This window comes from Panthera leo, chromosome D3, assembly GCF_018350215.1.
Source record: "Panthera leo isolate Ple1 chromosome D3, P.leo_Ple1_pat1.1, whole genome shotgun sequence".
NCBI classification, from domain to species: domain Eukaryota; kingdom Metazoa; phylum Chordata; class Mammalia; order Carnivora; family Felidae; genus Panthera; species Panthera leo.
In genome coordinates, this window is record NC_056690.1 from 71748950 (window position 1) to 71821038 (window position 72089).

The 72089-nt window shown below is 38.4% G+C and overlaps 1 pseudogene; it reads right to left on the bottom strand.

Annotated features, from left to right (window-relative positions):
- Positions 1–10364: 10364 nt before the first annotated feature.
- On the bottom strand, positions 10365–29857 carry LOC122203149 (annotated as a pseudogene).
- Positions 29858–72089: the final 42232 nt, after the last annotated feature.

Genomic DNA, 72089 nt, shown 5'->3' on the forward strand with positions numbered 1-72089 from the left:
TTTTAGTTGTATGTGATGGAAACCCAATCTTAACTAGTGTAAGAAAAATGGTAGACTTATGAGCCATCAATATCCCAGGCAGTCTGAGCAACATGAAGCCATGCAAAGAGTCGGCAACACCTTGGCCTCAGGAACTAGGAGTAGGCATTTGTGTGACTGTAGGATTTTCATTCTCTGGCTCTCTCAGCAGGTTAAATTTATCTTCTCTCTGTATAGAGATATGGTGGCTGAACCCTCTTGTTATGTTATCTTAAATTTTCATCTTCTGGAAAGGAAGGGACTTGATTGTGGGGCGGGAGCGGGGGGGTCTCCATTTCCAGAATCATGAGAGGGTTGAATTGTGATATGATTGGGTGTGGTGCACCAAAACCATCATTTGTAGTCAGGGAGCAGTCACCCTGCAGGAATATGAAGAATGGGTAGAGGGTTAGCATCTTTTATCCCATCTAAATTACTGTCTTCCAGACTAGATGTCAAAGGGTAGCTGGTATCCCATAATTGTGTCCCACAATTATGAACATTATGTTTCTTCCTCTCTTATATCAGACTTGCCTTTTCATTTATCCTAGATTCTCAGATCCATGTTTTCTGCTAGGTTAATCTGATAAATGAATCCCTGCTGAAGGGTTTATGACTAATCATGATTTAAAGAGGTAATCCTCTCATGCATGCCTTTTCACAGAAATAGCCAATGTTTTTAACTGTAAGAGAAATATTCAGCATTCACTGGACACTTTTTATGTGCAGGAAAGTCATTGTGCTAGAAAATGTAGGTTATACAACGTCAGTTGAGATATGGCCCAGCTGGTGTGGGAGTGAAGCTTGTTGGCTCTGGTGTCAGATTATTAAAAAGTTCAAGCTTTGCCATCTGCCAGGCATGATCTGTGGGCAAGTTACTTGACTTTCGTTCCTCATTTTCCCCCTTTTAAAATGGTAGGAATAATAGTAACTACCTGATAGACTTGTTTGTGAGATTTAAATGATACATACCAACTATCCTATGATCCAGCGATTGCACTATTAAGTATTTACTCAAAGGATACAAAAATACAGATTTTCAGGGGTACATGCCCGCAGTGTTTACAGCCGCATTATCAACAATAGCCAAATATGGAGACAGCCCAAATGTCCATCGACTGATGAATGGATAAAGAGGATTTGGTATGTGTATATATACATATAATGGAATAGTACACACAATGGAATATTACTCAGCCATCAAAAAGAATGAAATCTTGCCATTTGCAATGATGTGGATGGAGCTAAAATGTATTATGCTAAGTGAAATAAGTCAATCAGAGAAAGACAAATACCGTATGATTTCACTCATATGTGGAATTTAAGAAACAAAACAGATGAACATATGAGAAGGGTGTGGAAAAAAAAAGAAGAGAGGGAAACAAACCACAGGACACTGTTAACAATAGAATACAAACCGAGGGTTGATGGAGGGAGGTGGTTGGGAGATGGGTTACATGGGTGATGGACATTAAGGAGGGTGCTTATTGTGATGAGCTCTGAGTGTTATATGGAAGTGATGAATCACTGAATTTGACTCCTGAAATCAATATTGCACTGTATGTTAAGTAACTAAAGTTTAAATGAAAAAAATAATAGATTTAGGTTTATCAAGGTGTAACTTACATGCAATAAAACTCACCAGTTCAAAGTTTCTTAAATAAATAAATAAACATACCAATATGTACAGTGCTTAGCACAGCAACTGGCTCATTGTCAAGGTCCAATAATCCATAGCTTTTAAATGCTAGCACATATATAGAATGTCTTAAGAGTATGGATTTAGTCTTTCAAGTTGTGTTTCTAGGGTAAAATTTTCTGTAAACTTGATTGTATTAGAAAAATCACTTACTGCCAAAACACATTTCATCATCTTGGATAATCTAAGCACTATGGAATTGTTTTATTCTTAGTCCCTTGGTCTTAACTTGAAATGCTCATCTGTAGCCTATAGTTTATTTAGGCATAGTTCTGGTGATGTTTCTGGGCAATGAAAGCTACTAGGATATCTGTAAAATCATTCCTGTGCACCAGTCCCCCTGTCTCCTCCCTGCTCCTCCTCTTTCTCATTCTGAGTGAGTTTTATTTCAAGTGGCCTCTCTTCTTCACACTGTAATTCCAAAATTATGGTTGTTAGCTAATCCATTCAAGTGTAATTTGAGGACAAACGCAGACAACATTTCCTGTTAAATTTGATCTTTTCTGCATCAACATGGCTAGAATACAAAGAAAATCAATGAATAAAATGAGGACCTCCCATGCTAAAATAAATCTCTGAAGATCTCTCTCTCTCTCTCTCTCTCTCTCTCTCTCTCTCTCTCTCCCTCATTCTGAGCTCTACTTGAACCACCCTAATGGAAATTATTTTGAAGAGTATTTTTGTTCTCAGATCTGTCCTATTTCTTATTTTTTCCTTCTTCCAAGATTTTATTTAAATTCAAGTTATTTGGGGCACCTGGGTGGCTTGGTCAATTGGGCATCTGATTCTTTTTTTTTTTTTATTTTTTTTTATTTTTTTTTATTTTTTAATATATGAAATTTACTGTCAAATTGGTTTCCATACAACACCCAGTGCTCATCCCAAAAGGTGCCCTCCTCAATACCCATCACCCACCCTGTCCTCCCTCCCACCCTGCCCTCCCTCCCACCCCCCATCAACCCTCAGTTTGTTCTCAGTTTTTTAACAGTCTCTAATGCTTTGGCTCTCTCCCACTCTAACCTCTTTTTTTTTTTTTTTTTTTTTTTTTCCTTCCCCTCCCCCATGGGTTTCTGTTATGTTTCTCAGGATCCACATAAGAGTGAAACCATATGGTATCTGTCTTTCTCTGTATGGCTTATTTCACTTAGCATCACACTCTCCAGTTCCATCCATGTTGCTACAAAAGGCCATATTTCATTTTTTCTCATTGCCACGTAGTATTCCATTGTGTATATAAACCACAGTTTCTTTATCCATTCATCAGTTGATGGACATTTAGGCTCTTTCCATAATTTGGCTATTGTTGAGAGTGCCGCTATAAACATTGGGGTACAGGTGCCCCTATGCATCAGTACTCCTGTATCCCTTGGATAAATTCCTAGCAGTGCTATTGCTGGGTCATAGGGTAGGTCTATTTTTAATTTTCTGAGGAACCTCCACACTGCTTTCCAGAGCGGCTGCACCAATTTGCATTCCCACCAACAGTGCAAGAGGGTTCCTGTTTCTCCACATCCTCTCCAGCATCTATAGTCTCCTGATTTCTTCATTTTGGCCACTCTGACTGGCGTGAGGTGGTATCTGAGTGTGGTTTTGATTTGTATTTCCCTGATAAGGAGCGACGTTGAACATCTTTTCATGTGCCTGTTGGCCATCCGGATGTCTTCTTTAGAGAAGTGTCTATTCATGTTTTCTGCCCATTTCTTCACTGGGTTATTTGTTTTTCGGGTGTGGAGTTTGATGAGCTCTTTATAGATTTTGGATACTAGCCCTTTGTCCGATGTGTCATTTGCAAATATCTTTTCCCATTCCGTTGGTTGCCTTTTAGTTTTGTTGGTTGTTTCCTTTGCTGTGCAGAAGCTTTTTATCTTCATAAGGTCCCAGTAATTCACTTTTGCTTTTAATTCCCTTGCCTTTGGGGATGTGCCGAGTAAGAGATTGCTACGGCTGAGGTCAGAGAGGTCTTTTCCTGCTTTCTCCTCTAAGGTTTTGATGGTTTCCTGTCTCACATTCAGGTCCTTTATCCATTTTGAGTTTATTTTTGTGAATGGTGTGAGAAAGTGGTCTAGTTTCAACCTTCTGCATGTTGCTGTCCAGTTCTCCCAGCACCATTTGTTAAAGAGACTGTCTTTTTTCCATTGGATGTTCTTTCCTGCTTTGTCAAAGATGAGTTGGCCATACGTTTGTGGGTCTAGTTCTGGGGTTTCTATTCTATTCCATTGGTCTATGTGTCTGTTTTTATGCCAATACCATGCTGTCTTGATGATGACAGCTTTGTAGTAGAGGCTAAAGTCTGGGATTGTGATGCCTCCTGCTTTGGTCTTCTTCTTCAAAATTACTTTGGCTATTCGGGGCCTTTTGTGGTTCCATATGAATTTTAGGATTGCTTGTTCTAGTTTCGAGAAGAATGCTGGTGCAATTTTGATTGGGATTGCATTGAATGTGTAGATAGCTTTGGGTAGTATTGACATTTTGACAATATTTATTCTTCCAATCCATGAGCAGGGAATGTCTTTCCATTTCTTTATATCTTCTTCAATTACCTGCATAAGCTTTCTATAGTTTTCAGCATACAGATCTTTTACATCTTTGGTTAGATTTATTCCTAGGTATTTTATGCTTCTTGGTGCAATTGTGAATGGGATCAGTTTCTTCATTTGTCTTTCTGTTGCTTCATTGTTAGTGTATAAGAATGCAACTGATTTCTGCACATTGATTTTGTATCCTGCAACTTTGCTGAATTCATGTATCAGTTCTAGCAGACTTTTGGTGGAGTCTATCAGATTTTCCATGTATAATATCATGTCATCTGCAAAAAGCGAAAGCTTGACTTCATCTTTGCCAATGTTGATGCCTTTGATTTCCTTTTGTTGTCTGATTGCTGATGCTAGAACTTCCAGCACTATATTAAACAGCAGCGGTGACAGTGGGCATCCCTGTCGTGTTCCTGATCTCAGGGAAAAAGCTCTCAGTTTTTCCCCGTTGAGGATGATGTTAGCTGTGGGCTTTTCATAAATGGCCTTTATGATCTTTAAGTATGTTCCTTCTATCCCGACTTTCTCAAGGGTTTTTATTAAGAAAGGGTGCTGGATTTTGTCAAAGGCCTTTTCTGCATCGATTGACAGGATCATATGGTTCTTCTCTTTTTTTTTGTTAATGTGATGTATCACGTTGATCGATTTGCGAATGTTGAACCAGCCCTGCATCCCAGGAATGAATCCCACTTGATCATGGTGAATAATTCTTTTTATATGCTGTTGAATTCGATTTGCTAGTATCTTATTAAGAATTTTTGCATCCATATTCATCAGGGATATTGGCCTGTAGTTCTCTTTTTTTACTGGGTCTCTGTCTGGTTTAGGAATCAAAGTAATACTGGCTTCATAGAATGAGTCTGGAAGTTTTCCTTCCCTTTCTATTTCTTGGAATAGCTTGAGAAGGATAGGTATTATCTCTGCTTTAAATGTCTGGTAGAACTCCCCTGGGAAGCCATCTGGTCCTGGACTCTTATTTGTTGGGAGATTTTTGATAACCGATTCAATTTCTTCGCTGGTTATGGGTCTGTTCAAGCTTTCTATTTCCTCCTGATTGAGTTTTGGAAGAGTGTGGGTATTTAGAAATTTGTCCGTTTCTTCCAGGTTGTCCAATTTGCTGGCATATAATTTTTCATAGTATTCCCTGATAATTGTTTGTATCTCTGAGGGATTGGTTGTAATCATTCCATTTTCATTCATGATTTTATCTATTTGGGTCATCTCCCTTTTCTTTTTGAGAAGCCTGGCTAGAGGTTTGTCAATTTTGTTTATTTTTTCAAAAAACCAACTCTTGGTTTCGTTGATCTGCTCTACAGTTTTTTTAGATTCTATATTGTTTATTTCTGCTCTGATCTTTATTATTTCTCTTCTTCTGCTGGGTTTAGGCTGCCTTTGCTGTTCTGCTTCTATTTCCTTTAGGTGTGCTGTTAGATTTTGTATTTGGGATTTTTCTTGTTTCTTGAGATAGGCCTGGATTGCAATGTATTTTCCTCTCAGGACTGCCTTCGCTGCATCCCAAAGCGTTTGGATTGTTGTATTTTCATTTTCGTTTGTCTCCAAATATGTTTTAATTTCTTCTCTAATTGCCTGGTTGACCCACTCATTCGTTAGTAGGGTGTTCTTTAACCTCCATGCTTTTGGAGGTTTTCCAGACTTTTTCCTGTGGTTGATTTCAAGCTTCATAGCATTGTGGTCTGAAAGTATGCATGGTATAATTTCAATTTTTGTAAACTTATGAAGGGCTGTTTTGTGACCCAGTATATGATCTATCTTGGAGAATGTTCCATGTGCACTCGAGAAGAAAGTATATTCTGTTGCTTTGGGATGCAGAGTTCTAAATATATCTGTCAAGTCCATCTGATCCAATGTATCATTCAGGGCCCTTGTTTCTTTATTGACTGTGTGTCTAGATGATCTATCCATTTCTGTAAGTGGGGTGTTAAAGTCCCCTGCAATGACCACATTCTTATCAATAAGGTTGCTTATGTTTATGAGTAATTGTTTTATATATCTGGGGGCTCGGGTATTTGGTGCATAGACATTTATAATAGTTAGCTCTTCCTGGTGGATAGACCCTGTGATTATTATATAATGCCCTTCTTCATCTCTTGTTACAGCCTTTAATTTAAAGTCTAGTTTGTCTGATATAAGTATGGCTACTCCAGCTTTCTTTTGGCTTCCAGGAGCATGATAAATAGTTCTCCATCCCCTCACTCTCAATCTAAAGGTGTCCTCAGATCTAAAATGAGTCTCTTGTAGACAGCAAATAGATGGGTCTTGTTTTTTTATCCATTCTGATACCCTATGTCTTTTAGTTGGCGCATTTAATCCATTTACATTCAGTGTTATTATAGAAAGATATGGGTTTAGAGTCATTGTGATGTCTGTATGTTTTATGCTTGTAGTGATGTCTCTGGTACTTTGTCTCACAGGATCCCCCTTAGGATCTCTTGTAGGGCTGGTTTCGTGGTGACAAATTCCTTCAGTTTTTGTTTGTTTGGGAAGACCTTTATCTCTCCTTCTATTCTAAATGACAGACTTGCTGGATAAAGGATTCTCGGCTGCATATTTTTTCTGTTTAGCACACTGTAGATATCGTGCCAAGCCTTTCTGGCCTGCCAAGTTTCAAAGGAGAGATCAGTCACGAGTCTTATAGGTCTCCCTTTATATGTGAGGGCACGTTTATCCCTTGCTGCTTTCAGAATTTTCTCTTTATCCTTGTATTTTGCCAGTTTCACTATGATATGTCGTGCAGAAGTTCGATTCAAGTTACGTCTGAAGGGAGTTCTCTGTGCCTCTTGGATTTCAATGCCTTTTTCCTTCCCCAGTTCAGGGAAGTTCTCAGCTATAATTTGTTCAAGTACCCCTTCAGCACCCTTCCCTCTCTCTTCCTCCTCTGGGATACCAATTATGCGTATATTATTTTTTTTTAGTGTATCACTTAGTTCTCTAATTTTCCCCTCATACTCCTGGATTTTTTTATCTCTCTTTCTTTCAGCTTCCTCTTTCTCCATAACTTTATCTTCTAGTTCACCTATTCTCTCCTCTGCCTCTTCAAGCCGAGCCATCGTGGATTCCATTTTGTTTTGCAATTCGTTTAAAACGTTTTTCAACTCCTCGTGACTGTTCCTTAGTCCCTCGATCTTTGTGGCAAGAGATTCTCTGCTGTCCTGTATACTGTTTTCAAGCCCAGAGATTAATTTTATGACTATTATTCTAAATTCACTTTCTGTTATATTATTTAAATCCTTTTTGATCAGTTCATTAGCTGTTGTTATTTCCTGGAGATTCTTCTGAGGGGAATTCTTCCGTTTGGTCATTTTGGAGAGTCCCTGGCGTGGTGAGGACCTGCAGTGCACTTCCCCTGTGCTGTGGTGTATAACTGGAGTTAGTGGGCGGGGCCGCAGTCCGACCCGATGTCTGCCCCCAGCCCACTGCTGGGGCCACAGTCAGACTGGTGTGTGCCTTCTCTTCCCCTCTCCTAGGGGCGGGATTCACTGTGGGGTGGCGTGTCCCGTCTGGGCTACTTGCACACTGCCAGGCTTGTGTTGCTGGGGATCTGGCGTATTAGCTGGGGTGGGTAGGCAAGGTGCACGGGGGCTGGAGGGGCAGGCTTAGCTCGCTTCTCCTTAGGTGATCCACTTCAGGAGGAGCCCTGTGGCAGCGGGAGGGAGTCAGATCCGCTGCCGGAGGTTTGGCTCCGCAGAAGCACAGAGTTGGGTGTTTGCGCGGAGCGAGCAAGTTCCCTGGCAGGAACTGGTTCCCTTTGGGATTTTGGCTGGGGGATGGGCGGGGGAGATGGCGCTGGCGCCTTTGTTCCCCGCCAAGCTGAGCTCTGCCGTCCGGGGGCTCAGCAGCTCTCCCTCCCTTTGTCCTCCAGCCTTCCCGCTTTCTGAGCAGAGCTGTTAACTTCTGACCTCCCAGACGCTAAGTCGCGCTTGCTGTCGGAACACAGTCTGTCCGGCCCCTCCGCTTTTGCCAGCCAGACTCGGGGGCTCTGCTTGGCCGGCGAGCCGCCCCTCCGCCCCGGCTCCCTCCCGCCAGTCCGTGGAGCGCGCACCGCCTCGCCGCCCTTCCTACCCTCTTCCGTGGGCCTCTAGTCTGCGCTTGGCTCCGGAGACTCCGTTCTGCTAATCCTCTGGCGGTTTTCTGGGTTCTTCAGGCAGGTGTAGGTGGAATCTAAGTGATCGGCAGGACGCGCTGTGAGCCCCGCGTCCTCCTACGCCGCCATCTTCCGGAACCCCCTCGCATCTGATTCTTCATTTGGGCTCAGGTCATGATCTCATGGTTTGTGGGAACAAGACCTGCATCACCGCTCTGCCTTGGCAGGGCGGAGCCTGGTTAGGATTCTCTTTTTCCCTCTCTCCACCCACCCCCCACCACCAAATAAATAAACTTTTAAAAATAAGTAAATAAATTCAAGTTAGTTGACATATAGTGTAGTATTGGTTTCAGGAGTAGAATTTAGTGGTTCCAATTTATTGATTGCTAGCAAACTGTATACTTATCATAGACCCTGCCAGTCATAAAACATGCTCATATAAATGGAGGATGAACTCTCCGCTAATTATTCTATATAGTTGTCTTCACAGTACATTCAAATTTATCATTAACCCTGAAACGTAGCAGTCACAAAATTTGCTCTGAGTCACATAGTGGACCCAAGTTAGCCTAAATCTAAAGGACTTGTTCTTTCTGTTCTATTATCTTCATATGTAACACTACATCAGCCTAACATGCTAGAACAAACAAAAAGCCAAAAACTCTGTCCTCTTATCTTCATATGTAACACTACATCAACCTAATATTCTAGAATAAACAAACCAAAAGCCAAAGCCAACCACTAATTTATTGCATAGAAATAAACATGTGGAGGGGTGCCTGGGTGGCTCAGTCAGTTGAGCGCCTGACTTCGGCTCAGGTCATGATCTCATGGTTTGTGAGTTTGAGCCCCGCGTCAGGCTCTGTGCTGACAGCTCAGAGCCTGGAGCCTGCTTTGGATTCTGTGTCTCCTCCTCTGTCTGCCCTCCCGTACTCATGCTCTGTTTCTCTCTGTCTCTCAATAATAAATAACCATTAAAAAAAAAAAAAAAGAAAGAAAATAGCATGTGGATACTTAAATTATTGATCTATTATAATAATTCATTTTAGCTTAAAATGAGAATTCTTCTCATGTTTCTTGAAGTTATCTAAGTGAGACAAGGGATACGGCCGTGAATTGACCAGCATGTGTCCCTTGGTCATGCATTTCCTTCGATGAACATCTTATGAGGTCCTACAACTTATAATAACTAGCAAACATGATCCTCAAGAATGCAGTGTTGCCGATCCTGGATTTTGGAGCTATCAACTCAAGTTGATAGTCCCAGTTGACCTCTCCGTGCCACTTTCTACAAAATAATGATGATATTAAAAGTAGTAATGCCATAAGCTTGTTGTGCAAGGTGAATGAGTCAGCATATTTTTAGAACAGTTAGATTGCGCTAAAGTCTAAAATTTAGAGCCTTGTTTTGGTAAATATTCATGAAGTATAGCTCTTCCAGTTATTAGAAATATAAGAAATGTCTCTATGATTGGAGTGTCTTTCCTGAATTTACCCTTTGGCAGTCAGAAATCTAAAACGTCCATAGTTTTTGAAGCTGCAATAATTTAATTTTATTTAGATTTCTGCATTGTCAACCATATTAACCAATTCATTATAGTATTCAGGATTTGGATATACCCTCCCCCACACTGCCCCCAAATACATACATACATATATATATATAATTTAAATTTAAATGTATATATTTAATTTACATATTTAGATCCTGAACTTCCTTTTCATTTACCTATTTTGAGTAGATAAAGTAGGAAAATCTTGTTAAAATTACTAAGAGAGCAATTTTCAAAAGTTTCTATCATAATATATCATCTTAGATGTAAAATTAAAAATCTATTACCTTTAATGAGGATGTCTTTGAATACTTCACTTACTCATCTCATATAGAATGGAGATAATTTTCTTAAGTAAACTCAGGCACAACTGAAGAAAGCAAACAAATATTTTGCTTCATTTTCATGCAAATAAATTTCTTTAAATTCTTCAATTTTCTTAGGATTAAACAGGTGGTGGTTCAATCCATGGGAATCAAGAGTTGACCCAAGAATGTAAATGTTGTAGGGATGTGTGCCAGTCTGGTGCATGTGGCTGCAAGGCTGTCTTCCCAAGGACTTCCCAAGTTCCCCCTTCCTTGGGGGTCCACACCTTTATCCACCTTCCTGCCTATCACAGGCAGTCCTGGAGGTGGTACTTTCCAATTATACCATTTGATACCTGGAACAACCAAGAGCAGTCAGAGTTTTTATCTGATAGAGGGGAATGTCCATCCCCTCTATCACAGCCCATTCCCACCCCCAGATTACTTTGATTCTTAGGCAGAGTCAGCATCAAAGAAAATGGCAGAGCAGCAGCGTTTATCTTCTGATCAAGTATTTCCACAGGTTATTTTTTAAACCAAAACTTTATGTTTACATAACTTTGAGAGTATACCAGTTCTACAAGATTTATTAAACAGTATTCCTAGATCCCCTCTAATATCTTCTTTTGTAAGAAATGGTGAGGTTAATGTAGGAATCCTGAAAGTGCCTCTTTAGTTTCCAAATCTGGCTCTGACACTATTACGTGACCATGTATCCCAAGGGTCCTTATCATTAAAATGAGTACCTTCCCCACAAGAATGTGCTGAAGAATACATGAGTAGAGTACCGAAAATATTATGAGCAATACTAATGGTTAAGTAAAATTAAATTACTGTAAAATAACATGAGTAATGTCAAAATTATTTAATTTTAGTTTTATTAAATATTAAATATTTTGTTTAATCATTACAAAATGTATTGCTGTCCCCTGGAATTAACTGTTTTCAATTATTTAGATAATCCTTCTGATATTTACTACTGTATCATTATTTATTCGTTTTTCAGTTTGAGGGATTCATTTTTGTGGAATGAAAATGCCTGACTTCTTGTTCGTTCTCCACTATTACTCCACCATACTCACCCATCCACCTGCATGCACATACAACCTTATGCACTTGCTTCTATCCTTCACCCTTCTAATACAGCTTTATCATACTGTTGATCAGATCAGTATTTATTCTTTACCCTCTTATGACCTTTGGTAAATCTTGTTTCCTTTTCCATTCTAAAATGTCATTTGCTGAATTGTCTATGTACTTGTCACTAACCCAACCCAAACTATCTGCCAATTATCTAAATCTCCTTTTTTTTTTTTTTAATGTTTATTTATTTTTGAGAGAGAGAGAGAGAGAGAGCGCAAGTCAGGAGGGGCAGAGAGAGAGGGAGACACAAAATCTAAAGCAAGCTCCAGACCATGAGCCAACAGCACAGAGCCCGATGTGAGGCTCAAACTCACAAACTGTGAGATCATGACCTGAGCCGAAGTTGGATGCTTAACCAACTGAGCCATCCAGGCGCCCCTAACTAAATCTCCTTTTAAAAATTTATCGACACCAGGAAGTCACTAATTAATGTCATCTTTTTGAAGAAGATTCTTCCAGAGCCATTTTGGACTGATTCCACAGTTGTCATCCTGAGATCTCCCTTCACTGCCATCTAATGATCCTCTAATGCCACTAATGATCCTCAATTCCTCTTCCTGTGTTTGAGCTACCATTTCCTGTATCCCTTTGTTTTTGTTTCCTGGGGCTGCTATAACAAATTACCACAAACTTGATGACTTAAAACAACAGATATTCGTTCTCTTACAGTTCTGGAGGCAAGAAGTCCCAAATCAAGGTATTGGTATGGTCACACTCCCCTGGAATCTCTGAGAATAATGTACCCTTGCTTCTTCCAGTTTTTAGTGGCTCCAGGCATGCTTGGCCTTTGGTATTATATAATTCCCATCTACCTCGTCCTTCACATGTCCTTCTCTCCTGTGTCTTACCAAATCTATCACTCTCTGGCTGTTTCTTATGGTGATTCATGTCACTGGATTTAGGGATCACCCCAAATACAGGATGACCGCATCTCAAGATCCTTAATTAATTGTTAATTATATTTGCAAAGACCTTTTTTCCAAGTAAGGCCACACATTCAGGGTTTGGGTAGACATATTTTCGAAGGAGGCCACACCATTCAACTCACCACATTTTTGTCTTCCTTTCTCATGTTAGTGCTTCAGTTTTGTACAATCCTTTCTCCAACAATAGCTTTTGAGAAAAAGTGTATGGAGGTAAGTTTTGTGAAACTTTGCATGTCTGAAATATCGTTATTTTACATATAAATATTGTTAACAAATTATCTAGGAATAGATATGTGGGTGGATATCAACACCTTGAAAACATTACATTCTTTTTTTTTTTAGGTTTTGTTTTTTGTTTTTGTTTTTTTTTAGTTTTTTTAAATTTATTTTTGAGAGTGAGAGACAGCATGAGCAGGGGAGGGGCAGATAGAGAGAGAATCCCAAGCAGGCTCCACACTGTCAGCACAGAGCCTGATGCAGGGCTCAAACTCATGAACCATGAGATCACAACTTGAGCAGAAATCAAGAGTTCAATGCTTAAGTGACTGAGCCACCCAGGTGCCTCAACATTACATTCTTATGTAGCTTCAAGTAGTCCAAAGCCATTTTAATGTCATATAATTTTTATGTGATTATTTTTTTCACTAGAAGCATATAGATTCTTTTTAGTCTTTATAACGTATCGGTGTTTTTCTTCTATTCCACTAGCCATGTGGTGGGTTTTTAATCTCAAAAATTAGGTCCTCTCAGTTCTGTGAGATTTTTTTTTTTTTTTAATTAGTTTGTTGATAATTTCTTCTCTTGCTCTGGATGCTTAACTTCCAGTATTGTTGTTCCAGGTTTTGTCTTTTTTTTTTTTTTTTTTTTACTTTCACCTATTATCTATCCTTTGATCTTTGTGGATTACTTTTCAGGAAATCTGTTTATCCCAGCTGTTGCTTCTATTTTATATTTTCCATATTCAAGAACTTTTTGAATTGTTCTCTGAATTTTCCCTTTTTACAGCTTTATGTTCTTGTTCAGTGGAGACAATTCTGTCTCTTAGCTCTCTGAGAATATTGACAATTTGTTTTACTTTGTTGTTGTTTTCCAGAATTTTTCTCCCTGAATCAGATCTCTTTCCTCCAAGTTCTTTTACTTTGTTTTTATATTTCATGCTAACGACTTTCCTTAAATAGGGATCAAAAGAAGAGAAAGTAACCAAACTTACAGCCAGGTGCCTTCTTACAATGTGATTTCCCCTGCTTTTTCTGTTTAAAACTGCATTCTCTTCCCTCCACTTTAAAGGTAATGATTATCAAGGCCCTCTTGCCTAGTCTGTTTATTCTTGGTGTTTTGTGTGGATCTTTGTGCCAGTCTCATTTATGTTCAGAGCAGGGAGGCATCTCTGGTTGGTCATACCTACTCCTGACATTATTTTAGATTTTATTATGACCTGTTTTGCCTCAGGAGTGAGATGGAACCTGTAATGAACACCACCCCTACTCCAAGAACAGCCTCTACTATTCTTATTTTCCCATTCAGGATTCCTTGGTCAGCTTCTGCTTTTATACAATTTAGTGGAAAAATCAGTGGACTAAGAGTCAGGATACATATAAATTGGCCAAATTCTGTTATCAGTAATCTTTGAAGTTGGGGAGCAAGTGATTTAGATCCTCTCGTCTCAGTTTTCTCATCTGTAAGATATAAGGAGTTGCACTAAGCCAGAAGTTTCTGAGCTTGGCTAGGTACTAGTGATTCTGAGATGCCTAAGCAGATCTCTGCAAGAGCAGAGAGAAATAGGGTGACTCTTTACCCTTTCATCCTTCAGCCAGAGCAGGCCACTTTGGTCTGTTTTCCACCTAAGGTTCTAAGATTTTGTTGTTTGATTGCTTTTTGGGAGATTAGGTTTTCCAGCACCCCTGGTCCCCTGCTTCCTTCCAAATGTTTTTTTTTTAAGTAACTGGCTTTGGTGATGTCAGAGGTTCTTTTTGTCCCTGCAATTCTGTGATTTGATGGGATACTCCTATTATTCTGACCTTTGAGATTTGTAATTTGAAGGTTCCACATGGTGACTACTGATATGTTGCATTTATGCCACACAGTAACATTCTCCTTCATAACATGACATGTGGTTTCTTCTGTGGTTCTGGAGCTAGACTGTAGGTAGACTGTAGGTGCTAAGAAGTCTTGGCAATCGGCTTAAATTAATACAGAAATATGGTAAGAGACAGGAGGTCCTACACTGAAGGCTTCAAAAAGATTATAATAGCTCCAGCAGTGTAGAAATGGTTCTTAACTTTTTTAAAACCATAGAATATCTCAGCAGGCGAATGCTTATGGGTTAATAATCACTTTACAGCACTGCTGGAAATCAGTTATCCATCATCGCAATATGGACTATGTTGCCAGAGAAAATTTGAGGAGGTTTGAATGCAGAATGTACCAAGAATGCGGCACTAAAAGAGTTATTTCTTCCATCCCATGAAATGTATTTTGGTCTAGCAGATAAATTGCATCATTAGACATTTTTATGCACTGTCTGGCTGTGTACTGGCACTGATAGCTTTTACCCACCCCCAAACCCCATTACAAAGTACTGTAAAACAAACAGCGACTCTTTGAGTATCAGAAGACTTGGGGGGATAGTAAATAAATGGGCAGGATCACTTCGTACTAAAATATTTTTAGCCAAATAGAGAAAAGGATGTTTTAGTAGACCTTACTAGTGAAGGAGAAGTAGATAATGATAGAGAAATTATGAGAAGAATTGTACAAGTATTATGAGTGTTTTATTTGGTATATTTTATTCTATTTCAATGAAAATTGCAGAATAAATTAAGGTATAACAAATAATTGGAACTCAAAGGGCAAAAAAAGAATCACTTAAATGTCATAAAGAGAAAGTAGTTAAACATGAAAAGTATTATTTTTCTAAACCAAAAAGGATAATTCAACAATGAATATGATCTATGAAATTAATCGAAAATAGGAGGGATAATTTTTATTTGGAAGCATATTTTGTATTACAAAGTAATATAATTTTATGATATATAATCACACAAAAAAGAAGTGTAAGAATATTAGTACTACTTTTCCATCTTTTCTCAGATGGCAATTATTTTCCAAGGTCATGGATAATAGTATATAGATTAGTGGTTCCTCAACTGCAGTGAGCATCAGAATCATCTGGAGGGCTTGTTAACACACTAATAGGAGATAGCTCAGCATTTCTGACTTAGTAGACCTGTGTGGGGCCCTGTTCCCAACAAGTTCCCATAGATGCCAGTACAACTAGGCTACTGATAAGACATCTGAGTAACAAGGATAGAGTTCAAGGTTACATATTCCTCAAGATATTCATATGGACCTCATGTCCTCATTATATCCTCCTGGTGATTTTGGAAAATATAAAGCGGTTGATTTATACCAACTAATCAAATAAACTCCTATTACTTGCCATAACAGATATGTGATAGCAATGAAACAAACAAATATTGAAGCTATTTGTTTCCTTCCTAATCACCAAAGGTGGAAAATCTAGTTATGTGGCTACAACAAACAGGAGAAAGACTGTCAGGCCAAGGATATTTCTCCCTAGCTCGTTTTCTTTCACCACCATGTTTTACTCATCAGAAAGATAGAGTATGCACCACAAATCTGTGAGTCTTATATCTGTTAATTATTGACTAGAGGAGAGCTTTATGGAAAATGGTGGGTTTCAGCTTTAATAAATAATGGGGTTGATTCTGCCCAATGACAGATGTGTGTAATTCTCATTAAAGTCAGTGGCAGTTACACAAGAGCATCAAAGCAAAAACAGTGTCTTTTACAGAATGTTCTGATTTGGTAAATTATTCACTATCTCTTAAACAGTAGAGACATATGCTATTGTTCTCTGTGGGGAACAGGAAAACCTCTTTTAGACAGGATGTAGTTTCAGATTTTAGACTTGGAATGTACAACTAAGAAAAGGCATAAAATGTATTCACTCGGAAACCTTTAGATAGGAATTAATAACTGTATTGAAAATGCTCCCAGATATTATGCTGTGGACTGGAAGGCTTAGTGGGTATCTGGATGGGTTGGATATGTGTTTATCTGTCGATTTTCCAGTTATGAAGTGAGCCTAGTAGTCTTTGCCAAACTGTGGCAATAATCAGTAGCATCACAACCAGTGAGTGAGATATCTAAAGGGAACCCCATCACTGTAAAATGTAGATGCAGTTGGGAAGGTGAGTTGGTGTTAAATATTAAGCAGCAAGTTAGGAGACTTTTTAACTGAACTCTGGTACTTTTTTTTTTTTTTTTCATCAAAGTACCCTGTATCCAGAAATGCTTCAGTTAACACATCTATAAAATGGAGAAAATATTGTCTGCCCATTGGGTCTCCTTGGGATGCTGTGATTAACAATAATGAAAAACATGTTGAAATAATTTTTAAAAAGCACTAAATTATTTAGAAGAATAAACCTTAAAGGAAGCATTGAAATGCCTTCTGTAGCAGCCCTTAGACAACTGAAAAAACTATTACTCTGATTACAAGGCTAGTCACAATATGAGTCGTCTTTAAGATACTCAGTATTTTAGGAGCGTGAGAAATTCTTTTCTTATGCCACTTAATCACTAAACAGGTTGAGATGATGCTAACAAAAGATATGAGATACCAAATGCTGGAGGGGATGTGGAAAAAGTGAACCCTTGTGCACTGTTTGTAGAATTGTAAACTTGTGCAGCCATCGTGGAAAACAGTACAGAGGATCCTCAAAAAATTAAAAATAGAATTACCATATGATCAGAAATCCCACTTCTGGGACTATGTCCAAAGGGAATGAAAACATTATTTCACAAAGATATTTGCCCCCTCCCATGTCCATAGCATTATTTACAGTAGCCAAAATATGGAAGCAACCTAAGTGTCCATCGCCAAATGAATGGGGAAAGTACACACTCACACACACACACACACACACACACACACACACACACACACACATCCATACAGTGGAATATCATTTGGACATGAAGATGAGGAAATCCTGCCATTAGTGACAACATGGATGGATCTTATGGGCATTTTGCTAAGTGAAATAAATGAGAAGAAGACAAATACTGTATGATCTCACTTATATTGGAATTTAAACACACAAACAAAAAAGAGATCAGATTTGTTGGTACCAGAGGTAGGGGCTTGGGGAAGGGGAAATTGGATGAAGGTGGTCAAGGAGTACAAACTTCCAGTTACAAAATAAGCAAGTGCTAGGGATGTGAATGTATAGCATGATGACTATACTCAACACTGCCGTATGATATATATGAAAGTTGTTAAGAGTGTAAATCCTAAAAGTTGTCATCACATGGAAAAAAATCTTTTTTTCTTTCTCTTTTTATTGTATCTGTATGAAGTAATTGACGCTAACTAAACTTGCAATAATTGTTTTGCAAAATATGTAAATCAAACCATCATCCTGTACACCTTAACCTTCTACAAGGTTGTATGTCAGTTACATCTCAATAAAACTAGGGGGAAAAAAGAGATGCTGACAAAGATTTGGTTGCACAGGATTATGTCTTCATAATTGTCTTCATCCCAACTGGACATTTCTTTAATTCTTGATCAGAAATGTTTCTTGATAGGATTGAGGACAAACAGAAAAACTTGAAAAAGAAAGAAGAGGCTGTTTTGTGCTTATTCCCTTTTTGTCTACCACCATCCTCACTTTCCCTAGAATTATTCCTCATTTTTGAGTATCTTCTTTGGTTAACTGTATTTCCTCAGGTTCTCCAAGACTCTACAATCATCTGGAATTCACAATAGAAATTTTAACCAGAAATTGTCAGTTAAATGTAATTTAATTAAAAAGATTTAAACCTCAAACTTTCATGAAGCAGCAGTACTTGAAAAGAAAGTGGAAACGAAATCGATGTGGGTTGTTTTCATTCCTCTAGTATTAATGTGCTTTTGTAAACCATGGGAATATTATCTGGTATGGGAGTACACACTGGGGAAATAGGCAGGAGAATATTCAGTGTGTCCAGCACCAGCTCTGGTGTTGAACAACCTCTAGTAGAAAAGAGAGAGGAAAATACGTAAATGAAACAAGATTTGACCCCTGCACCACGATTTCTCTAGAAATGTTCATGTGAAATGGCCTCGAACCGACACTGATTACTGCTTAATCTGTGGGACCCTCCAAACTCATTCTGAAATGCTGTATAAGTCTCACCCTGTAGACACTGAGACTTGGTTATTTAAATGCAAAGTTTCAAGTTATGGTTAAGCCACCTGCCACAAATTGCTCTTTCTAGGCAGGAGGCATCTATAAGCTGCTTTATTAAAACAGGAATCTTGAGGTCAGAGAAGTTCCTTCTGCTCTCTGAATGCCCTAAATGTGGAAAGGATAACCATGTAAATTTTGTATTAAAGATTTGGTTCATTTGGTGACAGATTTAGGAAAGAGGACTTTTGGGACATAATTTGAAAAAGCCATTGCCTCCTCCTTCCTCCTCTTCCTCCTCCTCCTCTTCCTCCTCTCCCTTCCCCTCACTGTGCTTGTTTCTTTTCCTTCTTTCTTCTTCCACTTCCTCCCCCTCACCTACCCCCCTCTTCTTCTTCTTCATCTTCGTCTTCACCATTTTTTTTAGAGCTATGGACCTTGTAATATCAGATATCATGATTAAATTTCCTGATAGACACACTGACTTCCCATTCTCTGCCAACCTTCTATTACAGGGTTTCTCAAACACTAATGTCCCCTTGAATCCTCTGGTTAAAACGCCACCTCTGATTCAGTAAGTCTGGGATAGGGAGAGACTCAGCATTCACACAAGCTGTGGATGATGCTGGCCCTGCTGCTCAGACGGTAGGCTCTGCGACTTAAGGAAAAGTACGGAGTTTAGGTTCTTACCAGCTTTTGGTTAAATATGGGTAACTCAAAAAGATTTAAATTAAAAAATTTATATTCTAATCAATATAATTTTCCTACAATTATTCTAGTGTACAATGTAGCCTTTTTCTGCACAGTAAGGTTTTGATAGTAAATATAGAGACACTGCAGAAGGCACCATAAAACTAAACACATAAAGACTGAAAGAAAGAAGTCTTATTGGCGAGGCCTCAAAAATGTAAGAAGTAAATCTTTCTGTTGAATTAGAAGGATTGATTTCCAATAGTCTATGTCTTGAAGAAGAGAAGCAGTAATTCCTGGCCTTCATTCTACTCATGGCTTGCAGAAGAACTTGCCATTTTAGCTATTTTATTCACCATGGATCTTTTTTATTAATAGATCTCCATGCTACTCTAAATGTAAAGGAATACTGTTCCCCACAATCCCCTCTCCAAGTTGAAATCAATCCCACTTGTCACCCCCCTAGACAGAAGATAGAAGTTTCACCCCCCAGTGAAATCCCTTCCATCTGAATTTCCTGGGTAGACAAGTCTAAGACCCAACACTGATCACCACCTGATGTAACCTTGTCTAAGCCCATTCTCTGTGACATTATATGCTACTTCTACAGGCAATGTGAAGCATCTGCATGAATGCTTCTCTTTTTACAAGCATTTATTGTCAGCACCATAAACATTTGGACACAATATTCTTCCTTTATAAGTTTTCTGTAAATACAATTAGAGTAGATATAAATCAAAATGATGGCAGTCCTTCTACGGTTTTTTGAAGTTCCCAGGAGTGCTGTTGGGCTCTTTAATTCCTTACTAATGTAAAAATATCATTGTTAGTAAAGCATAAATCATGGCAATTTTGCCCCACTAGAGGCTAAAAGCAGCACAAGAAGTGGTAATTAAGATTTACTAATAGATCTGGCAATTTCTGTAATAGAGGCTTTTAACAAGGTAGGGAAAAATGGCATGTCTCATGCTACAGTGAAGCAACAAAGAAAATATGAGGTTTTCTTCATGCAAAAGAGATCACCTGTTTGGAGCACCTGGGTGGCTCACTAGGTTAAAGGTCCAACTCCTGATTTTGGCTCAGGTCATGAGCTCATGGTTTGTGAGTTTGAGCCCCACATTGGGCTCAGTACTGGGTGCAGAGTCTGCTTGAGATTCTCTCTCCATACCCCTCCCCCTGCCTCTCCCCTGCTCTTTCTCTCTCTCTCTCTTTCTCTCTCTCTCAATAAATAAACATTATTAAAAAAATAAGAGAGAGAAGAAAGAGAGAGCCCTGTTCAAAAAACAGTGACCAGACAGCAGTAACAGTGTTTATTTTTTTTTTTTCTGGTTCTCTTTTTGTTTTCTTACTCACATGACAACTTATGAATACAACTTGAGGTGGGGAATAGCTTTGTACATTGTATGAACTGGAAGGCTTTTTTCCTTTTCTTTAACAACCAGAAAACTGAAGCCAAGGTAAAATAGCTGGTCTTCACTAGCAGGGAGCAGAGCCTGGACTGGAAACCAGGCACCTGCTTGTCAGTGAAAGACTCCATACAGTTGCCTTGTTGTTCATCAGAGATTCTCAAAATTTGTTTTCAAACCATGAATGTTCTTCTGTTTTATTCACCCCCGCTCTTTTCCTGTGATGTCTACCATATCTATTTTAAGATATATTGGAGTTGGGCATCATTTATGATATTTGGTTTATATAGTAGGAAACTATTTGAATTTGGATGCTAGGGATGGGAGGGCACCACACCCCCTCCTGAAAGACAGGGAAAAGATTACATCCCTGGACCAGTGCTGATGGCTTCTAAAATAAAAAGAGGGTTCTGTGTTGAGTGAGGAGTTGTGTCTTTCAGATCTGATGTTCAGGAGCTGTAAGCAACAACAAAAAATTTCCTCCTTGATGCAGTTTTAAATCCAATTAGTATTAATTAGAATTATATATACCCACAAGAGGGGAGCCATACTGCAGAGGCCAGCAACTATGGATCTACTTAATACCTCTCCAGCCTTACATGAGGCCTTTCATCAAAGGCTCTCAGAATGTCTTCAAACTATGAATTTTATTTTATTATTTTACTAATTTCTTTTCTTTATCCCACCTTACTTATTCATTTATTCATTAGGTGGAGCACCCGCTACATTTCGTATATCAATGCTCTATGCTAGGAAATAGGGATAGAAGATTATGACCTACATTTTATCTTCCCAGTGGAATTTATATAGTGGAGGAACAATACAGATGCCAGATATATAAACAATTCCATATATAATTGCAAGTTGTGGTCTGATTCATGAACAGAAACCCAGGTGCTGAGAGATAACAGGTTTAGATATTTGACAAGGGTGATCTGTTGCGGTACATGAGCTAGGGAAAGAGTGCTTCAGATAAAGAGACACACATGTACAACGGGGATAAGTTGAGGGCAAAGTCATCCTATTTGGGGAATTGAAGGAAACTATTCAGTGATGTTGGAACACAGAAAGTGAGAGACACAAGCATTAAGGTGGAAGAGTGGGCAGGGAGCAGATCATGTAGACCAGAGTAAAGAGTTTGAATTTTTGTTTATCTAAAATGAAAAATTGTTAAAGGACTTTAAGCAGAGGAAATGGAGTGATCATTTTAACTTCAATAGATTTCTCCCCTGCAGTAATGGTTATGGGACTCTATGTATGTGGCCAAAGGGCATAGCATAGTATACAATCATTGTGTCCTTGTTAGTTTCCTGGTTTTGATAATTGCTGTAGTTGTGCAAGATGTAACCATTGGGGGAAATTGAATGAAGGGTGCACACACCACTACTTCTGTGTACTATTTTTGCAGCTTCCTGTACATTTGCAATTATTTCAGCATAAAAAGTTAAAGGAATATTTCTTCAGATGCTTGCAGAGAATGGTTTCTAGTGGCATAGGCTCAAGCAGAGACGGTTGAGAAGGCTGTTTCAATAATGTTGGTAAGAGAGGTGGCCAGGACTGTAGCGGGGGCAATAGAGACAAAGAAATGAATGGGGAGATATATAGCCATAGATATAATATTAATTTATTAATAATTATTATTGATATTAATAACGAATGATATTAATGTAAATATTTGTGTATATTTAGGTAGACTGGACAGAACTTACTGGAACATTACATGTGGGGAGTAGAAGAAAGGGAAACCTGAGAATACATGGGATTTTTACTTGAGCAGCTGTCTGGGTTTAAATTGTTGATGTGTCTTAATTTGGGCATGGCCTGGACAGAATTAATGGAGGCTGGGATCTTTAGGGTTTCTCTGAGACAGGTGACCATATATATCAGAGGAGCTCAGAGGACTAGTCTGAGGGTGATGTAAATTTGACAGTAGACAGGTATGTCAGGAGAGAATAGAAGTATCCTAAAACAATGCCCTGGGGGAAATGAAGTAATTAGAAGTCCAAGTAAGAAGGAATAGTCAGTGACATAGGATGAAAAGCAGGAGAGAATAGTGGTATTTAAATCAAAGGAAGAAATTATTTCACAAATGAAGAAGTGCTGAAATGTAAGGATATTTCTGAAAGTTTGAGTAGGAAATTAATGTTTGTTAGATCTGGCAATACAGTATGTTGATTCTCTTAATCAGAAGAACTTGGAGTAGTAGAACCGGTGAACATTTGGGAGAAGATATGAAGCAGACGCCACTTGAGAGGGGAGCAGAAAAATGTAACCACAGCTATAGGGGTCACTGTAGAAACAAAATACTTGTTTTAAGAAAGAGCATTTTTAAATGTTGATAGAAATGGTTAATGGGATGCCTGGGTGGTTCAGTGGGTCAAGCGTCCAACTCCAGTTCAGGTCATGATCTCGCGGTCCGTGAGTGCAAGCCCTGCATTGGGCTCTAGGGTGACAGTTCAGAGTTTGGAGACTGCTTTGGATTCTGTGTCTCCTTCTGTCTCTGCCCCTTCCCCATTTGTGTTCTCTCTCTCTCAACCTCTCTCTCAAAAATAAATAGACATTAAAAAAAATTAAAAAAAAAAATAAATGGTTAATGAGTGAGTGGGAGCCTGATGATGCAGAAGAGAGGAAGAAAATCACTCTGGGTCCTTGAGGAGAAAAGATGGATCCAGACTGTGTAGAGAGAGCGGTGTTAGAAGCAGGGATAGTTTTCTCCACTGAAGCAGGAGGAGGGAAGAAAGATGTCTTTGCAGGTGGATTTGAATTTTGTTTTTAAGAAGATGGAGAAATTCACAGTGCATGATTTCTTTTTTCTCACTGAAGTGTGAGAGAGCTAAGAGAGAAGGCAGATATAGGGAAAGTTTAATGGGGAGAGAAGGACGGGACATAATACTTTCTCATGATGACTGAAAAACTGAGGCTGCCACAGTAGAGTAGTGTTGCCAGTGTGTGTGATTTTCTCCAGAAATATTTATAAAGCCACTGAAGTGAGATTGACAGAAGGTACACAGTAGAGTACATACACCCAGGATTTGGCTTTCGCCAGACCCGTGCTTCTGCAAAAGAAGAGGGCAGCAAGGCAGTGGTGCCATTTGCAGAGTCATCATTATGAAACAGTCACCACCATGACCATAAACATCCAGGGTTCAGTTAAGGCCACGAAGTGGAGGGCATGTTGAGAAAGAGGTTGAGGAGATAGATTAATTTGCTGATCACAGAGGAAGGATTTGAAAGGGAGAGAAAGAAGGGAGAAGTAGATAAATGTCTTAGATTAAATGATAAACCAAGCCATAGGGGATGACTCAGGATGTATGGTTTCCGGAAATGAAGTTTATACAAAAAGTGCTACAGATTTTTTAGACTATGGTTATATTTGGTGGTTCCAATTCTCTGATTTTCCTCTGAGTTTATGTAAATGTAAGGTGCTAGCCCTACACCCTGGGGAGCAACAGCTACTCTGGAATTGTTATCACACCTTGGAAACCTCACCCATTTTCCCCCAAGGAAACATCAGGATCTTTGTTTATCTCACTTTTTGTTTTTCAATACAGAGCGCTAATTGCACAAAACATAAAAATAATTTAAACCCTCAAGAAGATAGGAAGTTGCATTTTCTTTTCTAGAATGGGTTTATATTCCTAGAATATCTTCAAAAAGAAATCTGAAAGTGCTGTTACAGTCATACCAGCTTATTTTGGTGATATTTGCATGGTACATCTTTTTTCATCCTTAAAATTTCCAGCTTTCTGTGTCCCAAATGTTTAACCAGACTGGTAGTGTTAACCTTTTAATTGGAATATTTCATCCATTGGAACTTGATTATTGACATCCTTGGCTTTATATTTATCATTTTTTTTCCTTGATCTCAGTGATTTCAGTATTCCCTTTTCTCTCCTTTTGTGCCTTTGTAAAATTAATCATTTTATAACTATTCCATTTTTTTTACTCTATTAACTTGTTAGTTACACATTTATTTACTATTTTGTTAGTGGATACCCTAGACACAACATGTGCCTTTGACTTATAATCAATTGTTGTGTTTTGATTTTTTTTTTTTTTACAATTTGATTTTAAAATCAAACTATTACTGTGAATAATGGTAACATCTTGGAATTCTCTAACTGTACATATCCCTTCCTGTCCTCTGATTTTTATTATGAGTTTTAATTTTAAATATGTTTTAAAGCCCATAAGGCATTAATTGCCATTGAAATACAGTTACCCACATATTTACCCCTTTTTGTTTCCATCTGGCATTGCCTTGTTTCCTTCTGCTTGAAGAACTCCCTTTAGAAGTTTCTTTGATGTAGGTTTGCTAGTGATAAACTCTCTTAGTTTCTCTCTCTCTCTCTCTCTCTCTCTGTCTCTCTCTCTCTCTCTCTCTCTTTGGACTGAGACAATTTATTAACCCAGCATTTGTCCCAGTGCTTCTTATTGGCAGCTGGCACCTGTCTGGCGATTCGGTCCAGATCTCTCTGTCCCCGAGGGGTCAGTTTACAGCCCCCATCTTTGTGCTTTTCAACCATTTTCAGCCGCTCCAGGGCTGCAGCCCCTGTCTTGGAGGCATGACCTTGTTTCCCTAGAACTTGTTTCCCTAGATCTTCCCTATGTCATCCCCCGTAGATCTTGGTCATGGAGCTCACCCCAGAGCACCCTGTAGGTATAGGCACTGTGCTATGGAAGCAGCTTGTGTGTAGAAAGAGCTCTCATCAGGGAGCAAGCTTTTTATGCTTGACCAGCTTGACAGTGTCCACCCATACAGGGACTTTCAACTTCCCAGACTTTTTGAGGAAGACTGCCAGAGCTCTGAAGAATTCCTGCTGGTTCACATCCTTTACAGTAACTCCAGGCGTCCTGCGGCCTCCAGGCTGCCAGCTGGGGAAAGGGCTCTCAGTTTTTGTTTTTCTGAAGATGTGTTTATTTCGTCTTTACTTTGGAAGGATATTTTTGTGGGGTGTAGAATTCTAGGTTACCAGTCATTTTCTTTGACTTTGATCGTTTCTGTTGAGAAGTCAATTATAAGTTATTGAGAAAAAAAATCTGTTTTCTGTTTTTAATGTTTTTCTTGGTTTTGGCTTTCAGCAATTTGACTATGATACAGCTCATTTTGTGTGTGTGTGTGTGTGTGTGTGTGTGTTGGTGTGTGTGTTGGTGTTATCTTGCTCAAAGTTCAATGAGATTTTTCATCTGAGAGTTGATGTCCTTAATCATTTTGGAAAACCTTTAGTCATTATGCCTTCAATACTACTTTTGCCTCATTTTTTCTCTCAATAGTTCCCCGTCTACTTGCAGGTTACAACATTTATACTGTATTCCACCATCTCTTACTCATTTTTCCTGAATTTTTTGTTTAAAAAAATGCTGAGCTTTTCTGTTGACTTTCTCCATTCTCTTAACCCTGTTTTATGCAGTATCTAATTGGCTGATAAACCCATCCATTAGGCTCTTAATATTACTTCTTATGTTTTATAGTTCCAACATTTTCATTGGATTCTTTTGATGAATGCTGGTCCTCTGGTGAAATTAGCCATTCTTTGCATCTGTTTTCTCCAGCTTGTTCTATATTTCCTTGAACTTCTAATTAAAATGTCTGCTCAGTGTGGGTCTATTTCTTTTTAATATTATATTGTCCTGTATCTTGCCTTGTTTAGTCATTCCTGACTGAATGCTAAATACCATATATACCTATCCATATATGTATGTGTGTATGTGTGTGTATGTATATGCATGTGTGTAAACTATACACACATGTACGTAATTAGTTTACTCAGCTTCTATTAGCTTAACCCAGTAGGGGACTGAGTTGAGTCAGACTGGGTTACAGTTCCTCTCATTCATTCTGTTCCTAGGATATAGTCCTCCAAGGCTTTCAACAAAGAGCCTAGTGTGACCACTTGGGCTCCTCCTTTAATGGGTTTTACCCTAATTTATCCTAATCCTCATCTCCTCAGTAGCCAGGGACTGTCAGGCAACTCCATTCTTCCCATAGTGGCTTTGTAAATTACTTGTTCATCCTCCCGTATAGCCTCAGTTGTGTGTCCTGGGGAGAATCCGACATTGTTTCCGTTTTCTTTTTCTCTTTTCAGAAGCATCCTGACTGTTCACATCCCCATTTGTGTTTCTGCAAAACCACAAAAACCTACCAGTTTCTCTATTCCTGCCTGTAGGCTTGTGCCCAGGCAACTTGCATTCTTAGGTTCTTTCTCTGCCCTGAGAATTGGCAAATGTCCCCAAGGAAAAAAGTTTCCATAGGATAACAGCTCACTTTTATTGAAGTGTTCCTGTCTCTGAAATCTTGACCCCTTTAGTTCTCATTGCTTTAGCAAAAATCTGATACCTTTACACAGATTGATGGATTGATTTTTTTTTTTTTTTTTTTTTTTTTTTTTTTTTTTTTTTTACTTTTTCCAGCTTTTCTAGGTTGTCTTGGCAGGAGCTATGCTTTGCCACAAGCTACTCCATCTTAGCTCAACAAGCAGATTCCCAAAACAATGCCATTTTACAAAATAAACCATCCCCAAGGGGTTTTACCCTTCAATTGAGTGGGGCTGGGAAGTTTTAAAGGCTTTGAATGCTATTTCTTAGTAATCTGGAGTTTTGTGATGCATTGTCCTGGAACAACATTGCTAGCAGCTGGGAACAGTGGTTCTGGCATTGGGGACCGCCGGCCTTTGCTGAGCAGCTTACTGTCTGTGCAGCCTTGGCTGAAATACTGTCTCTCTACACTTTCACCATCTGTGAAATGGGGAGAGAGAAACCTCCCTATGTTTGTAAGGGTGGTTAAGGGGGAATATGTTTATTGATGGCTTCCTTTTGTTACATAAATGCCTTATGTATGTTATCCCACTTTTTTAAGTTATATTTTTATTTTTTTAATGTTTATTTATTTATTTATTTATTTATTTTTTTTTGAGAGAAAGGGAGACAGAGCACAAGCAGGGGAGGGGCAGAGAGAGAGAGAGAGATGAGAGAGAGAATCCCAAACAAGTTCTGCCCTGCCAGCAGAGAGCCCCACGTGGGGCTTGATCCCATGAACCATGAGATCATGATCTGAGGCAAAATCAAGAGTCACATGCTCAACCAAGCGAGCCACCTAGGTGCCCCAATGTTATTCCACTTGAATATAGTATGTACCGTAGTACATATTAAGTATTCAATAATGGGTAGCAATATTATCACTTATCTTGGTTACAGCCCAGCCTCCATTTTAACTTAAAGTGAAATAATTCATCACCTCCTAGTCCTCTTCCTTATGCCTTACCCTTTTGACTACAGGATATGGATAATGTAAATACAGGCCACAGATAATTGTTTAACTTATGACGTTCATATAGTTTGTGCTGCACTTAGTAATCAAATGTATGCAAATCGGGGGTGCCTGGTGAAGCGTCTGACTCTTGGTTTCAGCTCAGGTCATGATCTCATGGTTCGTGGGTTCAAGCCCCGCATCGGACTCTGTGCTGCCTGTACAGAGCCTGCTTGGGATTCTCTCTCTCCCTCAAAATAAATAAACTTAAAAAAAAAAGCATATAAGTCAACAAAAAAAACACAATAAATAAAGCTTAATTGTTCATAATTTTGATACTTAGGACAGTGTAAATATGCAGGGTATTTGTCCAGATATTTTCCAAAATCACATAGCTAGTTTTGTATGGGGCCCGAATAGGCACTATATCACCAAAACATCAGAAAGTTGTTAGAGCTAAATCCCTAAAATGCCAGATTTTTCTTTTGATTCAAATGACATGTTGGGCTTCTGCCTGATGAATTTACACCCATGCACTTGCGCATGTGTGGCTCACAGGTTGGGGTGCCCACAGCTTGGGTCTCGGTGGCTCCTGGGGTGGTATTTGCACTTCATTTCTCTGGCCCTGTGTGTCTGATTCCGTGACATCTGTTAAGGAGACAGTGGCAGGAAGACATGCATATGAAATCTCAGTGAATATAGGCTGCATTTTAATGAGCTGAGGCTGCTGTTACCTTATCATTTATTTTGTGGCCTTTGGGGAGTTGACAGGCAATACCCAATCTGTTTCTCATCAGTTCAAATCTCAATATTTACTTTTAGATGTTTTGCTCTAAAAGCTTAAAAAGAGAGAGAGAGAGAGAGAGAATTGTCCTTTTTTACATCTTCAAAAAAGAGATTTGGGTGTTAACATAGAAAGGAAACAAGAGCCATTTTACATATAATGAAAAAAAATATATCAAGAAGAAAAACATAAAAAAATGAAAAAAATCATTACATTAACATAAGCTGGAAATGATCAGTTTTGACATACTTTCTTTGTTACAGTGGCTTTCTTTTTTTTTAATGTTTTATTTTATTTTTTTGAGAGAGAGAGAGAGAGCATGAGCAGTGGAAGGGCAGAGAGAGATGGGGGCAGAGGATCCAAAACATGATTTGCACTGACAGGCTGACAGCGGTGAGCCCAATGCAGGACTCAGAACTGTGAGATCATGGCCTGAGCCAAAGTCAGATACTCAACTAACTGAGCCACCCAGGTGGCCCCTACAGTGGCTTTCCATTAGCAAATGTGTAAACCAGAGATTACCTTTCTGCTTTAGTCCTACCCATCCCTGTTAAGAACTGATTTTCAAAGTCTCAGGTGAATCCCAAGATAATTCTGTTAGTACTGAGCGCTGATTACCCAATCAACCAGATCACTAAAGAAGATGTTCCTCTAAATGAAGGTCAGGATTTTAGATAAAGTGGATTTTGAATCTCCCTAATCAAGTTGTCCACATGCAGTAGCAGTAACATCACCTGGAGTTCCTAGGACTGTGCACACTCAAGCTCCACTGAGTCAGAATCTGCATTTTAATAAGACCTCCAGGTGATACCTATATACAATAAGGTTTAAGAACCTTATTGGAGAACCAGTGGAGACCAAACGTTGACAAATTTTTCCTGTAAAGAGCCAGATCGTGAATATTTTAGGTTATTCACGCCATACAGTCTCTGTCACCACAACTCAGCTCTCTTGTAATAGTGTTAAAGAAGCCATAACACATAAAGGCATGTGGTTGTGTTCCAATAAAACTTTATTCATGGGCATTGAAATGTGAATTCCATATAATTTTTAGATGTCATAAAATTTTTTGTGTGTTTTCTGAACCACTTATGAATGTAAAAATTATTCTGCGTTCACAGGCCATAAAGAGGAGGTGGCAGGCTGGATCTAGTTTGCCGACTCTTGACATGGTATCATTTATTTTACCTGTCTGGGCATGCTAGTTGCCCTCTGGACCTGTCTTAGTTTGGTTGGATTGCCGTAGCAAAATACCATGGGCCGTGAGGCTTACACAACAGAAATTTATTTTTCACAGTTCTGGAGGCTGGAAGTGTCAGATCAAGGTTTGTAAGGATTGGTTTCTGGTGAGAGCGCTCTTCCTGGCTTGCAGACAGCTGCCTTCTCACTGGGACCTCACAGAGTGGGAGAGAGAGCCAGCGTTCCAGTGTATCTCTTTATAAGAACATTAATCCCATTTTTTTTTAAGTTTATTTATTTATCTTGAGAGAGAGAAAGTGGGGAGGGACAGAAAGAGAGGAAGAGAGAGAATCCCAAGCAGCCTCTGCACTGTCAGTACAGAGCCTGGTGCAGGGCTAGAACTCACAAACCGTGAGATCGTGACCTGAGCTAATAGGAATAATAATCCTATTCCTTCAACTAAGTTACAAGGTCCTCTAGTGCAGATGGTGCTGATTGAGGATCCGGGAATTCAAACAAATTTTAATTACTGGGTTGAGCTTAGTAGTTCTTGATTGCCAACTACAGTGACAGCCTGATCTTTCCTGCTCTTGAGTCTCCCAGTTTGCTAAATGATTTCAGGTTTCCCAAGCATCCTTTTGGTCTATTTCCTCATCACTACTGTCGGTGAAGAGGCGTGGAAATACATCTATCTTCTCTGTGGAGGCATTACCAGCTAATCATTAGAGGTTTGTTTTGAAGAGCCAGTGCTCTGTACTATCAGGCACACAGAAGAGACTTAGGCTCCAGGGAAGGCCCAAACTATATAACCCTTACTATTTCATCTACTTTTCCAATGCCATAAGAAGACCACCTCTGCCACTTCCTGTCTTGGGGGTCTTCCCTTCCCCACCCCTCTACTCATCAGATACCTATTTGGCAACCATTGTTAACACAAAGTCTTTGCTTAACAAAGACCTTTCAGTGCATTTTATCTACTATTAATGTTTCAACATTGTCAGCTATCAGTCTTCAATATTAGGTCAAAGTGAGTTGATTCCCTACGGAGCCATTCTGTATTGTTCTCGGTTGTATATTTTCTAATGTTTTGCCCAGTCCCTTTTCAATGACTCCCAAGACAGCTTCTCTCGTTTGCTTTGGGAAATGTTTGCATTAGAGGCTCATGGTGCAAACAGATGGGAACTTGGGTAAGGTCCCTGCAATTCATTCTCAAGGGTTTTCTATGTCCCAATCACAATTTAAAGCCTGAGGGAAGAGTATATGACTTAGGGTTAAACCCTATATATTATCTCACTGCTTTGCTGGCTTTGGGCTGAAATTGTCATGAATGAATGAATGCCTTTCCCTGCCTCTACCCTTTTACTCCCTTGTATTCTCAGTTGGGGCTAGGGTGCCTGATTCCATATGACTTTAGGCATGCAGCACTGTTCTCGAAACATAATTGTTACTCGATTTTCTGTGCACGCCAAGGAGAAATTCAGGTGACAGGGCACAGGTGTTCTTGACATTTTGCAAACATTCACCACAAAGCTGTTGCACTGGGCATTTCCTGCTTGAGCTGAGTTCTTGGTAAGATGCCTGCAAACAATGCATCATCAAGCTAGGGGTGCAAGGACGCATGTAAAGGATTCATGAATGGCAAATGAAGATGCTGAACAGAACCACTTTGAGCAGAAGCCATGTATTAGCATCCAGAAGGACTGATATTTTAGGAGGAATTCACCTCTTGCTGTTTCATTCACTTGAATTTATCATGTGAGGAATAGGATTGAGTTTGGAATAAAAAAACAAACAAACAAAAAACCCAGACAATTAGAGGCAACACAATACTTGTTGCAAGCTTGTGGCACACAAGCTTCCTTTGTTGTGAGGTTATTCTGGTGCTAATAACTATGCCTTTTTATCCCCCATTTGGTTTTATTAATATTTTCTCCCTACCTTGTCTTTCCATGCAAAAACTTCCAATGAATACAAGTTTCCATCAAAAAGTAACTGGTGTCATTTAAAATTATCATACGTTAACTTGAATAGCATTACTTTAATACCACAGCTCTCGTAAGATGATTGCAAAATTATTTTTGTTTAATCCAGCTGTGATGAGAGGATAAGAACCCTTCTGAGTTGGGAGATCTGAGTGACTTAGACTTTTTGATCCTCAATTTCCTCAGCAGAAAAATGGGGGTAAAATATTTATTTCTCAATGGGATTGAAAACATTGAGCAATGTGTACAAAACATTTAAAGTAATTGACACATGCATATATTGATCAATAACAAGATGGTTATTCATTATTTGAATATTCAAAGCAGAAACATTAAAAATATGTTAATGTCCACTGGTTCTAATATGACAGAGATTCTACCAAATAGCTGTGTCACATTGAGGGGAGGCAAAACAGTCATCTCTTAGAGCATCTTTATTGGAAATCTTTGCACGTTGGTAATTTTGGATTAGAGATTTTGTTCACCAGTTCCTGTTCAGCCAAGTGCATGGGCTTACACATTATTGCTGAAATGATGAGCAGCATTTCTTTTATTCTTTGAGACTCTCAGCACACTTTTATTACAGATGGAGCAGGTATCTGGCAAAGAATTGGAGTATAGTAAATTGTGGAACAAATGGTATGCCAGAATCAATTTACTGCAGTCCCCCAAATACAATCACTTTCTCTTTACCAGCTTCAAGAATGAACCTCTAAGCACAGCTTATATGCATGTATCACACATAACTGAATGCCTTTGTGTTGTCTCTTTTCAGTGGAAGTTTATGCCACAAAAGGTAACGTAAAAAAAGAGAACAGCTATCAAGTCAAATTTCAGTCCTCTGAACTGTTATTTGGGCAAGGGAGAACAGATGGAATCATCAAGTGTCAGTGTTAACGATTCTTGGTGATTGCATCTGGCTCTTAACCAATAAGAAACTGTTGCAGCAAGCCAAAGTAGCATGCCCAAGAATGCCACTTGAGAATGGAGGAGCCAGAACTTAGGGGCACCTAGGTGGCTCATTCGGTTACACATCTGACTTCGGCTCAGGTCATGATCTCGTGGTCTGTGGGTTCCAGCCCCACGTTGGGCTCTGCAGACAGCTCAGAGCCTGGAGCTGCTTTGGATTCTGTGTTTCCTTCTCTCTCTGTCCCTCCCCTGCTCACACTCTGTCCCTCCCTCTCAAAAATAAATAAACATTAAAAAAAATTTTTTTAAAGAAAGAAAATTAAAAAAAGAAAAAGAAAAAGAATGGTGGAGCCAGAATTTAAACCCATATCTATCATCTCTTAGGCTCCCTTTTCTTGTCTCTATAAGTCACTATCAAAATTTCTGGGTGGATATTTCTCCTTGTTAGTTGTTGCTTAAGGCAATGTTATAAATAGTTTCTTCTAGAGCGTATGATAGAAAACAAGATTTATCTGTGTTCCTCCACTCTGGGGCAGCTGCTTTATAGACAGTGCCTCATTGTCTTGGGGCAATCCATGTTATCTCGATTATGTGGATGGAGCAGTTTCAATTAGAGAAGTGAGTATTATCTTCCCAAGACCCATGGTTGTTGAATAGGAAGGAGCATTAAAAGTTGCCTGAACATCTACAAATTCTTGGAGTAAAAGTGAATGACGAAACAGAAGTTTTAAATATGAGGAACTGACTCACAGCTCTGCTTTTTCATGTATGTTTAGAAGACATAGCACTTCAGGAACTTGGTTTTAATACTAGCTATTATGTAAAAGGTTGTTTTACAGTCATTCCAATGGATAACTTGGCTCTAAGACTTTTTTTTGACAAGTTAGAACTAAGAAGTTGTAATCTAGAAGAGGAATATCAGAGTAAATAAAGAAGAAATGTTCAATTCACCTTTGTAGGAACAAGAATATCAAATATACCTCAAAGACTTTGAGTTATAAATAAGAACATCTTAACTATTTCTATTTCCTTGGTGTGGGTGTTCATTACTACTATCCTTTCTCTTGGAGCTATGCATCCTAAAATTTCATTGATTATAAACACAATTTTATAAATATGTAATTTTCCAAGTCTGTAGTCTTCAAGGAGTAGGGGTGGGGGATATCCTGGCCTGTTAGAAAGGTTTCTATTTTAGATTTTCTTATTGTTATAAGATGATATAATGATAAAATATACTGGGCCACTGCACATCTAGAATTGATCCTTCCATCCATTATACAGGAGTAAAGGATGCTTACATCATGCCTGTAGAAATAGCAGTGTTGCAAATAGCCAATTCATTGTTGGTTCCAATTTGGAAGCTGACAAATACTTGCTTTATTGCCCTGCCACATGTGAAGTCTATCTTTCTGCCTACACAGCACAAGTCAGTAACCTACATAATTCTTCTGGGATATTCTAAAAGCCCTGAGGCTGGAGTTCATACCGTATATATTTGGCATTTAGAATCAGATGTGGAAGTGAATTCAGTGACATCTTGGGAGAATTTCCAAATATTCCCAAACAATTTTTTGTGCGGTTTCTCTTATTTGCTTTCTTTAGTCTGTGCTGTCCTGCTAATGTTTGCTTTTGTCATACATTTGGCATACATTTGCCATTTGGACTATTTTTCAAAGTTTATTTCAGTGTAGACGATACACTTCATTAGATTAGTTTCAGGTGTACAACATAGTGATCCAGCTTCTCTGTAGGATATGCTATGCTCACCACAAGTATAGCTACCATCTGTCACCATCCAGTGCTATTACAATATCATTGACTGTATTTAGAATTTTGATTTGGAAAAACAAATCACCACATTTGGCTGCTTTACTTCTAAGATGAGCCTATTTTACCTAAAGAGCCAAATCAAAATAGGGAGGAATTTATTTTATTCTCTTATATATTTTACCTTAAAAAAAAACATAAACATAGCAACATCAGTGAAGTCCTTTTTGGGGCGCCTGGGTGGCTCAGTCGGTTGAGCATCTAACTCTTGGTTTCAGCTCAAGTCATGATCTCACATTTCATGTGTTTGAGACCCATGTCAGGCTTTGTGCTGATGGTTGTGGAGCCTGCCTGGGATTTTCCGTCTCCTTCTCTCTCTGCCCCTTCCCCACTATCTCTCTCTCTCTCTCTCTCAAAAGTAAATAAATTAAAAAAAAAAAAAAGTCATATTTGTCTGATACCAAAGTAGAAGCAAGACCAAAAAAAAAAAAAAAAAAAAAAAGGAATTAAAGGTTGGATGACTATACCATTTATTGTCTAAAGTGGGACACTTGAGAGTGGAAACCCGGCACATGTTCTAGGCAAATTCAGACTCAGGGTTATCCTTCTGATAGGTATGCTCTAAAAAAGAAGCTCTAAAAAAGAAGACTGAGAAAATTGGTGCCTTTGTTTTAAATCTAAATCATCTGGGGACTCACATGTCCCTGAGAGCAGAATGTGATTGTCCTTCAAGTCCGTGGGCCTGAGTTTGGCCTACTTTACATCCTTGAGCAGCTTTGCAGAGAGAAATCTCTTCATGTTTCCATCAACTGAGATACCCATTTGTCTGTTTGCTCTTAGCTTTTGGAGCTCCTCCATGCTAACATCTGAGGTCACTGTGTGTGTGCCTCTGAACCTCAGCCACCCCATCCATGCCTCTTTTCATTGCAGGGTTTCCTATTTTAATCAAAAGGACCCCTCTTGGCACCTATGTTTGTGATCTCATTTACACCACTCACAGTCACCTGAGGGAAATATTTAGCTATATATTGAGCCTTGTTTGGGGATTTAGGTTACTCAGGGAAGCTGTTTAGACACGTCTGCCTGGACGTTTTATACAGGTGAGTCTGCTGTGCCCTTCTATAACCAGGAGTAAATGGGCAGCTCTTCAGAGATGTGTGTACTATGGATGCTTCTGGTGGGAAGCATAATAAAACACATCTACTCTCACATTTTTAAATGTAAATTGAGAGTCTCTGTCACTATGATCCTGCCATCTCCTTCAGTCTTAGAGATGTAATTGTCTTTAAGAGATTTTCATTTTTCCTCTCTTGACTCTGCTCTCTTCTGTACCGTTCCCCACCTTTGCCCACCATATGCAGGGGGAGATTGGAGGGTGGTTGCTGGGTAGCATGGATCATTTATTCTTCTAATACTCTGCCCTAAATCTGGACTAAGCTCTTCCCCACCACCAATAAAAGCCAAGAATTTTACAACTTTGTTCTTTGGTTCTACTTTTAGCATAATGGAGCCTTGAAGCTAGCATTCTAAATGGAAGATGGTCAGAGCAAAGTAAGTGGGTAGGGATGGCTGAGATGGCTCTGAACCACTGGATTGAGATACACACTGAACCAGTAACTGGATTGTATTTCATTATAGTGCCCCTGATCTGAATTCCTAGGGAGGCGTGAATTCCCTCTAAACTCTCCAGGGGGAACTCACCTTTTATTACTCCTCCTAACCCCAACACATGAACTGTGCAGTTCACAAATGAGTGAAACCAGAAGTAAAACACAAAGCCTTTGGGGTCTTTGCTTAGAGACATGCTTGTTTTCTTGGGATCCCTGGTTCTTGCCAGCCCCTTGCTTGGGCTGACTCAATTTTAGGAGTTCAAAGTCTACTGAGACATGTGGAGTAAAGCAAACTAAGCCATAGCCAGGTGTGGGATATCTCAAAACCATAAAGAGTTTATATGTAGAGGGTGTTACCCTCCTGCCTTCCTGTTTTGCCCCTCACCTCTTCCCCCATTTTCCTACCTTCTCCCAGCCCAGCCTCAGTGCTTGCCTTAGGAAAATGGTAGTCTGCTTCTCCAGGTCTCTGCCTAACTCCCACTCACTCTCTGTAGCAGTTTGACAACTGCAGTTCTGAAAAAACAAACAAAACCCAGCACCATTTATCCTGACATACACTGGGCACCTTATAAATATCTAACAAACATTCACTTAATTATTTTTTTTTTGTATATTTCTGTAAAATTTGAAATGGTCCCAGAAGTACTCAGATTAAAGCACTCCTAAATTATTTTGAAGACACAACTAAAAAACCTCAGGAGTTTTAGCAGAGTATCTGTTTATGTGTAGAGGAAAGAGAAGGGAGAGAAAAAGTTGAATGTATCAACTTTCCATAGAGGCAAACTTGAGCAAATTAAGTCTCTTGAAATTGTCTGCAAATAGCTTGTTTCTGTATGTCTGTTTTCAAGTGTTCTATTCAATCTTCCTCTTAAAATACCTTCATTTCATGTTCTCTATTTTTCAAATAATATTCATACTTGATTTTATTTTTAGAAAACCTAATGAATTAAGGAAGGTAATTTATCTCCACAATTTATCTCTTATTTTACGAATAGGTAAGCTGAATCAGAGAGAAGGGAAAGGATTGGCCCATTTCATGTGGACTACAAAATAGACTAGAGAGGATTTCAACATAGATCTTCTTTCATAGGCTTTCATTCTTCTCCAGTACATTTATGTTTTTGGGAGAAAGTGTATATTTAAAGAAAAGATTGACTCTTTCCCAAAGGGCATGGCAGAAGTTTTATATATAGAATATCAATAAAAATTTAGATTACTTAATCATTTCCTAATTACTGGAAGGATCAAAGAAAATAGCTGGTATTATGATTAAACAAAGCTGGTAGAGTTTGCCCTTTGCTCTATTCTAATCCATCATAGAATTGAGTACAAGCTGAAAGATGAAGGACGTACAAGACTTCGTTTCTGTCTATCTTGTAGACACTTTATTTGTCGTGAGAGGGATTTACTTCTGGTAATTAAAATCATAAAACTAATGAAATGGAAATGGGAAGGATGACCACCCCTCTTGGGTACATCCAATCCTGCCAACATGTCATCATTTTTTTTCTTTTTTTAAAGAAATTCTGGAACAGCTGTGGTATTTTTGAGATACTTGTTACACATTTCAGTTATGCTAAAAAGGTCATTTATAAAATCTGAAAATTTCATTGAAATACTTCTTTTGGTAGTGAGGAAACACATTTACACATGGTACCATGTTAACAGAGCCCCCCCTGCCAGGGTTAAGAAAAGTGTGAATTTATTAATGTGATCAGAGTTTCATCATTTTTTTATTTCCCATGCAGTATTAAATTCCCATAGGAAGATCATTAGGGTAATATTTTATTTCCCCCTTTGTTTTACAGCTAGATATCTGATTCTCAGTAATTATAATTTTGATAGATGAAATATTTTGCATAATTCTTGGCACACAAAACATTTTCAGGACTAATTTAAAAAGCTAAAATTTGAAAATATTCTGCTGTAATAACAGAATGTCATTTTAAGGCCCATGATTTAGTTTAAAAGTCTTCATTTGATGTGCCTGGGTGGCTCAGTCAATTAAACGTCCAACTCTTGATTTTGGCTCAGGTCATGATCTCATGGGTTCTTGAGTTTGAGCCCCATGTGGGGCTCTGTGCTGACAGTGCAGAGCCTGGTTGGGATTCTCTGTCTCTCTCTCTCTCTCTCTCTCTCTCTCTGCCCCTCCCCAACTCTCTTGTACGCACTTGGGCACTCTCTCAAAAATAAATAAATAAACATGTAAATAAAAAATAAAAGCCTTCATATAATGCTTAGGACTTAGAATTTATTATAGTCTTTTTAAAAATTTTTTTAATGTTTTTATTTATTTTTGAGACAGAGAGAGAGAGAGACAGAGAATGAGCAGGGGAGGGGCAGAGAGAGAGGGAGACACAGAATCCGAAGCAGGCTCCAGGCTCTGAGCTGTCAGCACAGAGCCTGACGTGGAGCTCGAACTCACGGACTGTGAGATCATGACCTGAGCTGAAGTCAGACGCTTAACCAACTGAGCCACCCAGACGCCCCTATTAAAATATTTTTAACAGTTTTAGGTTGACCTGTGTAAAATACAAACCCATGTAAACATGTTTCATGTTATAATAGGGTTTAACTGTGCAAAATATAGTAATAGATAAAAGGTACATAACACTTAAAATGCATGCCCATATAAATGGTTAATTTGCATTACGATCTCTTTAGTAGATTCTGGCAGTGTGTTCTTAGGATGACTAAAGCAATATCTATTGTCTAATATTAAAAAATCATTAGGCCAAATGTTTGTCTATAATACTTCTGTATTAGTCACTGTGATTAATGTTATATGATTTTTTTTCTTTAAAATTTGCATTTAGGTCTATAAATCCTCGATTTCCCTCTTTCCCTCCCACCTTCCTTCACTTTCTCCCTGCTCCCCACCCCCTCCCACATGCAATCTTTCTTTGGAAGTAGACAGTATCTTTCTTACTAAGACATAAGATATTCAGTATTGCTATTAATGAAACCATAATTACTGGATATTGCCATTTTATATCTCTACTGTCACTTCTGGTTGTAGATATTATTTCCCTATTTCAGGAACTTTTTTGAAGAATGATTATTAGTAATAAAAGTATATAGAGAATTTAAGTGACAGCTGTTATAGGTGTATCTTTGATATTTTAGATAATTGCTTTTAAGTTCAAATTGATGATGGATTACATTGATTAAAGAGAAGTAGGTAGACATAAAAGAGAAATTTGGAATCAATCCAAAGATGATATATTGCAAGACGCAAAATGGACAGTGAATAGTTAAAAGACTAATACCAAGGCTGTTTGTTAACTGGAGATAAGATGCTAATCCTGTACAGCCTAATAGAAATCACATATCCTTTGCTAGGAGTTTTAATCTCTGTTAGGCTTTATTTGTCTTCCTCTTATTATTATTATTAAAGTGAGCCAATCAGGTTAAATTAATTAATTTCTGTCAAATGAATCAAAGTTTGGTTTGTTATTTTCCTAATCATTTCAAATTTTTCAAAGTCAAATATATTAACATAGTGCTTGTAAATATATTGGTATAAGAGTGATTGCCCTGAAGGTTGGTTTTAGAAGCTTCTGACCATGAACATATTAAGCATTTACATTCTTAATGTGTAAATTGTAGATAAGAGATTGAATAGTGTAATTGCTGAAGCTGAATCAGACATAGTTAGTCCTGTAAAAGAAAATAACAACAAAATTTCCAATAAGAGAGTGGTTTCTCTTGCTGAATTCAGTGTTTAACCTATCAGTTACCATACTGTAAATTTAGCTAGTGGCAATAAAAAGTAAAGTATTATATCTCCTGTGTTCCTAGCAAAGGGTACAAAAGTGAAACCAGCCTAAGAAGTATGTCTTTTGTCCATCAGAGCGTCCCCAAACAGACCTTTACTCTCTCATACAGTACTGTTTCTAGAGGTGATGGAATCCTCAGAGCATCTTTTGGTATCAAATATATATATGTTTTGGTCTGCCTTTAGGAAAAAAAATTATTAGGAAAATTTATTAGGAAAAAAATATATTATTTTACCCTAACCCATGAGGGCCAGTATTTTGTTTTAATTGGCCTTCTTACGTTAGAGAAGGAGGACATCTGATTTTTTGTTTTGTTTCATTCTTCTTAGGATAATGTTTCACCTACTAGCAGTTTGTGCTAAGTTTTAAGTTTTCTTGTTTTATTGTAGTTGCAAAGGTAGTGGGTGGAATAGGGAATCACCTTTATACACGTTATCATTAATACCAATATATATATACACCTACTTCCCCTCTAATCTTACTGCTCTCTGAAAAGATTCAGAATGCCTGTCTATTGGAAGGAAAAAAAAATCTTTCTTTAAATATCTAATTTATAGTTTTAGATTTCAGAGTATACCTTATTATTAAAGAACTGTTGGGCTATACTTACAATATTATTTTCAGATTTGATCACTGAAATAAATAAAAGAGAGGGAAAAAGGAGAAAGAAGAATCTGGAACAAGGTCCAGAGAGCAATAACTCAATTAATCAGGGATGTAAGGTGATTTCATAAGCAAATTGACTTTAAAAGATTGGGGCTTTATATTCAGGAAATGTTAAGACTTAGAGGTGATATAATCAAAACTTTGAAAGCATTTATAAAGAAGGAAAAAATACATAATTATAGAATATTAAGACACAAAATTTCTTCAACTTTAAAACAAGAAAAAATTTGAACAAATGAGATGCTACTCTAGACCGTGAGCCATGAAACACTTAAACATGTTACTTAAGCAGAAATAGAGTTTAGATTTTCACTGCCTAGTAAATGGCCACTGCCATATGTGGCTCATGAGCCCTTGAAAAATGACTAGTGACTGACTGAGAAGCTAATCTTTAATTTTATTTAATTATAATTAATAGTAATTTAAAAGCTAATATTCAGTTCAGTCATTGAAAAACTTTGAAGTATTATTTGGAAGTACTTGAGTAAGTGAATCTACTTTTTCACCTGTGCATTTTGTAAAATCTAAATAGAGATCAAGTATTTCTAATGAAAATTTAGCATCCAGATGGAGATGTGCTATAAATTATACTTTGGTATGAAAAAAATCTCATTAGTAACAAGATATTAGTAAAATGGCTCAGTAATATTTTTTTTAATATTGACACATGTTGAACTCGTAATGTTTTAGATATATTAAGTTAAATAAAATAGATAATTAAAAATAATTTAACTTGTTTCTTCTTGCTTTTTTTGATGTAGTGACTCAAAATTTAAAATTACATCTGTGGCTTATATTTTATATTCCTGTTGGGTAGTAATGGCCTGACTATGACTTAAGTAATTAGATATTAACGTGTTTAGATAAGTCTATATTAGGTTTATTCACAAAAAAATAGGGCTGCTTGGGGGAGATCTAAGTTTTTAGATTAATGTTGGCCCACAGCCCATGACCCTCATTTCTTCCATCTCTTCTAGAACCTCATGTCTGCATAAACAAATGTCCTTTTTGCTCCTGTCCTCACTGAAAGTCACTAGCCTGAGTCTGTCCATCTGAAGGGACTTTCTCTGACTTAGGATTTTGCACGTGTATGTTTTTCTAAGTGCCTTGAAAGCAGCAAGACTTTAGACCTTATACCATCAGGGAGAACCCAAGTTTCTCTCCTCTTGGGTAGGCCCAATCTGTGACTGGCCTTCTGAATTCTTTTGCCTTAATCTGTCTTCTAACTCAAACCTCTTCTACGACAGAAGCCCTTCTCCAGATGTGATGGACTATCTAGAGTATAGGTACCCCTGTTAAGTAGCTTGCATCTTTCCCAGTGGCTGGAACTTATCTCAATTCCCATGTTCCAGCCTTTATAAATGTCAATGCCTGTATGATAAGTGACAGCCTTCCTATCTCCTCTGTAGAATAGAGACCTTTACTTACCACAGCTCTGCTTTCACCAGACCTAGCTGATGCTGATGACATTGAAGCTTAGCCAACACTAGTCTCCCCCATAGACCTTGCTACTTCAGTGCTGACGATTTGGAGAATGCTTTTTCGGCCTATCACCCTGGTCATGGTGGTTTCCTTATTCCCTACCTGATACTAACCCTGACTCCATCTCCTTCTTGATCTGTATAGAGCAGACTGAGGAAACCTCTTATTAGAACAGTTAATGCCATGGAGTGCAATTACAGTAACTTTTTTATGAAACATCCTTTTGTGACTTTATCATAGGGAATACACTCTACTAGAAATACCATCAGTCTACCCAGCATACTATTTCTTTTTTTTTTTTTTTTAACGTTTATTTATTTTTGAGACAGAGAGAGACAGAGCATGAACGGGGGAGGGTCAGAGAGAGAGGGAGACACAGAATCGGAAACAGGCTCCAGGCTCTGAGCGGTCAGCACAGCCTGACGCGGGGTTCGAACTCACGGACCGCGAGATCATGACCTGAGCTGAAGTCGGACGCTTAACCGACTAAGCCACCCAGGCGCCCCTTTTTATTGTTTTGTTTTGATTTTTTTTATTTTTAACCCAGCATACTATTTCTGAGCAGAAGAGGATCTTCCCAGGGCCTCCGAAGTTGCCTCATAGAGATAATCACCTATTGTATCTCTCTGTGTGCTTAATTCCATTCTAATCTCAAATGATCTCTAAACGATTATCAACAACACAGTGTGCCTGTTTATCAAATTTACAAATGACAAATGAGGCTAGAAGAGGAAAGAAGGTTTCCATTTGGTTTAGGTGGCAATATTAGGTGCAAAAATGGCAGAATTCACTTCCCTTACCCAGATGAAGTATAAAATGTCATAAGCAACCAGTTTGTCTCCAACTTGCCCGAGATGAATGCGGCAAACCAGGTCTTTAACAAAGAAGTCTAGAAAAGACCTTACAGCTTGCTTTTATAGAGGGCAAGAAAATGTAGATGGTAGCTCTGTAAAACAGTTTGAAAGAAGAGAAGAAAATAATTTTCTGATTTGGTGCATGCATCTCTAGGAAAGGAAAATATATCAAAAGTATAAATGGTGGTCTTCAAGGGGTGATTTTACTCCCCAGGGAATGCCAATATCTACAGAGATTTTGGGGTCAGCAAGATGCTGCTGACAACGAATACTTAGAGGCAAGAGTTACTGCCAGATCTCCTACAAGTGCACACCAAAACTCCTATAGAGAGGAATTGTCAGGCCCCAAATGACAGTAGTACTGAGGTTGGGAATCTCTGCTTCAGAGTTTACCTAGGCCACGATTTTTACCTCACATATGAATAAACTGGGGCTCACAGATATTAAATAACTTATTTAAAGTATTAGAACTAATCAGAATTGTGATTGGGCCAGAACACAAAGCTTCTGTCTTTCAGGGCTGGCTTTTCCACACTAACGTATTCTCTTTCCTAATGTTCATAGGTTATTCTGAATTTCTTTTAAAAAGCTTGATGAAGCCATGGAAAAGAGGGCAGTGTGTTTTCTTTACATTTTTCTATGTGTTTATATGATGTGTAAAACTTCTTCTTTTCATGAATTTAAACACTGTAAAGAAAGCTTCTGTTTGACCATGCCAGCCATGTAGGATGCTACAGGAAGTCTAAGTTATTAGTCTTTACCTTGCCCTAAAGAAGCTGATGGCCTCCCTGGGGAGAACATGGCCAGCATTATGAGAATGCATGTAATAGGTTCAGGGCTTAGGCCTCACTATCCCAGTTATAAAAGTGCTGTACTATTTCATTATTTGGGTTACTTAATCTTAGCCTTGTGTGGTTGCAGCTGACATTCTTGAGATCCGGTCCTCCACTGGACTTCCTCATTAACTGTCAGTTTTACTGAGGAAAGTATCTTAATGTCACTAACAAATTTGGCCATTATTTCCTGCCTGCCTTCCTCCTCTATGTAATCACATAATTATATGTTAACAGGACTATTTAGAAACCTAGACATAAACTTTTAAGTTCTCATTTACTGATGTTCTTTCTTCACTCACTTAAAATTGGATATGTATATTTTTCTATTTTTATTTATTTTTATTTATTTTTAAAATTTTTTTAATGTTTTATTTATTTTTGAGAGAGTGAGAGAATGAGAGAGAGAGAAAGAGAGAGAGAGAGAGAGAGAGAGAGAGAGAGAGAGAGACAGTGCAAGCTGGGGAGGGGCAGAGAGAGAGGTTGACACAGAATCCGAAGCAGGCTCCAGGCTCTGAGCTGTCAGCACAGAGCCCGAGACGGGGCTCAAACTCAGCAATGGCAAGATCATGACCTGAGCTGAAGTCAGATACTCAACTGACTGAGCTGCCCAGGGGCCCCTTTATTTTTTCTCAGTACATGCTTTCAGAGTTTTACTGTTGTATTTATTGAGCACATACTATGTGACAGATGAAATTGTAAGTACCAGGGATTTAGCAGTGAATCCTACAGACAGAAGCCCTGTCATTACAGAGTTTCCATTCTAGTGAAGGATATAGATCATAAAAAATTAAATATATAGTAGAGCATCAAGAAATGACAGATGCTATGAAAGAGAAAAACACTGGAAAGGAATAAAGATTGGCAGAACTTACTGCTTTAAATGAGGTGGTTGGTAAGGACCCTATTAGGTAGGGTCTCTGGAAAAAAAAGAATGCTTCTGATAGGGCATAAAGAACCTACAATAGGAGTATTTTTGGTTTGTTCAGGAAATAGCCGGAAGTCCTTTGTGGCCAACATGGAGTGAAGACATGAAGATGGTAGATAGGAATGGAGAGGGAGCCAAGGGTAGGAAACGTTGACCCTGTAGGCTCTTAAGAACGTTCTTTGATTTTCTAAAGATAATGAGAAGTTTTTTCTGCATTTGGGCAGAAGAGTACCCTTCTCTGACTTACATTTTAAAGGAACCACTTTTGCTACTCTGCGTTGAAACACTACGTGTGGAACAAGATGGAAGCAGAAAAGTCAGTTGAGAAGCTATTATACTTATGCAAGGAATAAATAATAGTAGCTTGGAGAAAAGGGATATGTTAATGGATGGTGTGATTGTTTTGTTTTATTTTCCTAAGAAAGCTCATTATAATAATATCTTACATTAGCTTTTGTGTTTGGCAATGCAGTTTCCTACACTCTGGACTACAACTTCCTGGTTTTCCATCCTGGATTCATCACTTACTAACAGTGCAGTCTTAGACCTATAAGTTAAACTATGACTCAGTTTCTTCCTCTCTTAAATGAGGTAAATACTGGTATCCACCACAAAGGACTGTGAAGTTGATACCTCTGTAGAGTTCTTTGAATTGTTCCTGGCATATGTTAATTACCATGCTATTATATTAATATTATTATCATTATTATTATTATTAATCATTCTTCAAACAAACCAGTAATATAAATCTTCTTTATCCCACTAGTGGATGGGTTGGATTTAAAATTCAGTTTTTGAATAAATAATTTTGTTTTATAGATGAAGAACATGATCAACAACTAATAATTGAGAGTGTCAGAGCCCAAACCAAGGACTTCTGGCTCTAAAACTAGAACTTCTTCCTCCATGCTACATGGTGTTCAGGTTGTCAGATCTACCTACGATCACTGATGAACCCTGTGGTCCTTGGTTCCCTGGTAGCATCTTAGTCAGATTCTATAAATGTCCAGCAAAAATCGCTTGGAAAGACCAGGAGAAATTCAGACCAATATCTCTCATGAACATACCTTCAGAAATACTCAGATAAAACAGTGTAATATTGGAAGAAGGATAGACCTATAAGACAGTGCAGTAGAACAGAGGACCCAGAACTGTACTCAATGAATCTTTGAATCTTTTAAAAACTTGCAAAACCAATTCAATGGAGGAAAGATTTCTCTTGTAACAAGTGCTGGTGTGCACTCATAGGGCAAAATTGTATTCAAAGGGCAAAATATAAGAACCTCTATTTAAATTTTACATGTTATAAAATGATAAACTCCAGTAGACCATACACGTACATGTAACATGTAAAACAAAAAAAAATGTTTTAAAAAACACAGTATCTCTGAGATCTAGAAATGGGCAGAATTCTTACATACGAAAAGAATAATTCACAAAGGGAGAAATTGATAAATTGGACATCATCAAAATTAAAAACTTGGTCTGTGAAATACCCTGTGAAGAGTTTGAAACAACAAGCTAAAGAATGGGGGGGGGGAAATATTTTCAAATAACATCTCTGAGAAAGGACCTCGAATATATAAGGAACTCTTACTATTAGCAATAATAAAATCAATAATCAGGAAATGGTCAAAAGACGTGAACAGAACATGAACAGACCTTTCACGGAAGACAATATACATGTGGCAAATCGGCACATGAAAAGATGTTCAACATCATATGGTGGTTTTGCTTCTTCTCAAAGTGTTACCCCAATAAATTCTTGACTTTTCAAGTTGGGAAAAGAAAAAGTAATGTGCTTATATATAGCAAGCTTTGTATACAAAAATACAAATAATTATTGATCATCTACACCCTGAGTCCACCGGCTAGGAGTGGAGGAGTCTGAGAGAGTATGAGATATAGTATATACCCTCTGCGTCTGTGATTTCACAGATCAAAACATTGCCATGAGTTGGGGGTGGTCGGGGCAGGCTTCCCAGGTGAGTGGTGGAACCCGGAGTGTAGACCTCCCAGGTTGAAATATATCTTATAAGGAAGGTTAGTACTTTTTATGGCAGGGGAACGTGAAAAAGCATGGAACTGAAATATCAGTTGGGTAAGCAGATTTGTGGGAGAGCAACTGTCTATTACTCCATGTGTAGCCTGCTCTTAGATTCTTCAACTGAGGGGTAGATGACATAAGAATAAAACTGAAATCCTTCTGCCTTGGTCTATTTTAAAAACAAAAAAATCAGGGGAACCTGGGTGGCTCAGTCAGTTGAGCGTCTGACATCAGCTCAGGTCATGATCTCATGGTTCGTGAGTTGGAGCCCCGCGGCAGGCTCTGGTGCTGACAGCTCAGAGCCTGGAGCCTGCTTTGGATTCTGTGTCTCCCTCTCTCTCTGCCTCTCCCACACTCACACTCTGTCTCTCTCTCTCTCTCTCTCTCTCTCCCTTTCTCGGAAAATAAATAAACATTACGCAAAATCTAAAACAAACAAAAACAAAGAACAAAAACAAAATATTCTCGTTTTGGACAAAGTTCAAGGAAGGAATTATATCTGAACAGAAGTGAACAGAGCCCCGCATGATATACATATATCTTTAGTTTTCACTCTCTTTTCTCCTGCTCTTGTGTGTCTGTGCGTGCCTGCAACGTATACAGTGCAGACAATTATTAAAACCATTCTTTACTCATGAGCTGAGGATGTTTGACAGAGCCCAGGGTGAGAAGAAACGACTGGACCCCTATAGCACATTTTCGTTCTACCTGCGTTTAAGACGATATCTATTGCCCCTGCCCCACTAGCTTAGTTTGTTTTTGCCTTACCTTTCTTTCAGGCAGATTAATCACCTATGTCAGCATTTGAGGTACTGATTAATTTGCGACCCTGAATGAAGGCCAGGGAATTCTAACCATGCCCCCGAGTTGAAACAGTTCAGTAGCTGGATGCAGACACAGCTCGCTAATTATATTTTTTTGGTAACCGATGAAAATATGTGGAAAGGTTTCCTCCTCGGATGATTGGATTTTTCTGGATGACAACTATTCCTATTTATTAGCTTCACATGTCTTTGAAAAATGCACTTGTGTGGGAGAGCTCAAGAATGTATTTGCCAGATTGGGAGCCGACCTTGGATTAACGAGTGACTTTCCGAAACAAATTTGCAGCTCTCTCGGGTTTGTTTCCTGTGCCTGGACTTTGCTCATCAAGTAGGGTCTTGCCTGCTGCAGGGAACAGCCTTCTTTGTTAAATGTGAACTGCAGAGCAGTGAGGATCTTTTTTACTTATATTAATTATTTAAAAGAAGCTGATGGGAGGAGTAAAGCCTCCAGGGATGGGCTGCTTCTGTGCAGATTTTTGCTGACCGTGGAGAATAAAAGATACTGTATTTTAAAAGACATGCAGTAGCTTAATCATTTCCATGAACTTTACTACTTAGGATATCTGAGTAAGTTACCGTGAGATTTGGGGCACGTGATGGGGAAGGGGCAAGTAAGAGAGGAATAGATAAAGCAAAGGTCTAAGAAAAGGCTAGAAAGAGAAGATTTGGTTTTGTGTGCCTGTTTGTAGTGAATCGTTTGGCTCTGCTTTCAGGTTCGCTGCAGGTTTATAAAGTGGAGCCCTGGTGGGTTGGTTTCACCTCCGCAGCGATCATGCCGTGACTAAATAATGTAGAACTGAAGATGGAGATAATAGGAGGCTGACATCTGGCTAATTGCCATTCCAGTTGGGGGTTGCCTGACAGTTGAGTGGAAATTGCTAGGAGATGAAGAACTTTCAATGAACCGTGATGGGCAGAAGTGTCTGAGTGAAAAAAATAGAGGAGAGCCTGGCAGGACAGGGAGGGAAATCCCTGCCCTCTCCTCCCTCTTGTTTTCTCCTCCTGTTGTATCTCAGTAGAAAAGGTTGCCATTTGATGTCAAGTGGTTTGCAAAAAAAACCCCCAAAAAACAAAAGCAATAAACAACACACACACACACACATACACACACACACACACACCCCTCAGAATAATCTTAGAGGCAGAGGAGAGTTTACGAAACCTGGAGCTGCATTAATTTTGTCTTAACTTTGATGGCACCCGAGACCTACCTAGGCACCAGTCACCCAAAAGTCCCTTCCAGAGCCAGTGCCTGCAAGCTGGCCTGGACCCAGGTCCTCCAAAGCATAACTCCCCAGCGCTGCCCTATGCAGATAGGGCTCTCTGATCCTTCTACAAGCTCCGAGGCTGAACGGTGACTTCTGAATCATGAAATTTTTCTATGGCTGGTTATTTCTGGGACAGGCTTACTGAGCCTTGTAGCATGTGTAGTTGCTACTATAGTCAATAAATCTATGTTAATTTACTTAAGAATATTTCCTCCTTTACCCATCCTCCCAGCAGAAGCTTCTCAGGTAATAGGTATGCACGTACACATTTTAGCCGTGTCTATGTGGGATCAAACTAAGATGACTCAGTGGAGTGATACTGATGGTAGAGTTTTTTGGAGATTTCTGAGTTGGTGGATGATGTCCTCAGAGGGATAATATATAGACAGGCCCATGCTGTATGAAACCCCTCCCCTCTCCCCTGATTTGGGGAGGTAGTCTACTTACTGATTCATTTCTTTTTGTGTGATCTTTTGCTCCTGCAATAATTGTGGCTTTACAGGTTGGATTTAAAGTACCTTTTGTGCTATGGCTATGCATTTTTTTTAAATACAGATGATGATTCCTCTCATCTAGAATTTCTTAGTAATTTTTAGGACCAGGGGATCAAACTTTTCTTTCCATTTTGTAACAGTCTGGTTAAAAGTGCCTTACAATAATAGTTTGTGTTTTATTGCTTTAGTCAGTATCATTTTCATGCATAAGCATCGCACTGCTGTGGTTGAAGTCTGTGAACAAACCATTTGGCCTTACATGCAGTTTTTAAAATTGCTGTATGATTTTCTAACAAGTGAATTTCAGGTTCTACTGACGGATGCAAACTGAAAAGAACTGTTTAACAAAGATAATGTATTCTGCTAGTATATTTCAAACCAAAATCTCTTTTAAAAATGTTAATATTTACTTATTTTTGAGAGAAAGGGACAGGGCACAAGCAGGGGAGGGGCAGAGAAAGGGAGGCACAGAATCCAAAGCAGGCTCCAGGTTCCAGGCTCTGCAGTATCCGCACAGAGCCTGACATGGGGCTCAAACTCACGAGCCATGAGATCATGACCTGAGCTGAAGTTGGATATTCAATCCACTGGGCCACCCAGGGACCTCTTAAACCAAAATTTCTAGGGAGGGTCATAGTTTCGTCTAGAAGACAGTCTCCTTGTTCTTTTCCTTACTTTGCACGTGGACTTTGTGATAATATGATTTTGAGGAAAAACAAAAAAGCATACTTGTTTTATAAGTATTTTCCTTGAGATTTTAATTACATTAATCTTTCTGGGGGTAATTATAAATTCATAGAATAAATTATTTGTGTTATTTCTAACTGTGTGTGTTAGTTGAGGAAAGGTGTGCAAGTTTATAACTGTTTTAAGGAAGTTATCATGACTTTAAAAATATACTGAAAAGTAAATGGTTTGCCCCATGAGTTGTTTGTTAATAAACCATTTTTCTCTTCTATGTTGACTAAAGGGGACATAAAACTTTATATTGGTGGCTAACTGTGCTCCAATACCTCATCTTCCTACTGCATCCCCAGGCAAGGTAAATTGCAGAGTTAAGGTGGCGCTCAATAAATATTTGTTGGAGGAATTAATGAATAAATGAATAATTTAGGCACAACATATCTATCAAGCCTTAAAAAAAAATCTTGGACTCAATCTTATTCAATACATATTCCCTGAAAGCCTGCTCGGTAAAGACCAGTAAAATATTGACGGCTTAGTAGGAAAACTAAGATATTAAGGAAGTGACTAAACAATCATGAGGCAATGTGCAGGATGAAGGCATACTGTTGAGTTACTTAGGAATAATTACATGTCCAGGGATAATTACCTGACCTACATCCATGACAGTGTCAACATTCACACAGTCCTACTGTTTCCATACCATTTGTTTTTTATTTCCACATCCTCCCAGGTATTTTTGTCTAGGTCTAGATGCCATGACAGTGCAGGACATGCTCAACATTAGACAAAACAGCCAAGTTAGATTTCTCCTCTTATGCTTTTTTTTTTTAAATAAATTTGTTTAATATTTATTTTTGAGAGAGAGAGAGAGAGAGAGAGAGAGAGAACATGAGCAGAAGAAGGGGCAGAGAGAGAGAGGGAGACACAGAATCCAAAGCAGGCTCCAGGCTCGAGTTGTCAGCACAGAACCTATATAGGGCTCATACTCACGAACCATGAGATCATGACCTGAGCCGAAGTCGGACACTTAACTGACTGAGCCACCCAGGCGCCCCTTTTATACTCTTTCTTTTTTTTAATTTAATTTTTTCTAATCAACTTTATTGAAGCATAGTTTACAAATAATAAAATGCATAAATTTTAAGTGTACATTCCAACAAGTTTAGACAAATGTATATACCTGTATAACTACCACCTCAACCGTTATGCAGAATGTCTTTCTCTCCCCAAAGACTTCTTTGTGCCCTATCTTAGTCTTCCTTGTCTTTATTACCCAGAGCCCTCTGGTGCTTGTTAACTTTCCAAGGGCAGTGCCTTTGTGCTGCCCAAGGGTTAGAGCAAATTCCCTAATGAGGCCCCACCCAGATCTGACCAAAACTCCTCTTTTTCTTTCTTCAAGCTAGGGCTGCCAAATAAAATTAGAAGATGCACAGTTAAATTTATATCTTGGATAAACAATAAATAGCTTTTAGTATAAGAAAATATTTTTTTTAGCTTTTCAATGTTTATTTATTTTTGAGAGACAGAGCAAGAGTCGGGGAGGGGCAGAGAGCGAGGGAGACACAGAATACTAAGCAGGCTTCAGGCTCTGAGCTGTCAGCACAGAGCCTGACACAGTGCTCGAACTTACTGACCATGATATTGTGACCTGAGCCAAAGTTGGATGTTTAACCGATTGAGCCACCCAGGCACCCCCATGTAAGAAAATATTATAATGTTGCAGTATTTGGAACACACTTAGGATAAAAAAAAAAATTGTGATTCTCTGTAATTTGAATTTAACTGAGTATCTCAAATTTTATTTGCTAAATCAAGAAACCCTACCCCGATTGCCACTTTATCATTGCACGTAAGTAATTTCACCCACCCTTCAGAAGACAAGAGTCTGATTGAAAAAAAAAATCACATTCAAGTATAAATACCTGGTAGGTAAATTAATATATGTTCATTAAATTAAATATATCCTTATAGTCAAAAAAGGAATTTGTTTATCCGGAAGATCAGTATTCTAGGGGTAAATTTTGATCAAAAATATTTTACGGTGTTCCACCTCAAGTGAACATTAATACCTCTTATTGAATAGCCAAGGGAAATTAGGTATGGTGTTTCTTGTTGATTCCCATCTGTGAAGGTAATTCTACCACACCAAGGGCAAGTTATTTGACCTCTTTGTGCCTTAGTTTTCTTATTTGTAAACAGGAGATTATAATAACACCTACCCCAGAGGTTTGATGGGAAGATTAAGGAAATTAATATATTTCAGTACTGAGTATAGGATCTGGCCCATTGTAAGCATGTGTTAGCCATAGCCACCAATTATTTATTCCAGTAACATTGGTAAAGACTGATATTTGCTCTCATGTGCAATCTATTTATCTTTCTTGTTTACTTACTGTTCTCTAAAATGTGGAGAAAGAACACTGGATTAGGAGTAAGGAATAATTCCTTTTAGTCTCAGATCTGCCTCTGATTTTTAGGTGACCCCAGTTTCTCAATCATAGGTTCCACATAGTTGGATCTCAGCCTTGCAGTACATAAAATGCATCTGAGGTACTTGGAAGTAAGAGTAGGTTTCTAGGCTTCTCATCAGACATTTTGATTCTGGAAGCCTAGGGATGGGACAGGATGAAGAACATTTTTAATAAGCTCACAAGAGAATCAAATGCAGGTGGCCCATGGACCACACACTGGGAAACATTAGACTAGATGCCCTTTCAATTTTCTCCCATTTAGTAGTTAAATGTAAACAACTGTGATTCAAAGTAATAAGCAAAACTATCTATCTAGAGGTTTAAATATGCCTTATGAATGTTCTACCAAACACATGAAGGCCAATTTCAAAAGCTGTATCAACTCTACATTGTGAATGCCTGTGGTTACTTGTTTATTGGGCAACTTAATCTAGAAAGGTTCTTTCATGAATTTTCATCAATTTTTTAACAAAGCTCTGTTGCAAATGGTGAATTATGCATTAACATATGTTCATGCTAATTTATACACTGGTGACAGATTTTTGGCATGGGATCAATAATTTACAATTATATTTTTTAAAAGTTTGTTTATTAATAGCATCAAGGAATTTTGATTATCATTTAGATAACAATGCATCATTTGAACCCAACAAAAAAAGAACAGAATTTGCCATTCTCAGAAATCTGCATACTTGTGCAAGAACAACAAATGAATCTGAAACTAACGAGATAAATATCTCCTGCTTTTCTCAATTAACAGTTTTTACAGCCCTGTTGGATAAGCCCCGATGTCTTATCATCAGATGGAAGTGCAGGGTTTTATTACACCAACATTTTCTAATATGGAAATAATTATAGGCTAACCTAGTTGAGTCATGAAACAAGACAAAAATTACTTTGACTGTCCTCTTGAAAACTTAATACAATTTGTACTTTCTGCATATTTTTCAAAGTTAAGAAAAAATTCTGATAAAGAAGTAAACATAATCCTGTTAAGGAGCTTCATTAGTATGTTCCTATCTCTCCAATGTGATTCTATTTAAACACACTTTTGAAAGTATACCTTGTTTTGAGAAAGTGAATCTTGATGTAGAAATTCTAATAAAATAAGTAAATTAGAAGTTATTTGTGTAATTGAAAATTTTTCTACTTTAAAAATACTGTAGATCTCTTGAAGAAGCTCCTGCACTATTGTACTTAAATGTGATGTCTCAAATAATTTTATGCTTAGCTTTTTAGAAATATAATTATGCAAGTAGAGGTGCAGCTTTTCTATACACAGTAATCTTTTTATCACTCATTGTTATTCATTTGTGGAGAGATATCAGCTACCAGTTTTATTCCAAATATAGTTGAAGGAAATAAAGTTACTAAGACTTAATCAATTATATGCCACTTTAACCCTCTGGGACAATCAGAGAAACCAGAGAGCTCATAACCTTTTATTATGCGTGCTATACTTCCATATTAACCTCTTTGCCAATATTCTTTGCCTGAGTAGGAAAGGTGGAGGAGAAAAGAGCACCTTCTTAAGTTAGATTTTAATACTCGGTAACCATTCTAGTGGAAGGCTAAGGCAAATTATTCCTGTGATCACAATAGGGTTTTTAAGTATTTTCATTTCTTTAATGTTTTATTTATTTTGAGAGAGTGAGAGAGAGGAGAGAACGAGCAGGGGAAGGGCAGAGAAAGAGGGGGATAGAGAGAGAATCCCAAGCAGGGTCTGTGCTGTCAGCACAGAGCCTGACGTGGGGCTCTATCCCAGGAACTGCGAGATGATGATCCGAGCGGAAATCCAGAGTTGGATGCTTAACCAGCTTAGACATCGAGGTACACCAGTCTTTTCATTTTTTTTTTTTTTTTAGTCCTAGGAGGAACATGATTTGGGATAACAAAGAGAAATGGTTTTAAATCTTGGTTCTCTCAATTGTTAGTTGAGTCAAGTTATATAACTTCTCTGCGGCTTTGCTTTTCATCTTTAAAATACAGATTATAATGCTCGCTTTATTGGGTTGTTATAAGAATAAGGTAAAATTATTTTTACAAGTTCCTGAAACAGTATCTGGAAGTCAATCAATTAGATTGTCAATCAGTCAGAAGTCAATCAATTAGAAGTCAATCAATGAAGATTTAAGTGTGCATTTCCTTCCCCTCTGACATAATGAAGAGGTGCCTGCCGTACTGATTGAAGACCAAAGCTTTCTCTCTGTCCCCTTAACCCACTTTGGTGTTTAGTTTGTAAGGTGTCCTTCTTCATCAGTCAGTGGGTTGCTATGCACTAGCATAATGTATACGTCATCTAGAAGATGCTGGTAGAAACTAGTCTCTTCTAAACTCATCTCCCACTTTTTACACAGTCTACTTTCACCTGTCTGTAACAGTCTGTTTCAGGGGTTAGCAAACTTTGGCCTATTGGACAAATCTAGGCACCCACCTGTTTCTGTAAATAAATTTCTATTGAGACACAGATCCAGGCCTATTCATTTAAATAGGTCTATGGCTGTTATTGTTTTTTCAGGTTTAACAACAGATTTGAGTAACTCTGATAGAGACTTTATGCCCACAAAGCCTAAATTATTTTCAGTCTGTCCACTTGCAGAAAAAGCTTGCAGACTGCTGGTTTATTGCCTAATATATGACGACTAGACTTTTAAAATGTAGCTGATCAGAAGTTAAGTACTTGTTGACAAACAGATGTTGAATGAATGGAAAATAGAAAAAAAATTGTCAGTTGCTGTCATAGAGGTTTCTTAACTCTCCTAAGAATGGTGACAATGAGGACAAAGAAATAATATAATTGAGGAGAAATAACAGAGAAAGATGAGAAGCCAAAGGAAAGGAGTTCTGACATTAACCACTCCTGGACCTCACTTGAATTAAATGCTGTTTCTGTGAGCCTCAGTTTTTCTGTCAAGTGAAAATAATTTCTGCTAAAACTAACATCATAAGCTCACATTGCACAAGATTATGATTTCATATTACCTTGTTTTGTTTATGTGATAATGATCCTAATTAATACACCTACCTAAAGACAGAGTTCGTCATGCATTCATTCTTTTCAAAAATTTCAGGGGAATCAGTGTCCTTGGGGGAGAGGCAGGTATGAGTTAAGCAGAGAGATAGAATTTATCCTTAGAAAGCATTTGAGGATGTAGGAAAACTTGTTTGGCATGGGACGGAGTTTCTAGAAGGCCCAGTGGAGGCAGAAGGAGGAATGAAAGAAGAAAAAACAAAGAGCTTGGAGAGAGGGGAAGTAAGAGGGAGAGATAGATGGCCATATTAAGCATGGGGATATTAATATTAAGCATGGTGAATTTAGTGGACAAGCATTTGTAACCGAATTGGTGATAGCAATCCCTGGTACGTGGAGGATAAGAGACAAGTCTTCAGGTACTGCTGGTGGCTGTAGGGTACAAGATGCGATGCTTGGTAAATGACAATTCAGAGCAGTCTGATCTTTTAAGAGTCTCATTATGTCCAGTGAAATGGGCACTTCCCTAGGATGCAGAAGATCTAGATTGGAGGCCAAAGTATTCTGGCCTATGAGCAAGTCTCAATTCATCTGTAGATCTACACTATCTTCCCTGTTTACTTTCCAGGACTATTCAGAGAATTTCGTGAAATACTGTGTCTCAGTGTGCTTAAAAAATCTCTTCAAATATGTGCAGTTTTATTAACTATAATGTATGAACAACCACAGAAAAGCATGGGCTTTTAGTATATTCTCAGAATTGATGGATTTATGCTTGTGCATGCACAGTTATACATGCGTGCGCGCGCACACACACACACACACACACACACACACACATGCACAAGAATTTTATAGGTCTACCTTTCTGGGAAATATGGAAATAGGGATATAGTAAAATGCCCTCTGTGTGCTGGTCTGATGGGCACTATTTTCCACTCACTACATTCCAAATATCTCCAGAAAACTTCAGAATATATCTTCAGGTGGTGGTTTTTAAATATCCAAAGTCATACATCAGTACCTTTTTACTCATTGAGCAAAAGAAAGCTCTTCCCAAAGTGGAGTTCTTTTTTTTTTTTTTTTTTTTTTTTTTTTAATATCATTAGACGTGGATAGGATTCTGATAGGTGCGTGATCTAGGGTTTTTACTGGGTTCCATCTTCCTGTATTAATGAAAAGCTACATTACAAATGGTTCTGCTTTCCCTGTATTGAAGGAAACACTCATGAAAGGTGATATCATATCTTAAGAGTAAAAACACTACATTTAGAGCAATTTGTTCTTCCCTTTTTTAAGTCTGCAGTAAATGGTATCCACATACTGTATTCATTCTGCTGGAGGATATGAAAACAAACATGGTCATTCTTTAAACAAAGGAATTTTATGTACGGATACATAAAATGATGATTCTTGTGTTATATTAAAAGCATATTGGGGCACCTGGGTGGCTCAGTAGGTTCAGCGTCCAACTTCAGCTCAGGTCATGACTCGCGGTTTGTGGGTTCGAGCCCCGCATCAGGCTCTGTGCTCACAGGTCAGAGCCTGGAGCCTGCTTCAGATTCTGTGTCTCCCTCTCTCTCTGCCCTTCCCATGCTCATGCTCATGCTCATGCTCTTTCTCTCTCTCTCTCTCTCTCTCTCTCAATAATAAATAAACATTAAAAAAAATTAAAAAGCATAGCTAGGTATTTCCCTGATAAGCAATTGATTGGGATTGCTTTTATTGGTCATGATTTATGGGTGACAAGTTTGAGTAATTATTAAGCTTAATTGCACTTAGATGAGGGATTCTCCCCCCAGTTGTTTATCTTCGGGGCAAAAGTGAAAATAAATGTGTTAGAAAAATGTAGAGTTCAGTGGTTGCTAAATGAGCTTTTTAGTGGTTACATATGTAATGATTTAGACCATTAATATGTACATGCTGGAGAAGCTGACCATCTCATCTCAGGCTGCAGAAAATCCCACACAAACCGCTATTTTGCTTTTGTGTAAACACAGTCATTCAAATTCAATCACAAGTGAAGGTTTTCCTGAGGTTAATTTTGGTCTATCTGGGTGGCTGGTAAAAGAATTTTCAAGAAAATGAAATCATTATATTTATTTGGCATGTAGGAGGGCATCAGGTCAAGAGTATCTAAGGCTCTGCCAGTTCTGGAGAAGGAGGGCAACTAGTCTGATCCCCAAGAGCTTTGCCTTATTTCTATAGAATGATTTTCTAGGCAACCTGTTTTAGCTTTAATGTGAAGGGTCAGCAGAGCAGACTGGCATGCTTTCGTGAGTAAAAAATAAAACCACTGCATTTCTAAGCTCTGAAATCTTGTAGTTGCTCCTTATTACAGCTAAAGATGATGTAGAATCTTGTTACCAACATTACGGTAGGCAGCACAAGTGGGTTAAAATTCTCAGATCGGTATGCCAGTATAATAAACTGATTGTGGGTCAGGCTGTCCTCTTGTGTAGGCAAACATTTCTCTCATTTTTCCTTTATCTCATTAGTTCTTTAATAAATACTGCACAAGCTGTAACATTCTTCTTCAAAACTAAGGCTGGGAGAATTTCTGTAAGATACACATGAAAATAACGAAGTCAGGAGTTTTTACCTTTTATTTGGGTTTAAAAAAATTTTTAGAAAATGTCTGCACTGCTAGGTTTCCAAGAAGAGCAAGTACAGCCGTATTGCCAGTTTTTAGTCTGTTCAGCTGATGTAACAAATCACCATGAACTGAGCAGCTCATACAACAGAAGTTTATTTCTCACAGTCCTACAGGCTGGAAGTGTGAGATCAGGGCTCCATCATTGTCCTGTTCTGTTGAAAGCTCTCTTCCGGGTTGCACAGGGCCGACATCTCAGTGTACCCTCCTGTGGTAGAAAGAGGGGAAGGGGCTCTTCTGTTTCTTTTTGTTATAAGAACACTAATCCCATTCCTGAGGGCTCCACACTCATGACCAAATTACCTCCCAAAGGCCCCCCTCTGAATAACCCTTAACAATTGGGGTTTAGGATTTCAATATATGAATTTGGAAGGGCAATACAGACATTCAGTCCTTAAGTACAGCTTCAAAAAACCTGGAGCTTATCAGTTGGTTAAGCTTCTGACTTTGGCTCAGGACACCATTTCACAGCTCATGATTTCGAGCTCCGAAGTGGGCTCTGTGCTGACAGCTGAGAGCCTGGAACCTGCTTCGGATTCTGTGTCTCCCTTTCTCTCTGCCCTTCCTTCCCTCTCCCCCTCCCTCCCTCCCACTCTCTCAAAATAAATAAACATTAAAGAAAAAAAATTCAAAGAGACTGGAGCCTGGCTCAGAAACTGGAAATCAGTAACTGGACATAGAACCTTTCAAGTTTCATCAGCCCTAGTGACCTATTCATACTATAGTTAACTTTTATCTCCGGGCTTTCCCACTTGTGGTTTCTGCTTACTCATAGTCTTTAGCACCTAATGGATTCTACTCTAAGCTATATCTGTGTTTCTGCACAAAATTTCTGATAGAAGATATGGTTGGTATAGTTAGCCACTAGTAACAAGTTTAGGCCAAGCTTTTACCAGTTAGGCCCCTGGTCAGCATACAGATTTGTAACACTTGGCTCACAGGCCTAAAATTTACCCATCAGCTGACAGATGAAAAACCATGCACCTACTGCCATTCTGTACACGAAAGGCTGTGGGCATTCCGAGGCCCAGGTTTTCACTGCAGTGGGTTTTCTCTGCTGTTCATGACGATTAGAAGTGAACCAGTATTCCAATACTCATCTTTATGTCTGGTTTTCCAACAGAAGAAAATATAAGTTCTCCTAATTCGTATTATTAAATATTCATAAAAATATTTACTATTCAGGATTGGGACTGGCCCCTTCAGGTAGGAGGAAGAGCCGTCACATTCCTATTACTGCTAGGATTTAAAAGAGCTGTCTACAGAGTGCCTGGGTATCTCAGTCAGTTAAGTGTCCAACTTCAGTTCAGGTCATGATCTCATGGTTTGTGGGTTCGAGCCCTGCACCAGGCTCTGCACTGGCGGTGTGGAGCCTGCTTGGGATTCTCTCTCTCTTCCCCTCCCCCACTTACACATGCATGCACACACACTCTCTCTCTCTCTGAAAATAAATAAACTTAAAAATAAATAGAATAGACAGATGTGTTTCCCTACAGCAGAAACACATTGCTGTTTCTTCAAGTCTCTACAGGTTTTGTTAAAAACCATTGGCATCACCTGTTCCTCAGAGTCTCAGACTCTCATCTTGTATAGTCACTCATGCCAATGACTTGCACATATAAGAATTATTCCTTATCATATACATTCTGCCTATAAGAAGAGGCATCTACCTCTAGCTTCCTTCTTATCTACCAAAGTCACCTTGTGGATGCAACAATGATAATATCTGCTCCAGGCAGACTTCTTGTCCTGTGAATCGGAGAAAGGAACACATCTGCCCTTAGCCTATTTGCCTTTCTGGAAAAGTATCATGGTTAATCCTCCTGTCCAATCAAATGGAAAATTTCAACAAATTTCTAAAACAAACAAACAAAAAACTATAGTAGAAAGCTGTAGTTAAAACTTTGAATGCAACTTAAACCTACTAATATAGTTCAGAGAAATAGGAATATGCTACATACAGTATAGTGTATATTGCATACTGAAAAAAATTAAAAATAATATATTTTAAGGAATTTGCTGTTTACAAATAATTTCATATGATTGCTATGTTTCATTAAGTAGAAAGGTCAAGGATATTATCTGTCTTTGAGGGATGACACGTATTTTACACATACACACTTACACATTTGTGACACCTTTTGGATATGGAGCTGCCCAAGGCTGAGAATAGGTAAGTCCTTTGTCCAAGTTCATCAGCAAGAAAAGCAGGAAGGCGAAGTGAAAGATTCCAAGCATTTGAGAGGATCTGTCACTAGGTTTAAGTTTTAATTGTACCACTTTGTAGTCACGTGACTTTGGGGTAGTTACTAAACATTTCTAAGTAAGCCTCAGTTTTGTCAGTTGCAAAATGGGGATTGTCGCAGAGTTATAAAAACAGAGAGATTATGCATGTAAAACATAATAGATGGCACCCAGGAAGCGTTCAATAGGTGGAACTAGGACTTTGGGCTTTATGTTTAGTGTTCTTCCTACTCCACCATACTTCAAGAATTAAAAATAGCATTTTGCAGAGAAAAGGAATGAAATTACCAAAACCTAGGAAAAACATATGTCTTGACTGTCTTTGTCCCAGAACATTTACTAAGTGTCGGGAAACATTCAGAGATACGCACTAGTAGGAACTGGAGGAGAACTCCCGAGACAGGCAGAGATCCGCTCCTTTACTTTCCTGGAAGATGTGGAAAGCTGAGGGGAGCACAGACAGGTGCAGCTTCCGGTAACGCCAGTCTAATTTATTTTCATTGGCTTTAGCGACCCTAAAACCGGAAGGCAAAGGCTACAGATAAAAGATCTAGAAAGGTGACGCCGGAAGTGAGAAATGCTGCAATTTCCCAAAGAGAGATTATAAAGAAATAAGGTAAATCGTCCTCTAAATAGCTGCTATTTACTGCACAATTTCCATTAATGTCACTGTCTTTGGGGTGTCCTTCTATATGTTCAAACATCTACTCCAAAGCTGTCACTGCTTATAAACCACCTCCTGTTCTCTGGGCTATTTTGTGAGGAACCCCTTCTCTCCAGGGCTGCCTTCAAACTGATGAGTCAAGCAGTTAGCTAGTGTTTTGTCAGTCCTACAAACTGCTCTGAGATGTGTGTCACATATAAACAATAAAAGATTCCAGGGCTTCTCACTACAAGGATGCCACTTATGCTTGTCTCCAGAAGACACAGAAACTACTAGAAACCTCTGAAAAGCAGTTGAAACATGCTAGTTCTGTTCTACAACATTTGCCCTCCAAAATCATTCAACACTAGCTTTATTTTTTTAAGTTTATTTATTCTGAGAGAGGGGGAGAGAGAGGGAGAGAGAGGGAATCCCAAGCAGGCTCCACGCTGTGAGCACAAAGCGTGACGTGGAGATAGTGCTCATGAACCGTGAGATCATGATCGGAGCCAAAATCAAGAGTTGGACGCTTGTTGGACTGAACCACCCAGGCACCCCTCAACACCAGCTTTAAATATAATACGACAGTCAAAAGATACACCAGTTTGATAAATATTTGAAAGTAAATCCATATATTCATTGCACTATAGTTTGGATATGGCATTTAAAAATATCAAACTTATTTCCTTACAGAAGTGTTTCCTGAAAGTAGACTTGAAATTTGGTTTTTTTTTTTCTCTCTCTCTCTTTATGGCCCTACTAGCTTAATGAGTTTCCTTTTTTTTTTTCTTTATTTCTTTTTTTTTTTTTTTTTTTTGCTTGAACTCTTCTTGGCTTGTGAAAATTACTCAATAATGCTGCTATATTAAAATATTTCATCTACCTCCCTTGACACCCACATTCCTACCTCCCTTTTATAGTTTCTTCTGCTTCATTGTTACCTACTGTCATCACTTTCTCTGAGGTTTAGTGTCTGTACTAATACCTCCTAAGGTTTCCTGGAATAATCCGTCATGATCCATGTTTTATTCTTGATCTTAAAGAAAGAAAGAAAGAAATTAAATCCCCCAAACCAACCCACCATCTTATGCAATTATTACTTTCTGTGAGCCAATCTCATTTCCATAACCACCTCCACTCTTTCACCTTGCTCAGGCGAAAGGTAGAGATTTTGCTGCAGTCTTTCTGACAGTGACGTAGTTACTCATGGCCAGCATCAAGCCTGTGGATAACCTAGTGGTCTTGGTACTTATGCACTATCTGAGGGATTGTGTGCAGAACTTAGTCTAAATTCAAAAGCAAAGCCCATCCTCTGGTTTCTTCTACTCTAGGAGGAAAAGATTTATGCTGACACTTAGGGGAAGAAGGGTCAAAAATTCATACTGGCCAGATGTCTTATGCATGGTGATTAGTAAGAGGATTTCACACAAAAGTTGCATCTGTTAATTCTCTGGAGCATTCCTTAAGGTTTTTGTTTTTCAGAATTGTGGAAGCTGAACAGTTCACAAAGTTTCACCAAGATAGGTTCTAGAACCTGATCCTTTATTGTAAAGTGTTGTGTAGAGTGAGTTCAAAGTGCAAAATAATATTACCATTAATTTGGATTTGAATGTTTCTGCACAAGGCAAATGGCATTTTTTAAAGGCATATTCTGGGAGCTGGATTTCATGTTCAGGTGCTGCTCCATGGGGAGACAACAGCTGAGAACTGTGCATCAACATTGATTGAAGGGTTTGTGTGTGAGAAGCCCTTCTTTCAAATGAGTAATTCAATGAAGGTTAAAGGAGGGAGTTTCTTGCCCAGTGGGTGGTGGCGGAAAGAGGAGAGTTGTCTGTAAATTATTTTCTATCCTTTTACCTTTTCTGAAGGCCACCTTTCCTAACCTAGAGACAAACTGTCAAGGGTGATGAGATGTAATTCACATAACATAAAACATACACTTTAAAAGTGTGAATTTTTAGTATATTCACGAACCTGGGCAACTATCAACAGCTATCTACTTGTGGACCATTTTCATCACCCCAAAGAGAAATGCCATACTTCCTTTCCCACCCTCTCTCCAGTCCCTATTCCACTAATCTACTTTATATTTCTATGGATATACCTTTTCTGGACATTTCATATAAATAAGATCATATAATATGTGACCTTTAAAATTTTTAATAGGTATTTTTATTGAGATAATTGTGGATTCACATGACATCGTAAATAATAATACACAGAGGTCCTGTGCATTCTTAACGCAATTTCTTCCAATTCTAAAATCCTATGTCAGTGTAGTACAATATCATGACCAGGATACTGATATTGATGCCAGCCACGGATAGTATTCAGATTTACCCAGTTTTACTTAGAATCATTTGTTTGTGTGAGAGCTCATGTCTCTGTATTTCATTCCAAATAGTTTTGTCACACATGAAGGTGTACCAACCACTAAAGTCCAGATGCAGAAAAATTCCATCCCCACAGGAATCCTTGTACTCTCATGTTGAATGCCCCCTCACCATTGTGACCACTAATCTGTTCTCCATTTCTGAAGTTTTGTCATTTCAAAAATGTTATATAAATAGAATCAAGCAGTATTTAAGCTTTTGGGATTGAACTTTTTGACTTAGCATGATTCCCTGGAGACCATCCAGGTTGTGGCATATATCCATAGCCCATTCCTTTTTCATTGCTGTGTTATAGTCCATTACATGTTAACCATTTATCTGCTGAAGGACAGCTGAACTGTTTCAAGTTTTTAGCCATTATAAATAAAGCTGCTATGAACATTGCTGTATAGGCTTTTGCTAAATTTTCATTTTTCTGGGATAAATGTATAAGAGTACAGTTTCTGAGTACAATATGGAAATTGCATGTAAGTTTATAAGAAATTGCCAAACTCTTTTCCACAGTGGCTGTATATCCTGTTACATTCTCATTGGCAATGTATGAGCAGTACAATTTCTCTGCATCCTCACTAGCATTTGGTGCTATCATTATTCTTTTTTTTTTTTTTTATTTTAGCCACTTTGATAGGTATGTAATGAAGATGTGGCTTCTGTGACTCACTTAATTCACTTAGCACAGTGGTTCATCTGTATTGTAGCATGTATCAGTACTTTATTTTTTTGTATTGCCAAATTAAGTTCTATTGTATGGATATACCACCTTTTGTTTATCAATTCATGACCTAATGGAAGATATTTAACAGTAAGAAAAATTATTTCTTAAAAAAGGTTTCATATTAAAATGCTATTTAAAATATAGCTTCAGTTTTTAAAATCACCAGGCACCGTATTAGATGCTTCCTATGTATTCTCTCACATAACTTTCATAACAACCATATAGTCATTATGGACAAACTGGAAACTCACATATTAAATCAAGCTATGGAAAAAGAAAATAAATCTATCAGGAAGACTTATTTGACTTGGCTAAATCAATTTTGAAAACAAAATTTTAATATCTCCCATTAGATTAATTCACACACTTGGCCTACTTGGCCTCATGCGGAATCTGTGTTTGCCAGACCTGACTTACTTTCTAAGTCATCTTACAGATAAAAAGATTAAGGTTCATTCACTCACTGCACAAATATTTGTTGAGAGCCTGACATGCATTGGACTTGTAATAGATGCCGTGATTCAGAAAGGCTAATTAACTTAGAAGAGGTCACAAATTTAGTAAAAGCGATGATTGAGTACTACATTGCATATTGAGAGTAAAATTTCATATTTAATGCTTATTTTCTCCAAATCCTAATTAAAGCAATCCAGGGAAATATTTCCAACTTAAGGTACTTCATTTGTGATCTTTAATGTTTCTTACATAAGTGAAGTATTAGTATTATTTTGAAAACATAATTTCTATTCAACTTGTCAAATGCATCATATTATTTTACTTTATTGGCCAAAGAATCCAATAGCCAAGCTCCCTGACATACTGGCTCCCCATTGTAAGTTTTGTCCAGCCTCATTATGGATAGCTGGAATACAGATATTGAGTACAATATATCATTAAGTCTACTAATAAACTTGAGTTGCTCCTTTACTACTTTTCTCCATCCCCCACCGTCAATGAGTAATTTATCTCAAGCAGCAATATGCATAAGTTACCTTTGAAAAGAAGGGACATGCCATTATCAGTCACTGCATGGACGAGTTAGAGCCAGCTGTCATGGGAGAGAGCAGATGATTACAATCAATAATCAATCAAAGAACTAGTGACAGTAATTATACATCACCTTCTGTGGAAGCTTCACTTAAAGCTTAATATTGCAAGATCCAATTTCTGGATCTATTAGGTGCTTTGCTGTTATCCTGAACCTGCTCCTGACAGAGCAATCCTGGAATGTAGAACACCTCTACTTGGGCTCTCTCCCTTTGGAGAAGGAAGAAACAGTGGAGCAGAACTGAATGTGTGAGATGAACATAGCAGTTCTAGGCCTTGTCTGATTCCTTATTACTCACCCTATTTTCTGTACAGCTGAGGCCGTATGGGGTGTATCATTGCAATCCAATCTCTTGTTAAGCTGACACATTTGTGAAACTTGGTGGCAGAAATTTTATAACTAGATGTTAAAATCATGTCCATTAAAATATGCTGTCCAATAAAAAGCACGGTCTCTATAAAACCAGAATTAATTTGAGAAGATTGTCTGGGAGGTTTATTGGGCAGTGAATGCGTTTTAAAAACACTAAAATAATTCTTTAATTGGAAACAATATAAAAAAATGCAAATGCCTTTCTATTTGAAATGAAAGAAATATATTCTGAGGAAATTGGTATGTGCTGATTTTCCAAATTCATTCAACAAACGTTTCCTGAGCCCCCCTCAGGGCTATGTTGCACAAGGACAACATAGATCTGTGTCTTTCAGGACCAAACTATTGGGCATAGGGTGGAAAAGTAGATGCCTGATGATATGGTGCAAAGTGCTGGGGGTTGTAAGAGTTTGTGCAACATGCTTTGGGTCACAGAAGAAGATGTATAAGGTCCTGGGGGAATCTGGACTCCTTAAAGAAAAGGGGCTTTTAAATTGGAAAAGGAAAAAAAAAGTGGGGAGATACCATTTCAAACACAAGATCATGCAGGCACTAAGGTAGAACAGGAGAACAAAAGAGCAAGGCCTTTTCAAGCCAGGGTGTAAAGGTCTGTTGTCATACAGTCTGGGTCTGGAGTTCTTTCTTGTCCAACAAGAAAGCAGGATGCAGGATTAAAATGCGAGAGATGGCTAATGTCCCGGAGAAGACAAGAGCCCTGAGTAAGGGTCCTTGCTCCATTTTTTATTAGGCTTACAAACCTGGTGGTGGGCATGTACAAAGAGACAATTAAATAATGAACATTAACTCATGGGCATGAGGTAAAGGGGGTTTTGAAGATACGCAGGGTTGGGGGTTTGGGTTAATAAAAACCAAAATCCTGGCAGTAGGAAGGTTGTTTACAGGAGACTTGAAGCACCACCTCTATTTAAACTAGTTTAGGGGACAAGAAAGACAGAGCATGCTACCTCAGGGTCAACAAGGCATCTTTCTTTTGCTAATTAGCTCCACTCTGGGCAACTTTACCCTGCAGCGGTCTATAGCCCTATATACCTATTTACCTAATTTAGTCCTTCCTTCCCGCAAAAGCAGCTTTGTGCTATAGTACTAAGTTGGGGTGTTTCCCTGCCCAGAATACCTAATCTTTTTTGCTTCCTATATCTTTGTACTATACTGGGGACTTTGCCCTGCCTTATCTGTACTTATTTAACTAATCTTGTTTACCCAAACTTGGGTGTGAACATCCTATGGCTAATTCTTTATGCCTTGTTAACCAATTGGTGCAAGCTCAGGGAATTCCTAAGCTTATTCCCCAGTCTGTAAATTTGAGAAATAGAGGAAGGGGCAGGGGATTTTGCTGGGAAGAAGAATGGTACATGGAAATAGGAAATGGAGAGAAGATAGATGCTGTCAACAATAGGGTACAAGAAGCCTATGCTGTTCTAACATACGGTTATTGGATTTGATACGAGTTTGTTGGAACTAGAATGTCAAAGGGGAAGAAAGTAAATGGATCAACATGAATTTCAAGAAACTCTTTCACAGTAAGAATGGAGAAAAGACAGAAATAGGAAGCTGGGGTCAGACGGGCTAAGTAGTAGGCTGTTTCTTCCTTAGGTATTTTACTCTGTAACTTTTTAACTTCCTCCAAAAAGGACATCCTAGAGATGTGGGCTTCCCCACAGGGTCCTCTCTTACAGATCTAAGGAGTATTTTTTAAATTGGGAGCAGGACAGTTTTATCAATGTAAGAATTTTTAGTAAGGCTCACATATCAATCATATTAAAAGTTGAATGTTCCTTGGCGACAGGTGGCCTCCATTCCACATCTGGGACAGGGCTCCCAATCTTAAAGACGAGTCAAAAGTGACAGTGTTTGATTTAACCACTTTGTCTAAATGTTACTGAAAAATGAGTTTGAAAATATACCGAATTCCACCTATTTCCCCTAGGACACGTCCTATTGTATCAAGTTGGAATGCCTTTTTTCTTTTATTACTGATTTTGCTTCTATTTGAAGGGTTATTTCAACATTTTGTAAAAGAGACTTAATTCCCAAGAAAACTCCTAGACATTTTACAGAGAAGTCTGGAACTTTTAAAACAATCTCTCCTTTAAAGTACTGCATTGCTGACAATCAGACCCTCTCAGAGAACCAGGTTTGATTATTATTTCTTCATGTAAGGTTTAGCCTCAGTGCAGTGCCTTCCTGATTTTAATCATCCTTAAGGAGATGGATGCTGTCAATACTAGGGTGCAAGAAGCCTATGCTGTTCTAGCATACAGTTATTAGATTTTATTCTTTTTTTTACTGGAGAGTTTAATCAGGAACTCTGATTTTTCTTCATCTGAGTTTCTCCCCAGGTCCTTGTCTTATCATGGGAAAACAACCTCCAGTCTAGAGGACAAACACCACTGGAAACAATAAGTTGCTGTGCCTTTGCTTCAGGGAATATATAAATAAATACAGTAATCAGTAAATAAATAGACAAAGTAATATTTAAAATCTTCCTTATGATATTTTTAGACTTGGGTTGTAAAACATAAACAAGAAACTGTCGGGTAGAATTTTGAAATTATTAGCTTTCATAGGTTCTAAAATTAGGCTGTTATGGGGTGGGTTTTGGAAATTAGCTTTTTCAAAATGATGTTTCCCATTCAGTGTTGGAAAGTAAACACAGCTACTGTTGAGGCTGCTGCCTGGAGGCAAATACATAGTTAGCTGAAATCTTCCAGGATATAAATATCTCCTAGGGTTTCTACTTGGAGACTTAAAATTACAGTCTGAGAAGGCAACTGCAGTCTACTGCACATATACATTTTTGGACCCCTTGTAGCCATCTCATATCCCCAAGTATTACATGTCTGGAGAAAAAGAAAGAAAGAGAGAGAGAGAGAGAGAGAGAGAGAGAGAGAGAGAGAAAGAAAGAGAAAGAAAGAAAGAAAATAACATAAAGAGAAAAAAAATGCATATTATTAGAGAATAACACATGGCTTTTCACTGTCTGCTAATGTAAAATGTTGATTTTTACCCTTGAGAAACTCTAATTATATCGCATGCTAGCTGTCCAAAACTGGTCAGTGATCTCCCCATGTTTGTGCCTCGCTCTGATCACCTGACAATCTCATTTCATATCTCTGATGAAGTACAATTCTTATCCATGAGCACTAGAATATCCTGACTTTGCCCATCCCTGAGAATTACCCCCCCTTTTTTTACTTTCTAAAAACCCACATCTTGTACTTTTCTTCAGGCTCTTGCTATGGCCACCTGACTGGGCTTATATCCTCAATTCAAACTGTCCATGAATCATTGCCAGTAGGCTCTTCCTAAAACAGAGCTAAACATTTCATTCCAGCATCCAAACAACCATTGGATTTGGCAGTGCTTCCTCCATCCCCAGTGTGTCATCAGACCCCCACAACCATATAGCAACCTATGTGTCAAGTGTACCCTCCTCTCCTGCTCACCTCCACCTGCCATCACACTACATAGGGCCCGACATGTGGTCACTTTTGAACTTCCTGCTGCCTTTCTGCCTTGTTCACACTGTGGTGTCAACTCAAACTCTCTCTTTTCATTTGTTACACTTTTCAAAGGCTGTCTGTTGTGATATCCTCTTCTCTCCCCTAACACTGCTCTTCTTTACTTTTACTTTTTTGAAGCTTATCACATATTACTTTTGTAATTAAAAAAAAATGCACATACAAATATATACAACTTTACCAACACCTGTCAAATCTTTCCTGATGTTGCCTGTTCAAACTGAATTTCTTCCTTTTCTATTCTGTCTATATTTGTCTCCATTTTTTTAAATTACATAATAACTCCTGCCTTGTATTTTGGTTGGTTTTATCTCCTTCCATCCCTCTATACCTCAGACCAGAAACAGCTTCATGATACTTACTGACTCTTCTCATCTTTGTATTTCTAGTAGCCCTTTCAAAAGGCCAGCTCATGGGCTTTGCTAGACTTATAACTCCCCAGAGAGCTGCTTGCCTTACTGTAGTATCCTATTTGTCTTAATATAATTCCCTCTCTAGTAGTTTCTTGTAAACAGGTCTTTTCTCTTAACCTAGTTTATAAACTCCTTCATAGCAGTGGCTATCTGTTCTTTTTATTTTTCCTCAGATCAGAGTAGGGTTTTAATAAAGTGTGTTAAATGAATGAATGAATGAATGAATGAATGATGTAGGGTGGGTGGCATGGCCTCAGTGCTAAGGTTGGCTGACCTGGGGTTAACAGACATATGTGTAAAAAAAAATAACATTAGTGTCTTGTTCTTTCCAGCTGGAAAGGAGCCTGATTTTAGCAAGTATACGTTAATCAGCAATTTGGGTTTAGATATTGGAATGTATACTGGTGTTGGGATGTCCTCAACTCTTGTCTCTGATTCAGTATAAGTTTTGAGTTCCTTCTTTAATGAAAGATTTTTTGTGAGGCTTAATGTATACTGTAATCAACTTGGAACCATAGACATTTTAAGATTAATGAATCCCTGGGGAGAGTTCTGAGTTCTTGAATGAAACAGTCTCTGCAAAGGCCTAAGAGAATTGCAAGGTAAACCTATTTAAAAAACTCCAAAAACCTTGATTTCAAAGTTCAGTTATATTTAGGTAAAGGCCAGTGGGAAATCTTGGTAATTCTAGTCTAACTGGAATTCTAGAAGCTGTATTCACTTTTTTTCTGGTTATATGATGTGATGTTCAGTGGAATTATCTTAATGTAAGTGGAATGATTCCTGTGTCACAGTCTGTTTTGTTTGTTTTTTAAATGTACACATTAGGAAGATACTATCCCTATATTTTAAAGCTATATCATTCCATTTTGCTTGGCATTATTACTTTGCTTTTTAAAGATCCTCCAATTTGAGTGGCAACCAGGAATTTGGTCTTCAGTATGATTTCTGTTCTTTTTCTGAAGAAAGGAGTTACTTACAATTGGGTCTAATTAATTTTGTTCTGTTAGTAAAGGGAAATAGGTAACCTTGGGACCTGAAACATAGAATTACATTGCCGTGAGTTGGTAATGAAAGATTTACAGAATATTGAAAGGAAATCCTTTTTCTGAGGAAGGAAGTTAGGAGTTCATTATTTATGGAAGGGTACCTTCCTTCCTGTAACATTACCCTTCTCATGGCAGGGATATTTTCATGTTTAATTGCTGTCTTCTTTCAAGGCCTAGGGTATGGCCTTGTTCAATGGAATTGAATTTATAATGGTAGCAGAATCAATTCTAGAATGTAAAATAACCCACAAAATAAATGTACATAATAAGAATTTGGACATAGGGTAAAGGGAAAGTGAAAACTACAATTCCCTGCTATCTTACCAGGGTAAGAAGGTAGATATGTGTTTAGCAATAATGGAACAGTATCAAGCAAAGCACAATTAAATCCTTGGGGGAAACTGTGTACTATTGTGTCATGGAGACCTTTATGGCCGAAGCAGAGCTTGCCTCAAAATGGGAAGGAAGTATAGAATATGAATTAGCAGAGTGGAAGAGGAAAATCATTCCAGAAAGGAGAAAGCTGTAAGTGTAGATACAGGGCTATATGGGACTATTAGAGAGAAGGCCATCTTAACTGGGAATATAGGTTCAGTTCAAGAAGCAGTAAATGGTAAAATTCTCTGGAAACTATATGTGCCTATAAGTGGGGAGCTTGAATGCTTATAATGGATAGGCTTGATCTGATATGAGCAATGATTCATCTTTCTAAGCCTCCAGTCTTTAAATGTGTGTGATTAGAGGTGAATTTCTCATTTATGTTATACTTTGGAAGTTATCTGGGACACAGTAGAGTCATTTTCCTCCATAGACAATATGATAACACTGTGAGAAAGCAGTCAGGATTGAAGTGTGTGTGTGTGTGTGTGTGTGTGTGTGTGTGTGTGTGTGTGTATGCATAAGTCAGAGTAGGGGGGTGAGCTGACATTTGACTAGAGAACTAGAAAGCTTATGAATATTCTGGGGGGTGGAGGGAGAGAGTCCTTATCCAAATCCCAGTGATTTTGACTTGGGGACTGAAGTAAACAGAAAGAGAAAAATAAAGATGGGAAAAAGAAGAAAGAATAGTTCTGAAGTTTGGATAACTTTTCAACTACTTGAAGATCGTAGAGATGAGTTTATCTTGTAGAGGGGAGGTTTGACTCTCAGTGTTTTCAAGCACAGACCATGGGAAGCAGAGGCAAGAAGGGGTGGGGGGGACACCACAAGACAAGGTATCAGTACCTTCTCATTGGTATGAATCAGTGCCACACATCCGTCCACTATCAGTTTCCTCATGCATAGAATGAGGCCTTTTGAACTAATCCTCCAAGGACCCTGCCAGCGCTATAAATTCTAAAAACTGAATTGCTTTATTAGATTAAACACGCTGTTCTGATTTCATCCTTTGTTTTAGATGTGTTAGTCTCATTTCCACAATGAAATTATGATGGGATTCAGAAAACTCTGGTTGAACTGAATTGGTTGCTCTGCTAATGTTTCCCATGCTTTTGGTAAGAACACAGTTGTTCAAAAGATGACTGGTGATGGGAAAAGAGGCATCTACTTTCTCACGTGAAAGAATAAGATACAGACAGGCACAAAGTTGAGTTTCAGGGCTTCCAAAAACTGTGGCCACAGTGTTCTTAAAATAGAACTCTAGAGTGATTTGTGGGAGATGGGGAAG